General features: G+C 36.0%; 6 protein-coding genes and 2 pseudogenes across 7 annotated transcripts; 6 read left to right on the top strand and 2 right to left on the bottom strand.

Moving 5' to 3' along the window:
• The first annotated feature begins 2,147 nt into the window (after positions 1-2,147).
• LOC143604721 (putative pre-mRNA-splicing factor ATP-dependent RNA helicase DEAH5 pseudogene) lies at positions 2,148-5,115 on the top strand (annotated as a pseudogene).
• LOC143604719 (uncharacterized) lies at positions 4,846-8,144 on the top strand. Its single transcript, XM_077081116.1, has 7 exons — positions 4,846-4,973; positions 5,668-5,756; positions 6,542-6,660; positions 6,973-7,055; positions 7,212-7,333; positions 7,490-7,654; positions 7,726-8,144. Exons 1-7 carry the CDS (start codon positions 4,846-4,848, stop codon positions 8,004-8,006), a joined length of 987 nt encoding a protein of 328 aa, XP_076937231.1. The 3' UTR covers positions 8,007-8,144.
• A 249-nt stretch (positions 8,145-8,393) lies between these two features.
• Positions 8,394-19,396, top strand: LOC143604717 (putative uncharacterized protein YDL057W). Its single transcript, XM_077081114.1, has 6 exons — positions 8,394-8,439; positions 9,271-9,389; positions 9,464-9,546; positions 9,734-9,852; positions 18,880-19,044; positions 19,116-19,396. Exons 1-6 carry the CDS (start codon positions 8,409-8,411, stop codon positions 19,394-19,396), a joined length of 798 nt encoding a protein of 265 aa, XP_076937229.1. The 5' UTR covers positions 8,394-8,408.
• Positions 19,397-20,720: 1,324 nt separating this feature from the next.
• On the top strand, positions 20,721-22,294 carry LOC143604723 (uncharacterized). Of its 2 annotated transcripts, XM_077081119.1 has the most exons (5): positions 20,721-20,920; positions 21,079-21,161; positions 21,423-21,544; positions 21,667-21,831; positions 21,908-22,294. In XM_077081119.1, exons 2-5 carry the CDS (start codon positions 21,088-21,090, stop codon positions 22,186-22,188), a joined length of 642 nt encoding a protein of 213 aa, XP_076937234.1. In that variant the 5' UTR covers positions 20,721-20,920; positions 21,079-21,087; the 3' UTR covers positions 22,189-22,294. The 2 variants fall into 2 exon arrangements, with proteins under 2 accessions (XP_076937234.1, XP_076937233.1); XM_077081118.1 differs by lacking the exons at positions 20,721-20,920; positions 21,079-21,161 and having other exon boundaries at positions 21,331-21,544.
• Positions 22,295-33,107: 10,813 nt separating this feature from the next.
• On the top strand, positions 33,108-35,376 carry LOC143604716 (uncharacterized). Its single transcript, XM_077081113.1, has 6 exons — positions 33,108-33,851; positions 34,612-34,707; positions 34,804-34,950; positions 35,030-35,134; positions 35,226-35,318; positions 35,360-35,376. The coding sequence occupies exons 1-6, from the start codon at positions 33,770-33,772 to the stop codon at positions 35,374-35,376; spliced, it is 540 nt and encodes a 179-aa protein (XP_076937228.1). The 5' UTR covers positions 33,108-33,769.
• A 1,109-nt stretch (positions 35,377-36,485) lies between these two features.
• LOC143604722 (receptor-like serine/threonine-protein kinase ALE2) lies at positions 36,486-40,926 on the top strand. The gene is made up of 8 exons (XM_077081117.1): positions 36,486-36,723; positions 36,994-37,074; positions 37,148-37,240; positions 37,670-38,047; positions 38,886-39,173; positions 39,254-39,640; positions 39,730-39,973; positions 40,065-40,926. Coding segments are annotated over exons 2-8 (2,055 nt in total). The 5' UTR covers positions 36,486-36,723; positions 36,994-37,073; the 3' UTR covers positions 40,729-40,926.
• A 972-nt stretch (positions 40,927-41,898) lies between these two features.
• On the bottom strand, positions 41,899-48,814 carry LOC143604715 (protein transport protein SEC24 C-like). The gene is made up of 23 exons (XM_077081112.1): positions 48,034-48,814; positions 47,355-47,588; positions 46,866-46,940; positions 46,679-46,777; positions 46,060-46,171; positions 45,805-45,932; positions 45,586-45,705; positions 45,254-45,334; positions 45,089-45,166; positions 44,898-44,990; positions 44,507-44,561; positions 44,326-44,402; positions 44,139-44,210; positions 43,972-44,055; positions 43,779-43,898; positions 43,617-43,685; positions 43,313-43,529; positions 43,024-43,188; positions 42,787-42,932; positions 42,533-42,703; positions 42,373-42,461; positions 42,250-42,281; positions 41,899-42,040 (listed from the first exon to the last, which is right to left on the bottom strand). The coding sequence occupies exons 1-23, from the start codon at positions 48,805-48,807 to the stop codon at positions 41,934-41,936; spliced, it is 3,198 nt and encodes a 1,065-aa protein (XP_076937227.1). The 5' UTR covers positions 48,808-48,814; the 3' UTR covers positions 41,899-41,933.
• A 15,172-nt stretch (positions 48,815-63,986) lies between these two features.
• Positions 63,987-65,596, bottom strand: LOC143604720 (putative polyamine oxidase 5 pseudogene; annotated as a pseudogene).
• Between the last annotated feature and the right edge of the window lie 1,620 nt (positions 65,597-67,216).

The following is a 67,216-nucleotide window of genomic DNA, read 5'->3' as shown; positions in this document are numbered from 1 at the left end:
GGGAAATCATGGTGTTAAAATTGTTTGAATAAATATGGATTTGATATTTAAAAAGTTATTTTGACGCCTCTTTTATGTGTTACATTTGTTTTCATTTCTATACAGATATTGGCTCTCAGTTGGTGCACAACCATCGGATCCAGTTCAACGTCTTTTGTTTAGAGCTGGGCTGCTACCACCACCACCAATGGTTGCAATGGGTCGGAAAGGAGGGCCTCGTGACACCCGCCCAGTTGACCCGTTGACTGGACGGTCATGATCCCCGAGCAACCAGCCAAACCTAGTAATGAATCAGTGGATGCTTAAGAAAATAAACTGCCAACTTCCCAACTGTCGTTTTTGATGCATGCTGCTTTCGCTTTTGGGTTGGTTATATGGTTATGTTCAGAACTGTTTGCAAGGTTATAATCGCTGATGCTATAATAAATTTTGAATTGTAGCGATGATTGTTATTTTAATTTCATGTTAAGTTATGATATGAGTATTTCTTAAGGCTTTTGGTTAAGAGTTGAAAGCCCTACTCTATATGGTTACACAATCGATTCTGTGCAAGACACGATCCCACAGTTTGAGTCGAGTACACCGTGGACTCGTGGAGTGGATGCAGTTCTTAGGCTTTTGGTTAGAGTTGAAAGCCGTACTCATAAGTGGTTAGACGATCGACCCTGATGCATCTTGGTCAAGGTCTAGTGTTCGTTTCTTAAGGATTTGGTTAGAGTTGAAATCCCAACACCGAATGGTTACACGGACGGTGCAGGTTAAGGCATGTTTCTATTTAGAGTCGAAAGTCCAACAACATCACTGTGGTTCCTATTTCGAGTCGAAAGTCCCATCCCGCCAATGTGGTTCTTAGGGCGTTTGCTTAGGACTAAAAGTGTTACCAACAAATGGTTGGTTGGTTACAAAGTCTGTTCTATATCCTTACTTTAATAGCCTTTTGTTAGCTGATATGTTTCATGTAATCTTACTATGTATATTTTAGGGATATCCCCTATATTTTATTGTTTAGATTATCTAACTAAATATAAATAAGTCATCTAAAAAAACAAAAGAATTTGAGAGTGTTTTTTTAATTAAGTATATGATTGAAGATAAAATGAATATTTATAAATTATATATGTTTTATATTTATAGATAGATAATTTGAGATCGCATTGTAGACCACACGAATAATTCTTGGACCACATGATGACCTTGGTGGTCAAGTTACGTGCTCCCCATATAAAACACTTTCAAACCCACTAGCCGCCTTCTTTTATCTTATCCCTTTCGATAAAACAATTATCATTTTTTCTTTTAAATGACTAACGAATAAAACCGGTTACCCAGTGACAAAAGGTGACCTTATACATATGAGCGTTTGGTAGCACAAAAACACCATCTTTTGCTTGAGAAAAACCATTCATTTAAAGGTAACCTACAGTAAAACCTTGTTACGATTAAATTTAAACTTGAGACGTTGCAGCCTCCATCTCAAATATTCACTTCTTTGTAATTGCCAGCTGAGCTAATTGAGCTAAAGCTATTAACTTCATATCTTACCATACTCTTTAAATTCTATAACCTTTATAAAATTTTAAGAGCAATATTAGTGTTAATTTTACTTTTTTAATTAAATAAAGTGTTGTTACATAAAGTTTGTGAGAATAAATTTATATAAGGATGTATTTCACTATATATAAAAATTATGTAATAGTTTGTTTAAGATTTTCTCCTTGATATCCTAATAGATGATTAGGTTAACATATGTCATCGATGGAGTATCATACTATCCTTAAGAATTGTCTTTCGATTGACGAGATATACCATGTGTGGCCGCAAGGGATGTTTAGATCCATTTGAAGAACATGTTTATTGTAGAGAGCTTCTGGGATTCAAGTACCGACACAGTTTAATTAGAGATGTTGTTTTATATATTTTCAAATGTGTTGAGAAAGAATAAACTATGAAATTTTTAACGGACTCGTTGGAAATAAGGTATTTTTTTACCATGTAAACAATGAACGAATTGAAATGATCATTTCCCAAGTAGAAACCTATTTATGAGTCCCTAATTCTCAATTCAATTTCAGGTGCACCACAAAAACCCTAACCCCAAATTACACAACCCTCAATTGATTCAATAGCTTAGCTTCCTGTGTTCAATAATGGTCTCCGAACCAAAAGACTCAAGCTTTAAGAAACTCCAGTATCTATCACTTGTACAAAAGGTATGCACAGAACTCGAATCTCATTTGGCTTTACCGATAAAGTTTTAGCCGAATTCATCACTGAAATTGGCCGAAACTCTCAAACCCTTAATGATTTCGAAACTAAGCTGAAACAGAACGGTGCTGATCTGCCTGTTTACTTCCTTACAACTTTACTAACAATTATTCATACGATTTTGCCCCCGAAATCGGTACCCGTATCTGTCACGGATACTATTCAGGACCCGGTACCATCGAACAAGACTGTTACATCTAGGACTGGGTTATTAGGGGTAAAGATCACCGAAAAAGATGATGTTTTTGATTCTCGTATGCGGTCAAAGAGAATGAGTTCTCCTGAGAAATGGGAGGCGAAGCAGTTGATCGCTTCGGGTGTTTTTACTGTGAATGATTACGATGAAGAAAGTATTGATACAATGGGTTTTCGTGAAGAAGATTATGATGAAGAAAATGCTGATAAGGATGTTGAGGTCGAGTTAAATGAGGACACGCCGGTGTTTTTACGAGGGCATACTCGTTATTCAACGGATATGTCACCAGTGAAGATTTTTAAGAATCCGGAGGGTTCTTTGAGCCGTGCTGCGCAGCTGCAATCGGCTCTTATAAAAGAAAGACGAGAAGTGAGAGATCAACAACAAAGGTCAATGCTTGATGCTATCCCGAAAGATCTGAACCGTCCATGGAAGACCCAATGCCAGGGTCAGGTGAGAGGCATCTGGCACAGGAGCTAATGGGAGTCGGGTTGTCTGCATATGATATGCCTGATTGGAAGAAAGAATCTTTTGGTAAGACGTTGACTTTTGGTCAAAGGTCAAAGCTTTCTCTCCAAGAACAAAGAGAAAGATTGCCTATACACAAGTTGAAGAACGAGTTGATTCAAGCTGTTCATGATAACCAGGTTTTGATTGTCATAGGCGAAACAGGCTCAGGGAAAACGACCCAGGTGACTCAGTATCTTGCTGAAGTGGGCTACACCACCAAGGGTAAAATAGGGTGCACACAACCGCGAAGGGTGGCTGCACAATCTGTAGCCAAGAGGGTGGCTGAAGAGTTCGGTTGTCGGTTAGGTGAGGAGGTTGGATACTCGATTCGGTTTGAGGATTGTACCAGCCCAGAAACCGTGATCAAGTACATGACTGAAGGTATGCTGCTAATGGAGATTCTTACCGTTGAGAATCTGTCTCAGTATTCAGTTATCATGCTTGATGAAGCCCATGAGAGAACAATGAATACTGATGTTCTCTTCGGGTTATTAAAAGGTCTAGTGAAAAGACGACCCGATTTGAAGTTAATCGTCACTTCCGCAACGTTGGATGCAGAAAAATTCTCTGCATATTTCTTTGACTGCAAGATATTCACAATTCCGGGCAGAACGTTTCCGGTTGAGATTCTTTACACCAAACAACCTGAAAGTGATTATCTTGATGCGACTTTGATTACTGTAATGCAGATCCATTTGACCGAACCCGAGGGGGACATACTTGTCTTTTTGACCGGTCAAGAAGAAATCGATCACGCTTGTCAGTGTTTGTATGATCGGATGAAGGCATTAGGTAAAAACGTGCCTGAATTGATAATATTACCTGTTTACAGTGCACTCCCTAGTGAATTACAATCAAGAATCTTTGAACCTGCGCCGGTAGGTAAACGGAAGGTGGTTGTTGCAACTAACATTGCTGAAGCTTCGTTGACAATCGATGGGATATTTTATGTAGTTGATCCCGGGTTTGCGAAACAAAATGTTTATAACCCGAAACAGGGTCTTGATTCGCTAGTTATCACTCCAATATCACAAGCATCAGCTAAGCAACGAGCTGGGCGAGCGGGCCGTACCGGGCCTGGAAGGTGTTATAGATTATACACCGAAAACGCTTTCAAGAATGAAATGTCACCAACCTCGGTTCCAGAGATTCAAAGGGTGAATCTTGGGTTAATTACATTGAATTTGAAGGCTATGGGGATGAATGATTTGTTTTCTTTCGATTTCATGGATCCACCATCGGTTCAAGCTCTTGTTTCAGCTTTGTCACAGCTATACACTCTTGGTGCTCTAGATGAAGAAGGGCTTTTAACTAAATTAGGCAAGAAAATGGCGGAATTCCCACTCGAACCGCCTTTATCTAAGATGCTATTAGCGAGTGTTGATTTGGGTTGTAGTGATGAAATCGTGACAATAATCGCTATGATTACAACTGGGAATGTGTTTTATCGACCGAAGGAGAAACAAGCTCAAGCAGATCAAAAGAAGGCTAAGTTTTATCAACCTGAAGGTGATCATTTGACTTTGCTAGCTGTTTACAACGCTTGGAAAGCTAAGAACTTCTCGAGCCCGTGGTGTTTCGCGAATTTTGTTCAGGCCCGATCACTGAGACGGGCCCAAGATGTTAGAAAGCAGCTTTTGTCCATCATGGACCGGTACAAACTGGATGTTGTGAGTGCAGGAACAAATTATAAAAAGATACAAAAGGCGATAACAGCAGGCTTTTTCTTCCATGCGGCCCGAAAGGACCCGCAAGAGGGGTACCGTACAATAGTTGAGAACCAGCCCGTGTACATACACCCGGGTAGTGCTTTATTCCAAAGGCAGCCCGATTGGGTTATTTATCATGAGCTAGTGATGACAACAAAATAATACATGCGTGAGGTTGCTGTTGTGGATCTGAACTGGCTAGTGGAACTGGCACCACGGTTCTTTAAGGTGTCTGACCCGACTAAAATTAGCAAGCCGAAGCGACACGAACGGATTGAGCCGCTTTATGATAGGTACCACGAACCGAATTCATGGCGGTTGAGCAAAAGACGGGCTTGATTAGCGGGTTGAAGTTGTAGTTATTTTGGTTGTTTTTGGTCTTTGGTTTCATTTTGTACCTTCAATAAGTTGGAATTGCATAAAGTTTACAAATTACACTGTAAAAAGTAAAAAAAATATGAATGCACTAAAAACATGTATGGATGTTGGGATTGTTTAATACAAGTATAAATGTAGAATGTACATAGCTTATAACATGTAGCATAACGGTTAAAATTGAATATGAAGATATGTTAAAGAACAAGATGTAGCTTGCTATAAGTGAGATTTTATTGCGTACGTTTGTTTGTATTAAAGAACAAATTGCATTCTAAATCTGATGGCGGATTCAGTCCTAGGTCATGATTGGTTTTTAGTTTTTACGCGTTTTGCCCTCTGGACGATGTTTGTTTTCAAAGATGGTCTTTCGGTTTTACAAAATAAATCTTAGTGATGTTCACGAGCCGAGTATGTGCTTACAAACCGAGCCAAAACCAAACGAGTGCTTTTTAAAACGAACGTGGAGCGATCGTCGAGCCGTTTGGACAGCTCGTGAGCAAGAGATAAATCTTTAATTTGATTCAAACTGAGGAAACAAAATGTTATTTTTGTATTCAAATAAATGGGGGCATTGATTGAGTTGATACCCTCAAATTTGATAAATATAAGCAAAAGTCCACTGAAACAAGCAGCCTCCATCATCAATAACTCTCACACCAGAAGACGAATTAAGTTGAAGATGGCCGTCGCAAACCTAGGTAAGTTTTCAGGCGATCTTTCTTCAATAAAGTTACTTGCTTTTAGGGTTAATGACTGATTTGAAGATGAACCCATCATCAAAATTTGATCTTTGTTACTTTTCAGGCCATCTTTCCCTAGACCCACTTCACTTTTTACACTAAATATATACACTTGCTTTTTAGATTATTTTTCTGAGTTGTTGTAACCTACTTAGTCCATCAAATTTATAGGAGTAGCCCCAAATACTAGTAGGGTTGTGCGCGGGCCGGTTTTGGGCAACTGAACCAAAAACTAAAACTTTTGGTTTTTGATTTTTTGAAACTGTTTGGTTTCTCTTTTTCGGTTTTGCCTTTTGACCTTAAAATTTTGACCGAAAAACTTTTTTTGGCACAAAATTTTGCATTGGGACTGAATTGTTTTGTTAAGTAATAACTAATTGATTATTATACATTTGGGCTAAAATATATGAGTTACATATTCATTAAATTCTTTTAAATTACTTAAAATAAAAAAAAAATCTATAAATTCGGTTTGGGTCGGTATATATACAAGGAAAACCATTTACAAAAACATAAAACTAAACTGTCAGTTTTTGTTTCAGTTCGTTTTCCGGTTTCATGCACACCCCTACTAAATAGGACTTAAAATGTTGCGAAAATGGTTAAAAACTATTAACTAATGCATTCCATGTGATTAAAAACTTTCTCATTAACAAGGGTTTTATAGTATATATGCTTAGAGGGATAATCTTAGTGCAGTTTCTACTTTACCAAGATAACTTTTCACATTTACATCTGTTCAGGGATTAAAGAGGAGAAAATAGTTATTAAAAACAATTGCGGGGAGAAACTTGTGGGATTGTTACATGAAACAGGATCCAAAGAGATTGTAATCATATGCCATGGCTTACAATCCTCAAAGGTACATGCAACTTTTCTAATTGCTTTTCATGCTCAATGCTTTTTTAAAATTTTAGATAAATAATTAGCTTCTTATCACAATAAGCAACAAAAATATAGCATCAAAGTATCATCTTTAAGCTGCTACAGCATCAGAACGACAACGAATTAGTGTTTCATATGCCTTTTGTGGTGTCTTGTTATGTAAAGTAAAAATCTTTTTATTATAGTGCACCCCTTGAAAAGATTTTGTTAGGTAGTGTGCCCCCCTGATCTAAAATCTTTGTTTTTGTAATTATTTTTAATTTACTGTGCGACATTTTGTTGTCTCCAGGAATACAGTATAATGGCGGAACTCTGTATTGCGTTGGAGAAACAGGGAATCAGTGCCTTTCGCTTTGATTTTTCAGGAAACGGGTACATAATAACTAACTGTACATGTTTTTTCGATGATAGCAACCAACTTTTAGTTAAATGCATATAAAAAATCTAAATCACTATTTAACCTTCTAATCTAAAGGTAAAATATTATAACTAACGACTCAAAATGTTTCTATTGTAACGATTATTCAGCGAAAGTGAAGGCTCGTTCGAATTTGGTAACTACCGCAAGGAGGTTGATGACTTGAAAGCGGTAATACAACATTTCACTGAAGCAAATCGTGTTGTAAGTGCAATCGTTGGACACAGTAAAGGTATGCCATTTTAGCTTATTTGACTTCTTGAGCTCAAACAAGCTTCACATAGCTTATTTCATTGATTTAAGTCATGAATCGGACTGTTTATTATTACACAATATTAGTTTTATGATTATGTTAAGCCCAGTTATTTTTTTGGAAAAAAATTTGCAGGTGGGAATGTGGTTGTTTTATATGCATCTTTACATCAAGATATCAAGACGGTTGTCAATCTGTCCGGTCGTTATAGGATGGATAGGGGCTTGGAGGAGCGTTTGGGAAAAGATTATTTGGAAAGAGCTAAAAAAGGCGGTTATATTGACATCAAATCCAAAACAGGTTTAACCATTTTATTTACATCCAATATTAAGTCTATTTAACTGTCACCAACTGTTTATCTACTTATGCAGGAGAATTGTTGTATCGAGTGACGAAGGAAAGTCTAATGGAACGCCTGAACACAAACATGCATGAAGCGGGACTTAAAGTTGACCAAGATTGCAAGGTGTTGACCGCCCATGGGTCAGTTGATGAAGTCATTCCAGTTGAAGATGCTTTGGAGTTTGCCAAGATCATACCCAACCATGAGTTAAGGATCATTGAAGGGGCCGACCATGGCTACACCAACCACCGAGACGAGTTAGTTCTGGTTGTTTTGGCCTTCTTAAAAGACAATATTCATAGGGCATGAACCTTTGAAGAACCATGTTTTCTTTAAACCGAACTAATAATTTGGAATATTTGGTTCTTATGTTTACCGTCGACATTTGTTGAGATTCAGCTCTGTACCGTAAAGAACGTTTAATGTCGTTACAGTATCACACCAAAAATTTTAAGAACTAGCAAATAAAAGTTAAAAGATACAACTTTCTTGAAAAATCGTTAATGAAATATATCTTATTGATAAGATCAACTAAAACATGTAGTTTAATTGTTAACTTAAATAAATAAATAAAAAAAAAAAGAAAAGAAAGAAAGAAAGTCATTTGAGGTATTTGTGTATTGAAAGCAAATGTGTGGTTATAAATGAATAGGGATATTGATTCATATGGTTCCGTTAATAATAATATACCATACACCAATTAAGCTGAAGATGGACTCAACTACCACCTCTGCAAACCTAGGTCAGTTTTTAGGCCATCTTTCTAGACCAGTTTGTACCGGCCGGTTGAACATTTAATATCAGGGTTCGCATAGCAAGCCGGTATTTTAAGCCCACTACTTTTGAACGGTTTGCTAGAACATCGAACCAGCGGTTTAAAGCCAAAGAGATTTTTGATATTTTGCAGCCTATTTTTATTAAAAATTACTTTTTAACCTAGCAATTAACATTGAAATTAGTAAACTTTTGGATTATTTTTTGAAAATCAAGTGTTTTTGTTTATTTTTGATTATGGATTAACTTTTGAATTATATTTTATAATGGGATCATATACTTTTGGGTTATTTTTGAGTTGAATTTGCAATTATATCAATGTTATAGTAAAGATTAGCACCTTTGACATCAACACTTTTATCATTTAAACTATCTATATTTGCAAGAATCAACAAATATGAACAAGAAATAATAAATATAGTATGATACATTTTGCTCAACATTACATACCATTGCAAGTTACAGGGTAATTCTGATTTCCTAAAAGTTACCTATGTAATGGTAGTTACTAGATAGAATAATTTAGTAAGAATTTATGGTATTTTGTTTATTATAATATTTAATTATTCTCATTGCAATATTGTATTCCTATATTCCTATATATTTTATATTTTACATAATACCTCAGGAGCCTATTATTGTTCTATTATAATTCAACTAGAAAACGTAGAGAACTATTGTAAGGGATGAGCCTCTAATAGGACTTAAAATGTTACTAAAGATAGTTAATCTTTTATAATCTTAATCCAGTTTCTACTTTTACCTTGATAGTTTACTAGATATTCTTACATGTTTTCAGAGATTAAACAGCAGAAAATAGTTATAGAAAACAACTACGGCGAGAAACTAGTGGGATTGTTACATGAAACAGGATCCAAAGAGATTGTAATCGTGTGCCATGGCTTCCATTTTACAAAGGTGCATGCGACTTTCCCGTTCGCTTAGTTTTTATATTTACTTTTAACTTTTTGTGGGGTGTTTTGTTGGCTCAGGAATATAGTATGATGGTGGACTTCTGTTCTGCATTGGAGAAGCATGGAATCAGCAGCTTCCGCTTTGATTTTTCAGGAAACGGGTTAATCCTATACTATAGCGCTTATAGTCACTAACTTTACGCGCTTTCCATCTGTTAGCAACGAAAGATAAATTAGACGTATAATAGAAACCAATTTATAATTCATTACCAGACTTCGATTAATTAGTAGATGTCACGTTAATATTTCTACAAAAATCGAAATGCATCTTCTTTGACAATTATTCAGCGAAAGTGAAGGCTTACCTCAACGTGCCTTCCGTAAGGAGATTGATGACTTAAAAGCAGTAATCCAACATTTCACTCAAGCAAATCGTGTTGTAAGTGCAATCATTGGACACAGTAAAGGTACGCCATTTTAGCTTATTCGACTTCTTGAGCTCAAACAAGCTTCAACTTCGTTTTCAAATTTATGTAAAACTAAATTGATATAAACCTTAACTTGATTGTTTTCTGGAAAATCTTTTTGCAGGTGGGAGTGAGGTTATTTTATATGCATCTTCACATCATGATATCAAGACGGTTGTCAATGTGTCTGGTCGTTATAATATGGATAGGTTCGCATAGTTTTTGGGAGAAGATTATTTGGAAAGACTTAAAAAAGATGGTTTTATCGACATCATATCTGAAACAGGTTAATCATATACAAGCCTTGGCCCGTTTGAGCGGTTTTCTTTTAGTTCAATGTTTTTATTTGTTCAACTGATCCGTTAGGGATAAATCTTAACCCTTATCGGCTCGGTTATAATTAACTATTTCCTGCTTATTTAGGAGAATTGTTGGAACGTGTGACGGAGGAAAGTGTAATGGAAGTCCTGAACACAGACATGCATGAAGCTGGACTTAAAGTTGACCAAGATTGCAGTGTGTTGACTGTTCATGGATCAGCTGATGAAGTCAATCCAGTTGAAGACGCTTTAGCGTTTGCCAAGGTCATACGCAATCATGAGTTAAGAATCATTGAAGGGGCGAACCATGATTACACTAACCACCGAGACGAATTAGTTTCTGCTGTTTTGGATTTCTTGAAGACCAAACTAAAAATTGATTTCTGACTGTAACAATTTACTTATGTATCCATAAGTTTACATTGTGGTTATTTGGTTGTAATAGATTAGAATTGTATTATTAATGAGATAATCTTATCTCTAAATATGTTCATCTCTTTGTATACGTTGGCCTATTAAAGGGGCTGAGATTAATGGAATCACCAAGCATTCAATAATATCTCTATCATGGTATCATCCTTAAGATCCTAACCCTACAGCCGCCATCCTCCCCTCGCCGGCCTGCGTCTTCCTACACCAGTCTTCTTCTCCTTCTCTCAGCAACTAACGATGGCCACGCAGATCCACCCAGCCATCACCGTCACAAATATACAGAATTTTATTCCAATAACCCTCGACAACGCCAGCGCTCAATACGTAACGTGGTCAGAGCTTTTCCGAATTCATTGTACCGCATACCAGGTAGCACACCACCTTCAGCCACGAGTTACATTATCTTCTTCCACATCGACCCCGGCTTCATCCGACAAAGTAAACCGAAGAAGATTGGAACCGTATCGACGCCATTGTTTTACAATGGATATACGGTACCATATCCATCGATCTTATTCAAACCGTAATGAAGAAAAATACCACTGCCTATGACGCCTGGACCGCGTTGGAGAATTTGTTCCAGGATAATAAGAGCGTTCGGGCTTTGCACCTTCAATCTAAACTCAACAATACGCGTCTGGAATCATTCAAAGACATGGCATCGTATTGTCAAGAAGTGAAGATTTTGGCTGATCAGCTTTCAAACGTGGATGTTCCACTCTCACAGACTCAATTGGTGCTTCAGGTTCTTGGGGGTCTCACCGATCAATATCGCACCATAGCCACCGTCATCCGCTCCACCAACCCTCTACCGGACTTTAATGGTACCCGCTCGCAACTTTGTCAAGAAGAAATAGAGATTGCAGCTCGTGCGTTTCATGCCGCACAAACTGCAAGTGCCGCCCTGCAGGCCTCGGCCAAAGCGGATACAACAACAAACCCACCAAATTCCCGGACCGATTACTCTACTGACCGGACTTCCTCTGCCGATAGGGGCCGGGGACGGAACCGCGGGCGCGGTCGTGGTCGGGGACGCAACAATTATGGACGGGGCAGAGGGGGAACATCATATCAGCAATACACTCCATGGGGTCCTTTGCTCGCATTTCAACCGGGTGCTTCGCAACAAGCTTGGCAACAGTGGCCGGTTATGCCACCATGCCCGTACCCGATGTCACACCCCGACCAAAGGCGGCGGAACATGCCGAGGTGTAACGATTGTCCATAAGCACATGACATTAATTAAAGTGACAGTATTTAACAAACTCATTTTATTTCACAACATCGAAAATGTCACATAACAATTATCCATAAAATAACCATAAACAAGATATCACAAAATATGGCAAATTTGATATTGTTCATTTTTTACTAATATCCTAAGGTCTTTGATGTCGTTTTCTTCACAATCATAAATCAACCAAGATGCAAACCTGCAACATCTCTGACTGTAACAACAAAAATATTTAAAAATCAATTTGTAACTATTTTTAAAGAAATATACAAGTCTTGATGGCTAAAAAAACACACTTGTATGTCTTAAGCGAGCAAGAATCGGTTTGGTTCGGTTTCCATCTCACAACAAGTTCATAGATGGTTTCCACATGTCCAAACACTAAAGAACTTGTATAATAATGTACAAATAAAAAATACCAAAAGTTAACAATAAAGTCTTTAAACAAAAGTTCGGTTTTCGGTTCGGATCGTGTTTCGGGTTAAGAGCGAGGTAAGATTCTACAAACCCATAACCATAGAATTTGTAAAAATGATTTTAGAAACTTAGATCTAACACTAAGTATGTTTAAACAAACAAAATTAGTAACAAAGTTCGGTTTACGGTTTAGAGCTATTTACGGTTAAACCGAAGCATAGACTCTTAAAAACCCATAACCATGGAACTTGTAAACATGACCAACAAACTAAAATAAGCAAGATTAATATGTATGAACAAGTTATATAGATATATATATATCAAGGACACGAAGTCCTCCATGAAGCCTTGCCTTATGGGGTCCGAAACCTTACCGACCGGAATCGGAGAAGTAACTACCAAAGGTAAACAAGGGGTGTATATTATATATATGTTGCACAACCATAAACAAGTATTAATAAGGCTACATAAACTAATTAAGATGAAAGACCAAAATCCTTCAAGAACACTTAAGAAGATAACCTTGAATCTTTGATGTTTGAGAGAGTTTTTTTTTTTTTGGAGTTGTAGCAAGGGAAAATGAAGAGGAAAGGTGGTGTATATATAGGGTAATGTTGGTGGTCAAATATGGGTGTGAGACACAAGAGTTTTCATGCAAAATGGATCAAGACAAAAACACAAAACAACAAAAAAATAAATAAATAAATAAATAATAAATAAAAATAAAAATAGGATGTTTTCAAGACCCAACAAGTGTGAAACAATATTGTAACATAAATCCATCATTTTGATTATAACATAAGCTTCGGTTTACAAATCGGGTCGGTTTACATAATAAACAAATACAAAAACGAATACAAACAAGACCCGAAATTGACGAATGTCACACCCGACGGCTGCTAAAACACCGACACAGCCGTCTCAAGGCATCTTAGGACCAAGATCAGCACAAGCATACCCGATGGGGTACGTTCCCACCGACATTGACCAGGCTTTTCAAACAATGTCACTCTATCCGCCCGACCAGCCATGGTATATGGATACTGGTGCAACCAACCACATGACCAATAATCAAGGTAATTTCTCCTCCTTTTTTAATACCGGCATCTCACGTAATATAATTGTTGGCGACGGTAATATCATTCCAGTGACCGGACAAGGCAACCAAACACTTAAACCACCCTACCCACCCCTAAAATTAAATAACGTGCTTATGGCACCGAACATTATCAAAAACTTACTTTCCGTCCGCCGCCTAACTACCGACAACCAAATTTCAATCAAATTTGACCCTTTTGATTTCTTGTGAAGGATCTCAAGACCAAGGCATGTATCCTCCGCAGCAATAGCACTGAGGACCTATATCCGCTCACACCCGAGATTCTCTCCAAGATTCGCTCACCATCCACCTTTGCTGCTTTATCCCAAGACGTGTGGCATCAACGCCTGGGCCACCCGCCTCCCGATTTATTAAAGTTTTTAAATAAGTTAAATTTTATTAATTGTAATAGATTTCTTTCTCAAGTTTGTGAACCATGTGTTTTTGGCAAAAGTATTAGACTACCGTTTATTGATTCTAATAACTTCACTTGTATGCCTTTTGATCTATTACATAGTGACTTATGGACATCACCTATTGTTAGCACGGGTGGTCACCGATATTACATCCTATTTATCGATGACCACACGAATTTTTTATGGACATACCCTCTTTCACATAAATCTCAAGTGTTTTCGGTTTTTAAACAATTTTACACTCTCATCGAAACTCAATTTGAACGAAAAAATCAAACAGTTTCAATGTGACAACGGAAGGGAATATTCAAATACCTCCTTCCAAACCTTTTGTCACCAAACCGGAATGCAATTTCGTTTCTCGTGTCCTCACACATCCTCCCAAAATGGAAAAGCGGAACGCACCATTCATTCCATTAACAACATCGTTCGCACTCTCCTAGCCCAAGCCAACCTACCCAACACTTTCTGGCACCATGCTTTGGAAGTGGCAACTTACCTCCTCAAAATTTTACCCAACAAAACCCTTAAATCTAAAACCCCGACACACCTTCTTTACAATCGTTCACCTACATATGACCACCTACGCGTGTTCGGTTGTTTGTGCTATCCTTTACTCCCACACATAACAATTCACAAATTGGAACATCGTTCCATGCCGTGTGTTTTCCTTGGCTATCCAAATCAACACCGAGGGTATAAGTGTCTTGACAAAAAATCACAAAATTATCATTTGTCGGCACGTTCGGTTCGACGAATCCTCATTCCCTTTCAAAACCATAAACAAACCGAACTTACAAGATTATCGTTTCTTGACAGAAGGTCTTCACCCTTATCTTTGGCCTAACATCTCTAATCCCACACAACCCCTACATAATACGGCCCAAAACACACCATCACCTACGACCCCAACACCACAGCCCAGTACACCTTCTACCCACATTCCCAGCTCACTACCCTTTGTCTATTCCCGCCGGCCCAAAGACCAACCCCCTCCACGACCTGTCTTGCCTCCTACTCCAAATGTCCCACCTACGGCCCACCAAATCCAACCCATTACCTCTTCGGCCACTCCACCAACTCACATAAACACATCCGATCCGGCCCACACTACTCAAAATACAAATACCCGTACTATCCGTACCCGCTCAATGGACGGAATCACCAAACCCAAACAAGCCTTTAATCTAAACTCGACATCAATCGCCCCTATACCCCGTAACCCATCGGTCGCCTTGTCCACCCCAGAATGGCGCCAAGCAATGAAAATTGAGTTTGATGCCCTTATTAAAAATGGGACGTGGGAATTGATCCCCCGTCAACCGGAAATGAATGTTATACGAAGTATGTGGATTTTCCGCCATAAATTTAGATCTGACGGTACTCTGGAACGGTATAAAGCTAGGTTGGTTTGTGATGGTCGAAACCAATAGTTGGGAGTTGATTGTGGGAAAACGTTCAGTCCAGTGGTTAAACCAGCAACAATACGCACCGTGTTATCTTTGGCTTTAACACAATCTTGGCCAGTTCATCAGTTAGACGTGACGAATGCCTTTTTACATGGTCATCTGAATGAAATTGTATACATGTATCAACCTATGGGGTTCAGACATCGGGATCATCCAGACCACATATGCCGACTGAGAAAATCGTTATACGGACTCAAACAAGCACCCAGGGCGTGGTACCAACGGTTCACGGATTTTGTTACAACTTTGGGATTTTGTCAAAGTCGTTGTGACAACTCTTTATTCGTCTTCAAACACGGCAACAACATGGCATATTTATTAATTTATGTCGACGACATTATCCTCACCACATCGTCTGATAATCTTCGTCAGAACCTCATGGACAAGCTTGCTTCGGAGTTTGCCATGAAGGACCTCGGCCCCCTCAGTTTCTTCTTGGGGATATCGGTAAAACGAAGCGGAAACCGAATGTTTCTATCTCAATGTAATTATGTCACCGACATTCTTACTAGAGCAGGCATGTCTTCTTGCAAGTCCGTTCCTACGCCAGTCGAGACTAAATCTAAACTAAACTCTGAAGCCGGTACACCGTTTACAGATCCAACGTTATACAGAAGTCTTGTAGGGGCGCTACAGTACTTAAAATTTACTCGCCCAGACATCTCGTATGTGGTTCAGCAGGTCTGCATGCATATGCACGCACCTCATCTCTCCCACTGGAACGCTCTGCTTCGCATTCTCCGATACTTACGAGGCACTCAGCATCTCGGCCTCACCCTCGGCCATTTTGGTAATCAGCAGCTTCGGGCATACACGGACACCGATTGGGTGGGCTGTCCGGATACCCGTAGATCTACATCCGGGTTTTGCGTCTACTTTGGCGACAATCTTCTCTCGTGGTCATCAAAACGTCAGACAACTGTGTCACGTTCAAGTGCCGAGGCCGAGTACCGAGGTGTCGCCAACGTGATTGCTGAAATTTGTTGGCTACGAAATCTGTTGCTTGAACTTCAACGACCGTTATCTTCAGCATCTTTGGTCTATTGCGACAACATTAGTGCAATTTACTTATCTGGTAACCCCGTACAACATCAAAGAACAAAACACATCGAACTCGACATTCATTTTGTGCGGGAACAAGTGCAACGAGGGAAGGTTCGAATTCTACATGTCCCTACGCGATATCAGATCGCGGATATTTTCACCAAAGGGCTACCAAAGATTTTATTTGAAGATTTCAGATCCAGTCTCAGCATCCGAGAGCCTCCCGCTTCGACTCCAGGGGTGTAATAGATTAGAATTGTATATAGATTATATTTGTATTATTAATGAGATAATCTTATCTCAAAATATGTTTATCTCTTTGTATACGTTGGCCTATTAAAGGGGCTGAGATTAATGAAATCACCAAGCATTCAATAATATCTCTATCGGTTGTTATGTTTACTGTAACAATTGTTGAAACTTGAGCCAGTTATGCACCATTAAACTTTAATTAGATGAGATTCTTCTGCATGTGTTGTCTTGATATCTGCATAAACACGCATATATGTACATGCACGTGTATAACGTCTTAGTGTAAATGTTTTTTTCTTATCTATAATACGTATATCTTTATTGTTCAAAAATAAGTATGCGTTAAAATCAACAATCCATGGCCATTTTTCTCAAGCTAACCACCTTATTATTAATTTGAAACAAGATCTAGAGGTCGTTTCGCCCCTTGTCCCCGAATATGGGTAATATGTTCTCATACAATGTTGCTCCAATCTGACCTAGCTGGCGAGCGATCCCAGTTCGCGACAGAGAACAAGACAGCGCGAGCATACCTTTGTTCGCTTCTTCTCCACCAAGCACGGAAGTTTAAGGATAACTGTAGGTCGGTGGCTACCTAAGGAAACTCCGATTCGATCCGCCCCCCGGCTGGGAGGCATCTACCTCATCCCGATCACAAGGAGCTAAGCGAGGTTCCCCTTTGAGATCTCCCAACCTAAACTTTATTCAGAGGTGGGTAACATTTGCATTGATCATCAAAAGTAAATTAGTAAGATGTTGCCCATTGATCCTAATCTTTATATTATCTGTATTGCTTATAAAAAAAACTAAGCTTATTGAATTTAGTTGTTAACAGAAATTAAACACTTGCTTGCACAAATGATGTTCCATCAAGCTCTTTAAAAATCAAGTACCACATATAGACCGTGGTCCCGGAGGGTCTTGTAATTATGCAACTACTGGTGACAGAAAACATGAACACAAACAACAGCCCTATAATTGAAGTTTAAAACCCTAAAAACTAAATAATTATTAACAGATATATATAGCATTAGGATTCTGTAAGATATCTATAATTGTGATGAACTAGTTAAATTAAATAATTGTATAATGTCTCAACAGCAGCTCAAGATGGCCGCCGGAGAGCCCACCACCACCGGAAACCTCGGGCAAAATCCAGGTCAGATCTTTCTGTTACCCAATTCAACTTGTTATGACATGTGTTTCTGAATTTGATTTAAACAACTAGAAGTCTTTTTTCTTTTTTTTTAAAGAAATTTAGCTTCTTTTTAATCGCAAACATAGGATCGGTTTTGCTATTTAAAAGGAAGGCGTTGTTGCCCGATTGTCACTTTGTTGTATTATAATCCTTTTCTCTTAACAAACTTAGCTTCATGCATGTGCTACATAACATATGTTGATTATTATTAATTTATTGTTAGTATTATATAATGTCATAATGTTCAAAACCATTTACTCATTTAACATCAACGTTAGAATAATACACTATATCTATGCCTTATATTGAATATTTGGTTTCAATGATTGCACAGGAGAGAATAGTTATACAAAACACTTGTGGCGAGAAACTAGTCGGTTTGTTACACGAAACGGGGTCTGAAGAGATGGTAATCTTGTGCCATGGCTTCCGAGACTCAAAGGTACATAACATAATTTGTTTTGAATCCTCAAGATGAATAAAAATAAAAAAAGGAGTAGAAGCTTATTAAATAACTAGAATATTGCATCAAAGTATCACCTTTAGGCTGCTGCAACAACAGAAAACACTTTCTAGTAAAATTTGAAATGAGTTTGTAATTTTTGATTGAAACATTCATTATCTCCAAGATTATATTATGATGGTAGATCTCGCTTTTGCGTTGGAAAAACAAGGGATCAGTTCCTTTCGATTTGATTTTTCTGGAAACGGGCAAGTCAAAATGCATATATTTTCCGTTGATTCATCATGATTGTAAACCGAATTCTACATTTCAGGGAAGGTGAAGGCTTATTCCAATTTGGTAACTATCATAAAGAGGTAGATGACTTAAAAGCAGGAGTTCAACACTTTGCTGCAGTAAATCGAGTTGTGACTGCAATTCTCGGACACAGTAGAGGTATGTACATCATTTTGTCTGTTTTGGCTTCTTGAGGTAAAAAAAGCTTCAAGTTTTATACTTCTAACATTGAGAAAACTCTGTTTGTTTGAAACATTGTTTTAAGTTTCATTTGTGACTGAAAATAAAAATATTTTTTCAGTTTAACTTTTTAAGGTCAAACAATCTTCAAGATTTTGACTTTTAACATTTTTTGAATACCCCCATAGTTTCGAAGCGAATATGCTTAGTAATAATCTTGTTTACAGGTGGGACTGTTGTGGTTTTATATGCATCTTTATATCAAGATATCCGCACAGTTATCAGCGTGTCTGGTCGTTATAACATGCACAGCGGCCTTGAGGATCGTTTGGGTAAAAACTACATGGAAAGAGCAAAAAAAGAAGGCTTTATCGACATCAAATCCAAAAAAGGTTAAACTAATTATAACAATTATGATATAATGCGGATGTGAAATTACAAAACTATATTCATGCTCATGTAGGACAAGCTCTGTATCGTGTGACCGAAGAAAGTCTTATGGAATGGATGAACACAAACATGCATGAAGCATGCCTTAAAGTTGACCAAGATTGCAGAGTGTTGACTGTTCATGGATCAGTTGATGAAGTTATTCCAGTTGAAGATGCTTCGGAGTTTGCCAAGATTGTGCCCAACCATGAGTTAAGAATCCTTGAAGGGGCTAACCATGATTACACTAACAAAAGAGACAAACTAGCTTCTGTTATTTTACCTTTGATAGTGGCCAATATGCATAGGTTATGAACCTTTCAGGAACCATTTTGTGCTCTTTGAACCAAATAAAATTTAAAGCAAAATATTTGTATGGATGCATGATTATAAATATAAGAGTAAGGTATGAAAGTCCCAATATATGTAATATGTATAGTACGATACATACCTCAAGAGAGTTGGTTATGATGGTAAATGTAAAATTACACAATTATCTTAAACTTGACTTAAGCTGGTGATGGCATGTTTTAATTAGCAAATTACATTATTATTATTATTATTATTATTATAATCATCAAGATCCAACTGGTAATAACCTGTAACATCCGGCCCAACTGGTAATCAAAGGGTTGACTATGGATTGTTTAACATCTTCCAAATTAGTAAGCGTTACTTGTTTATCATCTCAAATCCATCAACAACCACTCTCACACTCTTCATCTTAACATTAACACTAGCAGAAGACGACGAATAATTAAGCTGCAGATGGCTGCCGGAGACTCCACCACCACCACCGAACAAAACCCAGGTCAGTTTTCACTTTTCAGGCAATGCCCACTTCAATTTTACTCTAAAGTTACTTGCTTTAAGGGTTCATTTCTGGTTTAAGATTAACCCTTGAGCAGTTTTGACTTTTTATATCATTTCCTATGCACCCATATGATTTTGGAACTAGTAATCAAATTAGACCTTTAATTCATTCTTAGGGGGGCGTGTTCGTTTCATTGGAATCTTAATTCCATTTTCCATATCCTCCCAAAATGTGGAGGAATTCAAGTAAATTCGTTGGAATCTTCGATTGGCTGACTAAAATGGTCGCGTTCGGGTGTGTTCGTAGCACTTTCAGATCGGCGTTCCGGGTCGGTTTGATGATCCAGGTCAGTTTGGTTCAACGCTCCGGGTCAGTTCGCGTTTAGTTCAACTGTTGACCCGGAAGCGTTCCAGAGCGTCAACAACCTGAACACCGTCGACCTCGACCTGAACGTAGACCCGAACGCGACACGAAACGTAGACCCGAACTGTAGACTCGGTCGGTCGGTCGACTCTAACGCGACCTGGGTTCTTGACCTGAACGTGATGGGGTTGGCTGGAAATGCGATGGTATTCATGGTGATAGATTCCAATTCATTTGTCAAACAATCACATCATGAATGGAATTGGATTCCAATTTCTATTGGAATGTTGAGATTCCAAATCCAATGCTTTCCAATTCCAAATCCTGTGCAAATTCCAATTCCGTTCCATTATGTGAAATAAACACGACCTTATGGTGATGTATGTCAATCTTTATTTAAAATATTACCCTTTTTGACATTAATAGTTATAAGCCAAATAGGATGTACTAGAAAGAAAGTTAGAAGGATAAAAGTTGTTTGATTTATAAGGCTATACTACAAGATTTGAGAATTTGCATCCATTATAATTGCAACTGTTTCAGGGATTCAACAGAAGAGAATAGTTATACAGAACCAGTGTGGTGAAAAACTTGTCGGTTTGTTGCACGAAACCGGGTCTAAAGAGATTGTGATCTTGTGTCATGGCTTCCGAGACTCAAAGGTACCTCTTATTCAATTACTTTTGATGTTCAATATATTGATTTAGGAGGTTGATGCATCAAAAATACACTTTGGGCGATTTTCGACATATTTGGCCTTGTCGACCCTTTTTATGGTTAAAGTTGTCACTTCTTATTGTGAGTTTTGTTCTTTCTCCAGGACTACAATATGATGGTGGAACTTGCTCTTGCATTAGAGAAACACGGGATTAGTGCTTTTCGCTTTGATTTTTCAGGAAACGGGTATTCAAAATGTTAAATGATGCACTTTGACTTTTGAAGTCAAATAGACTAATTGCCAATTTCAAAGCTAGTATGAAATATGATTGTATGAATCATCTTGAGTTTCAAGAAACTATATAATTACAAAGAAACCTTAATGTACATGCTACAAGCAGGGGCGCTTTGTTATAAGACTCGTATCTAAATGGCTAACATTTTTCAAATTAGCTCCGGTTATTTGAACCGTAAGTCAAAATGTTTTTTGCGACTTTTGTATTTCAGGGAAAGTGAAGGAATATTTCAATTTGGTAATTATCTTAAGGAGGTTGATGACTTACAAGCAGTAATCCAATATTTCACTGCAGAAAATCGTGTTATAAGCGCAATTCTTGGACATAGTAAAGGTATGGTTTTTAGCCAACTTTACTTCTTGAGGTCAAACAATCTTCAATATTAATTTGACTTTAACATTGAAAGTCAACATGGTTATTAGTTTCAGAGCTGATAATATAATATCTTTTTGCAGGTGGGAATGCTGTGGTTTTATACGCGTCTTTACATCACGATATTCACACGGTTGTAAACTTGTCTGGTCGATATAAGATGGATAGAGGCATTGAGGAGCGTTTGGGAAAAGAAAATCTGGAAAGAGTGAAAAAGGACGGTTTTGTTGACATCAAATCCAGAAAAGGTTTAACCATTTACGATTATATGTTTTGACCCGTATCTGTGGAAATGGAATTACAACTTTTTTTCTGCTTATATAGGGGCATTATTGTATCGTGTGACGGAGGAAAGTCTAATGGAACGCCTGAACACAAACATGCATGAAGCGGGACTTAAAGTTGACCAAGATTGCAAGGTGTTGACGGTTCATGGATCAGTTGATGAAGTCATTCCGGTTGAAGATGCTTTGGAGTTTGCCAAGATCATACCCAACCATGAGTTAAGGATCATCGAAGGGGCTAACCATAATTACACCAACCACAGAGACGAGTTAGTGTCGGTTGTTTTGGGTTTCTTAAAGGACAAGATGCGTATAGCATGACTCTCTGAAGAACTATGTTGTGTTGTGTTCTTGTTTTTGGTACCTGGAACAAAATAAAGCATAAAAGAAGCATATTTGTATCGACTTGTGATCATGAATATTAGTGTTGGACAATGCTATCAAATAAAGCTCCGTTGGTAGCGAGCTCTAGCCCGAGCCTTGTGTGTAACACCCCGGCTTTAAGCGGAATACGTCCGGGTGCAACATACAGATCACTCATAAGCTCGTAACACTATTAATAGTGACAATATATTTATTTTATTCCATAATATCGCAAGTACACAGATATTTTGATGATGAGACAAACATTATATCTAAATGAAACAAATATTATTAATTGAAATAATCCTAAGGTATAACTAGTTTTCTTGTCCTGGCAATTTATCGTATCAACCTGCAGCACGTTTAAAATAATATATTTTGTCAACAACACATGTTGGTGAGTTTTCATAAGTTTTTGCATATATAAATATATATAAAATGCGCGATTCAACGATCGTCATGCAATAAATATTCAAGCATAATATAAATGAAATCAAATAGTGTCGTCCTCCCGTTCATTTAGCCGAAGCCGTAGAAGTCGGGGAAATGAGAACCACCTTACGTAAACAACCGAAGTCGTAACGTTAGATGGCGCAGGTACTGTGACATTCGTCAATTTCGGGTCTTGTTTGTATTCGTTTTTGTATTTGTTTATTATGTAAACCGACCCGATTTGTAAACCGAATCTTATGTTATAATCAAAATGATGGATTTATGTTACAATATTGTTTCACACTTGTTGGGTCTTGAAAACATCCTACCTTTATTTTTTTTTTATTTTTTTTTATTATTATTATTTTTTTTATTTTGTGTTTTTGTCTTGATCTATTTTGCATGAAAACTCTTGTGTCTCACACCCATATTTGACCACCAACATTACCCTATATATACACCACCTTTCCTCTTCATTTTCCCTTGCTACAACTCCAAAAAAAAAAAAACTCTCTCAAACATCAAAGATTCAAGGTTATCTTCTTAAGTGTTCTTGAAGGTTTTTAGTCTTTCATCTTAATTAGTTTATGTAGCCTTATTAATACTTGTTTATGTTTGTGCAACATATATATAATATACACCCCTTGTTTACCTTTGGTAGTTACTTCTCCGATTCTGGTCAGTGAGGTTTCGGACCTCATAAGGCAAGGCTTCATGGAGGGCTTCGTGTCCTTGATATATATACATCTATATAACTTGTTCATACATATTAATCTTGCTTATTTTAGTTTGTTGGTCATGTTTACAAGTTCCATGGTTATGGGTTTTTAAGAGTCTATGCTTCAGTTTAACCGTAAATAGCTCTATAAACCGAACTTTGTTACTAGTTTTGTTAAATAATTGTTTAAACATACTTATTGTTAGATCTAAGTTTCTAAAATCATTTTTACAAATTCTATGGTTATAGGTTTGTAGAATCTTACCTCGGTCTTAACCCGAAACACGATCCGAACCGAAAACCGAACTTTTGTTTAAAGACTTTATTGTTAACTTTTGGTTGTAAAACTTAAAGTATTTTTATTTGTACATTATTATATAAGTTCTTTAGTGTTTGGACATGTGGAAACCAAACCGATTCTTACTTGCTTAAGACACACAAGTGTGTTTTTTTTAGCCATCAAGACTTGTATATTTCTTTAAAAATAGTTACAAATTGATTTTTAAATATTTTCTTAAGTACTTGGAAATGTTGGATCCAACTTGATCTCATAACAAAGTTTGGACCGACAAAACCGAACACTCGCTTAACGTGCGTTGTTAGTTCTAAAACAATGGAACTACATACTTGGTTAAGTCTTATTAAATTTTATTGAGTTATCTCATAACATTTAATATTTTGGAAAGTTGACTTTGGGTTTGACCAATTATCAAGACCCGAACCGACAACCCGAACACTCGATAAAAAAAACCGTTTTAGTATATTTATTCCAAAGGGATTTGCATTCTTGCATTTTACCCACCTTATTACTTAACATAGGTTGAATAAATATTAAGATTAGATACTTTAACCCGGTTTCGAGCAAACTTACATTTTTAAAGGGTTATTATTATAAATTCTTAAATAGTTACATTTTAAACCTTGAACTTTAATTATTTACATTTCTCAACATTTATTTTGTTTAAAGACCTTCAAGACAACCTTTCTAAATTCAATACTTCTTTTCTTTTTAGGCATTGTGTGTTAAACTCGTCGTTCCGACAAATCTCCAAATTATCATCTTTCAAGTTTACTGCTTGAAGGTGAGTACTTCATACCCCATTTTCCATCTTTTATTTTGGGGGTGACATTTCATACTTATTCAACAAAATGCTTTATATTTGAATCTTAAACCACAAACGTAGTTGTATACTTTACCTAAATAATTGCTCGATTTGGTGTTCTATGCTTATATGCCTATGTGTTTATCGCTTTTGGTTGATGGAACTATAAAATTCTAGACTATTTGGCATCCCCTTATAGCAAGGTGTCGTTAACGTAATGCAATTAACGATAACTATAAAATCCTAGACTATTTGGCATCCCCTTATAGCTAGGTGTCGCTAATGTGTTTAGCGATATCTATTTATCCAAATTACCACTTTTATTTATCGTTTCGAATGCAAGTTTTGTGGCTATCTTTATTATATACTAATATGATTAAACTTATGAATTGCTCACCAACCTTTGTGTTGACAAACTTTATTTTATGAGATGTTGCAGGTTTGCATCTTGGTTGATTTATGATTGTGAAGAAAACGACATCAAAGACCTTAGGATATTAGTAAAAATGAACAATATCAAATTTGCCATATTATTATGGTTATTTTATGGATAATTGTTATGTGACATTTTCGATGTTGTGAAATGAAATGAGTTTATTAAATACTGTCACTTTAATTAGTGTCATGTGCTTATGGACAATCGTTACACCTCGGCATGTTCTGCCGCCTTTGGTCGGGGTGTGACAGGTACGTCCCGTCGGACCCTCCCACTATGTGTATGCGTTTGCGTTTGCGTAACTTCCACCAATAAAACAATAAACATGTTGCAAGCAAGTTCACGTATAATCATAAACAATATGCACGAATAATATTAACATGTACGATATAAGTGAATCGGTTTGTAAACAAGCGCATAACTAACGAAACAAAAACTTGTGACGTGTTACACCCCAAAACATTATAAAGCATTAAAATTGGGGTTATGAAGAACTCACATGTTAAATAAGAAAGAATGAGTAAATAAGCGAAAATGTCTTTAAGCGAGTGAACCAACAGGGTTTGGTTCAATAAGTGACCCTAGATAAATAGATAATTATGATCAAAATAAGGTTGAGGAAAGATAAGAAATAGATGGCCGACATGTTCGGTTTATAATTCTTAAACGAAAAGTTTGTTAAAAATATATTTTTGTTCTATTTTTATAAGTTAAATGAAATAGGTTAGTTATTTGATTTTTAATCAATTTTGTTTTAGTTTTAGAAAAAAAAATAAAGGTTATAATAATTATTAGTTAATTTTAATGATTTCGGTTCGTTTCCGAGCCGAATATTATTTAATAAAACAAGTTTAACGAGTGGTTCATGTTTTTGGTTGGACATGAACTCGGTTTGATTCGGGTTTATATCTAACATGTTTGAAATGATAAGATGGCGTGACATGTTGGAAATTCTTAGTCTTGTTTATTAGTTTTGCAAAAGTTACTTTTTAACTTAAAACTTATTTTTAACCGAACATTAACGTGCCGACGAGTGATAGTGAAAACACAACCACGGTTGTTAATTTAGAGTGACAACATGATGATGATCATATGATATGTTGTACATAAATAAGACAATAATTACCCGAGGATAGAATATCAAAGAAGAAAGAAGAATTTGAAACTTGTATTTTTGCACCATTTGAAAAGCAATAACACAATTAAAAGTGTAAAGTGTTATGGTGAATGATTTGTAGAAGTTTGAGAGGCTTTATATAGGCTTCAAATCATTAATAACAAGTTTGAAGTGATTAATTGCATAAGCTAGTCATAAGGCTAGTCTTAAGCAATATTAATCACCAAATTAATAAGCTTTGACCAAATTTGGTGAATTAGGAAGTTAATTATCAATAATAAAATAGTCTAGGTTCATCCAATACTTGGAAAAACGAGTCAAATGGTGGGAATTTAGAGAGGATGAGAAGAAGGTGGTTGACCCGTCTTGAAGAATACCAATAATTATAAGCAATTAAATAACACAATCAATACTCAATAAATGCGGAGATTTTATTAATATCCGAAAAGTATCAAAATTTTAAAATGGTTAGGATTTTCAGGTTTTTAAAAATGACGAATGTCACATTGTGTGCTTTTAAGTTTTAAGTGTTTAACCTCTTTAGGACTTCTATGTATTAACTTCACACTGCACAACCGAGTTTTGGCTACACGAGTTGGGGCCGAGCTTAGGCTTGCTTAAGGTTTTTGTCACATTTAAATTAATAAAAAAATAACAATAAAGCCGAGCTCGAGCTTGAAAAACAACTCATAAGAGAAGCCTGGCTCGAGATTTAGAAAAAGAGATCAAGACATACAAGGCTAGTTAAGGCTCAAGCTCAAGCTCGATAGAAAAATAAGCTTTGTTTGCGGCGCAACGTGTTTGCACCCCTAGGTTTTAGAGTTATATCCAAAAGTTTTAAGTTCTTTCAATAAGGGTTTAAAGCATATTTGTTAATGGGTGGTGGGCCAACTTCCCGTCGAACGGTTCAGGAACAGCTCATCGAACGTTCAATTCATTCACAGACCTACTATAGTGTATTTATATAGAGAAAAAGAACCTGAGAATTATTAATTTTAAAGGTTTTCATAATGTAAAGGGTAGAGAGCATCTGCAAGTCTTTTATTTTGATCACATGATAAGAGTTAGGTTTGGAAGGACCCAAGCTGCCCATGTGAAGAATGTTTCAGAGAACATGCCCTATGTTTTTAACCTTTTGCATATTTCATCACAATAAATATCCATTCATTTTAACACTTTTCATACTTTCAACAAAGTTTAGTAAATGTAGAAATAGAATTATGTAACAAAGTTTATATATGATTGCTTATATATTCGTTTATGTTTATTTGTGTTTTAATTTGTTTATATTCATTTAGGTTGTGTTTGTTTTTGATTAAAACATCTGCAGGAGGGGTGATGTCTGCAGGCGCGCAGACATCACCCATGAAGACTGTTTGTTTTTTTTTTAAGATAAGATCTGACATCAGCTTCTTTTATCTTAAAAAAGAAGCTAAAAATTATTGCTTCACACATCTTCACCCTACCTGCTCTCCTGCTGCCTCCTCTCCAACCATCCAAAAACAACAATAAGCATCCCATAAACTCCGGCCAGATATGATTCACCTCCGTCATCGCCTCCGGCAACTTCATCGTCGCAAAAATCCTCATCACCCCACCGGAAAACTCAGCACTAGCCTCCGGCACTTCAAACGCAATCTTCCCTTCAACAATTGACGAGTAGGAGCTAATATTATACGTCTTCACCGTCATCGATCCGTTGGAACCCTTGAACGCGATAAACGATTGAGCCCCCGCCATTCCGGTCCCGATGGGATTAATCGCCCATGCCACCCATCCATTTCGAATCCGGTGTACAACGGTGAGGAAAACGGGAGAAAGAGTAGGGTCGCCGGAAATACGCCGTTTGAGACGCCGGACACGTCGCCGTCACGGTTGGAGACGGAGGAGACTTCTTCTGGCGACGACGAAGACGTTTGTGGCGGTGGTGATTCGAATAGTAACAATGGAGTTTCTTCTACATCGTCTTCTGGAACTCCTTGTACTTCCCTTTCTTGGTGATATTAATGAATTAATAAATAATTTATTAATTAATGTGTTTGTATTTTCAGTTTATGCAGACAGTGTTAACTTATAAAAACAAACAGTCTTATTTTTTCAGCTTACAGAGCTTCAGACCACATCTTCAGCTGCAGACATAAAAACAGATGAAATCAGCTTACAGACAGTTTATGTCTGCAAAAACAAACAGCACCTTAGATTACTAGTGATTGATTATAAATGACCACAAACACATTCATTTTCTTAAGATTAAACGAACAAACTTTCGTTGTCTATTATATGTCGTTGTGGATATGAAAGAAACAAAAGTCTAGTTTTTTTTCCCCAATAATTCATACTTTTCCTTTAAATGGGTTTAAAGTCACCCAAGCCTATTTTTAGCGGTATGATGTTTGTCTCATGTGAGACACGATGAAGTGGGATGTAACAGAAACTTCTGGTGATGCATGCCTTCTGAGATCTGACCTTAAGGTACAACTATAAGTCTATAACCAAATTAGTAGTATATACAAGAGATAATATAACTTTAAACATCATTAACATATGATCAAAATTAGGGGTGCAAGCGAGCCTAGCAGCTTACGAGTTACTTGAGTTTGGATCGATAAAAAAATCGAGCCTTGAGCCAAAATAAATCTCATTTAGTTATTTTAGAAAGTCAAACGAGGTGAGCTCGACCCTAATCAAGCTTGGGCTCAATTCATTTACACTCCTAAATAAAATGATAGTATTATGGTTAAACATGTACGTGTAAATGTTATTATCAAATACAAAAAAGAGTCGGTGTTACACATGAAGAATATTGATTTTTAAATGATTATTCAACATTGGATTGGTACAAGTAAGGTTAAAAATACTTAAATATGCAAACAAATAGACCTTTTGAGCCAAAATATTAAATCGCAAGTTGATGAAGCCTACCAAGTATTGGGTGGCCACAAAAAAAATCACATGGTAAGATGACATTGCAATACAAACAGGAATCTAATTTCATGATGATGGCTTTTGACACGTGCAAAGAGACAATAATGGCATACTAATGATTATAGTTTAATAAAATTATAAAAATAACAAAACAATCACAAAATATATATTTTGTAACAATTATTGATAAGCACACACATTTTAACTTTTTGATTGATATAGCTTGGACACAAGTCACAGCAAGGAAACAATATAATGTCTAGAAAATGTCATAAAAACTTATACAAACATACACAAATCTATATGTATGTATATAGGTTTTGCATATCGATCACTATCAAACATTTTAATTATTTTTCGCATTTGTTATATCTTGTGTATCATTGTCAAACGCTTATTGGCATTGTCCCATAAAAGTGAACGTGTAAAACAAGTTTGTGTATCTGTGTAACACGCTCGTATGGAAATTCAACTTTTCTAGTATATGAGATATTCATTTTCTTAATTAGGGCGTGCTTTCATTAAAAGAGAAGTGACGTATGGGAAGTTGGTTAGTGGGGTGAAGAGACAAACATGAAAGTCGTTAATTAGGGCGTGTTTAACGACTTCATTTGTTGAACGATAACCGCCACTATATACAGGTGCAACACCGTTCAATCTTGAAGTATAGAGACAATAAGTGAGAAATGTATGCAATAGATTATAGAACTAAGACTAGAAGACGTGTTATATAAATGTATATCTTACGTTGCTGGGCTATAAAGGATATACATGAAAATAAATTTATGAATAGGATTCATTATATTGTCTCACGTAGTGTTTGTTACTTCAAGCATACATCAAAAAATGAGTTGATGGTTACATATTACATGAGTTTGTGAGTATTTTAATAAACATGATACACGAGCATAAGTTAATATGATAAATAATTTTGTGTTGCTCATTACTGTAAGTTGAGTTAAGGTGTTAAAAGGTTAAAATAGCGTATAACTATAGGTGGTAAGTATGACCCATTATTCTCAAAAAAAAAATTGCCTGTCGATTCATACGGGACAACTCAAATTAGACAACTGGTTAAATTGGGTTACTCAATATAGTCAGTCAGTCAATGTTTAAGGCCCACATCAAATTTTTACTTTTTAATAACGACCTATTTTCATATAAACTCGTTTTGCTTTAAACTCATATTGACCTAAACTCATTTTGTTTTGAACTTGTATTACCATAGTCATTCAGTCAATGTTTAAGGCCCACATAAAATTTTTACTTTTTAATAACGACCTATTTTCATATAAACTCGTTTTGCTTTAAACTCATATTGACCTGAACTCATTTTGTTTTGAACTTGTATTACCGTCGCCTTAACCCACCCCAGGTTTGCCAGGCTTACGTATAAGTGATATAGTTAACCACACAAGTATTACTTTAAGACTGTCTACATCAGTGCAAGACAATTTTTTTCACAAACAGCCTAATCAGCATGCCACATCAGCTTTCTATTCATTCTTTTCACAAACACTTTTTACCTACAACAATAACATATTCATTCTTCTCACAAACAACCTCATAATTTCCACATCACCAATATAGGGGACCCACAAAACACCATCCTTCATCATCCATGATAAAGGATCTTTAAGAATGAATGACCTCCACCTCAACTTCCACAATACTTTCATTTTCCATCCTTCTCACAAATCTCCTTCACGTAAGCTATGGATGACCCTAATGCGAATGGTCTAATCATCATATTCTTAATAGTATATCTGTGGAATTACTTTTATTTGCTTTCTAAGGCAAAAAGTGTTTCCGTCACTACTTTTATAAGGATGGAAATTTTCTAGGTGGTGATTGAGATGATATGATGGATCCACCTAACTTGTCTAACAAATAAAACAAATGAACTTTCTCAAAATGCTCTCTAGTAAATATCACAGGAAAAATTAATACATGATTTCATCTGCGGCGAATGATCTCAGCTCAAATGGTTGAGGTTAGGCATTTTAATACTTCATTAAAAAACGAAAACAAGATGGTTTTGGGCAGTTGCAAAGCTTGGACGCGTGTGCATCCGCGGTGAAGGGGTCAAAATTTTCAGACAAAAGCGAGTAAATCTATATTTACGTATAAAAAAATTCAGACAAAACAAGTAAATTTACTTTACGTATACACTTTTTGCAGATCTAGGAATGCCAACGATCATTTTGACTAATTTGTCAATAGCAAGTATATTTTATTAATGAATTATAAATAAGTTTAACGACTTCAAGCCTTTGACCTACCAAATCAAGTTGAATGATTATTTCGTGCAAAACAAAGTCTTTTTTTTTTTTTTTTACATTTTATGGTATTTATTTTGAAAGACGAATATTATATAAACTTATTCTAATAGCATCATCCTCTATCATGATATTCAACCCCTTCATAGCTAATATAAAAAGGAATGGTGAGATCGGATCATCTTGTCTCAAACCTCTATGCATATCAAACTCGTTAGCAGGACTACCATTCACTAATACTGAAAGTCTTGACGACTGTAATCCACCCTATCCACTTATTACCAAAGCCCGTGATAGTCTTTAAATAGTCCAGGAAATGGAGCCATAAGCTTTCTCAAAATCAACTTTAAAGATCATTAATTGTTTTCCCGCTTCTTGTACCAATCCACCGCTCCATTCATAATTAACGATCAATCCAAAATTTAGCGCCCCTTTATAAACGCAGATTATAACCCACTCACCAAAGTATCAGTCACTTTTCCTAGACAAATCGCTAGAACTTTTGCAATCATTTTATTAATAATACCGATAAGACTAATTGATCTGAAATCATAACAAGAGAATTGTAATCTTTTTTTTTTTTTACATTTTATGATATTAACCGAAGCTTTTTATTATAAGATAAGTATATAACTATATAAGAGTATTGTAGTTTATGTATGATGAGGTATTGTTGGTGAAACTACCTTCCTAGATTAATTTTGTGCCTATTAACTAAACATGATGTTCAAATGTTTGTTTAATGTTAAACCCCTAGAGTAATGTTGTGTCTACTAACAAAACATAACTATATAGCTATTTGGCAACCTTTGTAACAAGTGAGGTTGATACGTTAAGACTCACAATTTAAATCAAACTGATAAAAGAGTTAATCATGCATCATAAATTTGATTTTAATTCGGAAAGGATTATTCGAAATCACGTTAAACACCACGAGATTAGATCTAGAGTTAATGTTTCCCACACGTTCATTCATACACCACATATGTTGTATGTTATGTACTAACTGGCTTTTATAGTGCAGTAAATGTGTGATGAAAAAAATATGTGGTATAGAATCACGTGTGTTGACATTTTTGCCTAATCATATTTAAGCTTAGATTCATAAACTCTAAAAACTTTGAAGTTAACTTAACCATAATGCCATCCAAATAATGATGTGATTTTAGAAAGCAAACGAAGCGACACACGAAATTCGTGGGTTTAAGTTTACTCTAGACAAGTTCAAACATATTTAGCCATATGAGTTGTGTTTGGGTCGATTAGTTTATACGCAATATATATATATATATATATATATATATATAATTGTTTTTCATTTTTTTCCCTTACAAATTTGTAATGTTAAGAGTATTAGAATGTAAGAAGTAAAATGAAAGTTTCAGGTTAAATAAGTTGTATTTGTGTGAACCTGTAAAATCTCGTATTATGTTTAAGTTCATTTATCTGACAAATTTTTCAGAAATATACCAAATTCAACCAATAAAAGCAACCCATTAACACCCAATATAAATTCATATAACTACTACATGAATATTCTTGAAACAAGTATGTTAGCTTTTATCACATGCATTAAAGTAAAAAAGGGATATTGAACCAAATCAAAAGTAAAAAATAGAAATAAAACAAACATAAAATCCATATATCTTGATTTGGATAGATATTCACCCACAAACAAGGTGACTTGTCAAATGCAAATTGACACGTGACAACATCATAACTAAAAACCAGCCATTAAACTGGTCAAAGCGGCCTCTTTCTCTTTTTAATTCACCCCATCAAAGTAACCCTTTTCTATTACTTCCCTAAAGTTTTTGTTTTTAGGCTTTTTTTTATAACAAATTATATTTTGGGGTTTTCTATATTTCAGAATTTCAAGAAAATTCCATTGTAGACATCCACCAAACTTTTTTTATTTTTATTTTTATTTTTTTATAATCTTTGTTTGGTACACTCTTCATTGATTCTTTAAAATTGTTAAAGTTTGTAAATTTATACAATAAAGAATCAATCTTGATTGTCTCAAGTGTTGTTTTTTAATTTCTTTTATCTTGGGCTAGTTTACATACAAGAATATGTTCATTTTTATAAAATAATAATAATATTTGTTTTGTTGGTGTCAATTATTCTTGAAAACAGAAGAAAACAGTTGTCTGAAACTGTAACATGATGCTGTTAATCTTAAAGAATCAGCTCTGCAAACAACAGAACATTTTGTTATGCTTTGATGTTAATAATAATAGTAATAATAACAAGAAGAAAACTGAAAGCCTTTTTAGAGTATTTGAAGGAACTGTCTTTCTTTCTCTTTGTTGCTTGCTGTTCACTGTTTGTGGGTCTTATTTGATCTAATTTCTGTACCTCTTTCTCTTTCTCTCTCTTCTTTTATTGTTGCGTCAAGTTTTTACATGTTCAGGCTATTTATTATAATTAATAACAAGAGTTATTATTATTTTTATTATTATTCTGCTTTGATTACTCTTGGGTGGATTGGAGTTTTGGGAATAATTGATTCATCTTCTTGATGAGATGAATCTGATGGTGAAGTATATCTTCTTGGTGGTACAAGTTTACGCCATTGTTGGTTCTTTGGTGCTTCAAGAATCTTCAGGTGATCAATTCCCTTTGTGCCCTTATTCAAAGTTTGGATTTTTTTTTTAGGTTTTAGATCAAATCTTGACATTTTCTTGAAAACCCATTTGGCTCTGGTACTTGCTTGATTAATTTGCTTGTGTTTGAGTTGCATTACTGATAAATCTTGAATCTTGATGTAGAAAGCTGTTTTTTTTTGGGGATTAGTAATTGTGTAAACATGCTAGATAGAATGTTGATTGGAGCAATTTATAATCTTGGCATTTTTCTTGAATAACCATTTGTGTGAGTCTGATAAATTCTTGTTCTTGAGCTGCATTACTGATAAATCTTGATGTTGCAAGTCATTATATCTTTTTATGATTTGTTAATATATTAAGTGGGTCATTTAATAATCAGTGTTTGATGAGGAGATATAAATTTCAAATCTTTGCAATTTAAGGAAAATATGCTTGTATTTGATCATTAGATCAGAGGATCCATAAAGTTGATCACTTTTGAACCATTTAGCACAGTAGATTCATCATCTTGAAAACTCATCTGGGAAATTTCTTAAATTCTTATGTCGGTCTGGTTGTTTCTTGATTATCTTGTGTTTGAGCTCATTTCCGATGAATCTTGGTGTGGTAAGTTGTTATTTTTTTATGTGGTAATATGTAAACAGAATGTTAATTGGCTCGATTTATAATCAAGGTTTAATGATGTGATATGATTTTTAAATCGTTATACTTTTAAGGGAAATATGCTTATATAACTTAAATTTGCTAATTTTCTTTCAGCTTTCGAGTCTGCATCAGGACCCGAAGGAAATAAGCGTCTTGAACCTTCATCATCTCCAAACACTCCTCTAAATGAACCACCACCGGATGCTGCAGGTATACTTTGACTTTTGAGGTCAAATGTAATATTTTTCAAAATCATAATTATTATATGACTTTTGTGTTTAAATGCAATATTTTTCCAAGTTGCAGCACCAATTGCATCAATCCCAGAAGGGTCACCACCAGGCCCGCCAGTCATCCCGCCAACCACCCCCATTTCCGTGCCACCAATTCCTCAACCCGAAAAAGAACCTGCTATCACATCTCCATCTCCGGTCTACCCACCAACCGCTTCTGGTATTTTACCAATTTTTAAAAATTTATGTTGATGTTAGTTTCAACTTTATTATAACAATTTGGGCTGTCTTGAATGCAGCACAAATAACATCACCACCAAAAAATGTGCTTCAAAGTCCACCGCCTGTGGCTCAAGCAGCACCACCATCTGTATCTCAAGCACCGCCACCTGTCATTTTGCCTGGTTAGCTGATGTGTATAATTATGACTATTTTTGTCCTATTAAGTATCAAGTACTATTTTTAAAGTGTGATGGTATTACATATAATGTGCAGAGCCTATTACACCACCGCCAACCAGAACACCAGTGGCATCGCCGCCAACATCCCCTTTATTGCCTGTACCACCGGTGCCTATTAACTTGCCACGTAATGAAATTTTCATTTGTTTTAGGTGTTTTAAAATGCAGATTCAAATAGTTATTAACATGTTATTTCCTTATGCAGTTCCTGTTGAATTACCGCCAAGCACGTTACCAAGTTCGCCGCCAAGCGCATTACCAAGTCCACCACTTGTGCCGCCAACCACGTTACGAGGTCCACCGCCTATGCCGCCAACCACATTACCAAGCTCACCGCCTCTGCCACCAACCACATTACCAAGTCCACCGCCTATGCCGCCAACCACATTACAAACTCCACCCCCTATGCCACCAACCACATTACCAAGTCCACCACCTACGCTGCCAACCTCATTACCAAGTTCACCGCCTACGCCACCAATCACATTACCAAGTCCACCGCCTATGCTACCAACCACATTACGAAGTCCACCGCCTGTGCCACCAACCACATTACCAAGTCCACCGCCTGTGCCGCCAACCACATTACCAAGTCCACCGCCTGTGCCGCCAACTACATTACCAAGTTCACCGCCTATGCCGCTAACCAAATTACCAAAAGCTTCACCTCCAAGCCCCCCTGCGTTAACCATGCCTCCACCAAATTTACCAAGTGAACTAGATTTTTGTTTTTCATTTATTTCATGACTACTTTTATTATTAATATATAAACTTGCTATGATTGTATAGTTAATATTTTTAATAAAGATTATTATCACAGTGCCTGCTGCATTGCCACCACAAGCATCCCAAGTAAACGTACCTCCGCCACACCCTATATTTGCACCACCTCCATCTAACTTATCAGGTGGATTAAAGATTTGTCTTTATATCAACTTTTAAAAATTTTAATCTCTCGGGTTTTTATTTTTCTAATTTATTAATCCAGTGCCTGTTGCATTACCTCCAAGCAATTCACCACCAAATTTACAGCCAACACACCATAACTCATCCATGCCGCCTCCAAGCTTACCAGGTTGGTTTATTTGATTAGGTGTATTTTAGATATTTGACTAAAAAGTCAACCTTCGACTAAACTCAAACTTTTGCAGACCCTCATGCCTCTCCTGTATCATCTCCTGTTCTTCCTTCACCTCCAAATCAACCAACAAATGATATTGCTCCAAGTCAGCCGCCTCCTCTTAAAGGTTTCCTAAAACACCCTTTATTTTTATTGATTATAATATGATAATAATTTATAATCTGCTTTTTCTTTCATGTAGCTCCAATTGTGCATAAAGCTCCACCACCACATTCAAGTTTTCAATCTCCGCCTATAAAATCTCATCCGCCACCATCTTTACCGCCAGTGTATCCACCACCACCACCAGGCCCGAGGGTTAATCCAACCCACCACAACCCTCCACCGCCAGCGGGCCCAGAGAGTAACCATCCAAGGCATCATGCTGATGCTCCTACACCACCAAGTTTAGGTATGTGCATGCCCATGTGCTAAATAATTGTAAAAATTACACATTTGCCTGTAGGTGTATGGACGAATCAGTCATTTTGTAAAAAAGTAAAAAACTAACAAAAAAAGTTTAGGCCAGTTAGTCAAACAGATGTAATGTGTTACAGCTTTTCAAATAAAGGACGTGTTTTGTAACCAGCTTAGTTGGTATATACCTAAAGCACAAAATGTGTAATTTAGTCAGAAAGTTTTTTTTTATTTTCATCTCTTATGCATATCGATTGATTTTCAGGTTCAACGGTGCCTCCGGTTGAAAACTCTATTTCACCTTCCATTTCTCCGCCTACAAGTTCTCCATCTGTACCAACTACAAGTAAAAATTTCAAATTTGGGATGAATCTTTTTTTTTTTGTTAGTTTCTAATTTTTAAACTTTTTACTTAATAGTGCCAGTTCTTTCGCCTAAAGTTTCTCCTCCTCGTTATCCACCAAGGATTCCGAAGCCGCTTCAAGCATTACCACCTCCACCTCCTAATGAAGGTATGTAAAACTCACATGCATTTTACCAAAAATGTATTGAAATTTTGATGTAGTTGTCCCATCAAGAAAATATTCAAGATTTCTTGATTTTTTGCATATGTTTGGTATTTTTGCATAATTAAATCTTTGGACTTTTAAAAAATTAACGATAAAGCCCCTTCACTTTGTTACTAATATTAATTATATCCCTGGACTTTTCAAAATCTAACAAACAGGTCTTTCCTTTTCGAATGGTAATTCCCTAAGCTTTAGCGAAAGGACTTCTTTGTTAAGTTTCAAAAAGCGCCTTGATCTTGCAAAAACTTCAAAAGTAATTTTTGTGACATGAAGTTGCCAAAATGAATTTATCGCTATTTTACCTTAATCACGTGCTTATAATGAACCATTGACTTTCAGCGATCCATACAGTTGACTTTTATCATTTTGCAGATTGTTCATCAATAACATGCATAGAACCGTTGACCAACACACCTCCCGGAACACCATGCAAGTGTGTTTTGCCCATGCAAGTTGAACTTAGGCTAAATGTTTCACTGTTCATCTTTTTTCCTTTGGTATCTGAGCTGGCATTTGAAATGGCTTCCGGGCTTTTCATGAAACCAAGTCAAGTTAGGATCATGGGAGCAAATGAAGACGATCTCGAAACCGATCCAGAAAAGACGATTGCTATGATTAATTTGGTACCCCTTGCTGAAAAGTTTGATCATTATACAGCAAATATAATTGCTCAAAAGTTATATTTGAAACAAGTGCCTATCAATTCCACCATTTTTGTCGATTATAAAGCTTTGGCCGTGAAGTATCCAGGTACTTATAGTTTAGATATGGTAAGATATACAGCAAATATAATTGCTCAAAAGTTATATTTGAAACAAGTGCCTATCAATTCCACCATTTTTGTCGATTATAAAGCTTTGGCCGTGAAGTATCCAGGTACTTATAGTTTAGATATGGTAAGATAGACAGGCCAGATGGGGTTGGGTTGAAATGAGCCAATTTTAGTAAGGATCGAAACGGGACGGACCAGGTTGACCCATCAACCTTTGTCTATTTTAATAATATTTTTTTTTTTGACAAATATATAAGACATCAATTTTATTACAATAATATTCTTTATATACGAGTAAACCACTTAGGAGATTGTATGCATTAAAAATATACTCTACAGGTAGTTTTCAACCCCTTTGGCCCGTCTTTCTTTTAGTTACATGTTTTATTCTACCCGTTTGAGATAAACTCCGACCCGAATCTACCAATTTTTAAGTAAATGGGTCTGAATATGTCACCTCAAAAGAAAACTGAAAATACACTTGCTTAAAATAAAAAAACTAAGATTGATCAAAATGGGTTGGGCTGGTTAACCCGAAGCATGGTATTATTCATTTTCTTCAAAAATTATGAACAAAAGTTAATTCCTTTTTATTAAATGATTCAAGAGGTGTCTGCATTAAAATAAGACCCTGGGCCCGTTTTTGCTATTTTTTTGGCCCGTTAGATAAAACCCAACCCCAAGTCTACACATTTGTAAGTAAATTGGTCAAAACTGTCATCTCTACTAATAACTTTCAAGAATTGGCTTCTTTGACCTCAAAGAGTCAAACCTTGCTTGTATTCTACATTTATTATTTTATTTGGTTTTTGGCAGGTCTTCCTCCTTCACCACCTATGCCATCTTCTGGTAATGACGGCAAGGGTGGGCCCTACAGTCATGGCAACAATGGAAGAGACTTGAAGCCATATAGTGCTGATTTGAGTAAGCTAAGGCATAGAAATAGGCTAAGTGGTGGTGTTATTTCAATAATAGCTTTATCAGCAGCCGTAGCCGTGGTTCTAGTCGGTGTTGCGGCTTGGGTTCTGGTGGTTAAACGTAGGGATCATGCGGCTCGGTCCGGACCCACATCAGCTACTTTACCTTCCGTCACAAAATCATCAGGTAATCTCAAAACATTGATGTAACAATGTGGGTCACATTTCGATTTTGAGTGGTTTGACCATAAAAGTCCAAACTTTCAGGTGTTGGTGGATCAATGACAGCAAGTGGGCCTGATTCAGCTTCACTGTCATTCCGGTCTACAATAGCTTATAATGGGACCGCAAAGACATTTAGTTCGAGTGAAATCGAGAAAGCTACCAACAATTTTAACGAATCGGGAGTTCTCGGTGAAGGTGGGTTCGGCCGTGTTTACAGTGGTGTTCTTGAAGACGGGACAAAAGTGGCGGTCAAAGTGCTTAAACGTGACGACCAACAAGGTGGTCGGGAATTCTTGGCTGAAGTTGAGATGCTCAGCCGATTGCACCATCGAAGCTTGGTTCGGTTGATTGGAATATGCACCGAGGAAAAAAACCGGTGTTTGGTCTATGAGCTTATTCCAAATGGGAGTGTTGAATCTCATCTTCATGGTAATGTTATCCAAATTCGGGTTAAGGGATTGTTTGGGAATGTGGATTATTTTACCAAACATTTTATAATGAAAATATGGTTTATTTAGGGATCGATAAGGAAACCGCACCATTGGATTGGGGGGCTCGGTTGAAGATAGCATTGGGTGCGGCCCGTGGGCTCGCCTATTTGCATGAAGATTCAAGCCCAAGAGTCATACATAGAGACTTCAAGTCAAGCAACATTTTGTTGGAACATGACTTTACTCCTAAAGTTTCTGATTTCGGGTTGGCCCGATCCGCTTTAGATGAAGAAAACCAACATATCTCGACACGTGTCATGGGCACCTTCGGGTACACATTCTTTTCCTTTAAAATGAGAGCTTTATGTATTATGGTTGATAATAATATTATTACTGAAAATGATATTTTATAACTATGTTAGATACGTGGCGCCTGAGTATGCGATGACGGGTCATCTTCTTGTAAAGAGTGACGTGTATAGCTATGGAGTGGTTCTCCTTGAACTCCTTACAGGAAGAAAACCCGTTGACATGTCAATGCCATCGGGCCAAGAAAACCTAGTGGCATGGGCCCGGCCCTTACTCCCGACACCCGAAGGTCTAAACTTGCTTATTGACCCATCACTAAGCCCTGAAGTTCCATTCGATGGTATAGCTAAAGTAGCAGCAATGGCATCGATGTGTGTGCAGCCCGAAGTGTCGCACCGACCCTTCATGGGTGAGGTGGTTCAGGCATTAAAGTTGGTTTGTAACGAGTGTGAAGAAACACGGGATCTGGGCTCGAGGAGTTGTAGCCAAGAGGATCTGACCTCCATGGACTTTGATCCACGGGCCAGTACGTACTCAGGACCGGGCTTGGGCCCAGGCCCATCCCGGTCCACCTATCAAAGCTACGAGTCTCCGATCGATGTGGAGAGCGGGTTTTCGGGTCTTGGGCAAAATGTAGAGTCTTATTGGATGGGCTCAAGTTCTGGCCCGTTAAGGCCGAGGAGGCGGCTGCAGATATGGGAGAGGGTTAAGAGATTTTCAAGTGGTAGTATGAATGATTATGGAGAGCTTATGAGGTTCTTGTCACGATCACGTTGACTTTTTTGAGTTAGGTTTCTTTACTTTAACCATGGTTGACCTGACCCGCTAACCGTCGGTGGGAAAATTTGCTGCGTAAAATGTACAGATAAAAAGTGTTGAAATGTATTTTCTTGGTAGTTGGTATAGTTGTTAATACACACTACAAGCAGCAAACAAGAGGTGTCATGTTTCGAGACTTTTGAGGCAACTACAGTAAAAAAATTGTGAGCAGTTAACAGTTGACAACAATGAGAATCGCATAATTACTTGTATATAGTGCTTTTAAGTGTGATGCATGAGATGATTATTTCATGCATTTTGTAGAACCGTTTATATGGTTCTCGCAGTTTTCCACTTAAATTGGTCACATGCCCTTAAATATCTTTCAAAGAACTAGAGTTCTATGATTACTTATTTAAGTAAACAAATCGTAGTATAGTTTTACGCTTTTATTATTCTATTTTTTATTATCTTTTTATAAATGAAGAAAGAATACCGAACCGATTCACTATGTATAACTGAAGAAACCATTTCAGTAACTATTTGAAGGTGGTCATGTAAAGTGAAAATGTGGTTTGCTAAAGCCTCACTAAGAGCCCGTGATAGCCCTAAAGATGAGTGTGTAACGTCATGGAAGATTACAAGTATCCACATAGTCGAACTAACCAAAACCAGCCAGCTTTCAAACTCATAACTTTTTATTAGCATACATGTCCAATGTCGTTAATTTCTTATATTTAAACCCCACAATCAATTGTTTAAACTCCACACTAATCAATTGTCGCTGGTAAGAGTAGTTGGAAGTGGATGTAAAAGTACGCATTCATCTCTCTAGTTCCTCACTGTATTGTTCTATTAGATGCAATTTTAAATAATTACCCACCAGATCGGCTTGGGGTGCATGATGCACCACGAACCGCACTCCGTATACAGCGTAAATCAACTTATTTTCACATTAAAAACAACACATGTAAATATTCTCTTTTAACAACGATATATCTTTAATTATAATGACCATAACAAACAAACAAAAGGCTGTTTTATCCAACAAAATGAAACTAACAAAACTTTGCTCAACTATGGGTGAAACCACGCCCAATTTTAAAATGACATTCCAACTTCGCTTAATCTGGTTGAACCCGTCTCTGTCCCCACATAAATACTCACCAAACCCGACACAAAACTCAAAACAAAACTGAACAAGTGTTGGCAGACAGACAAAATCAAGGCATTTTACTTTGAATCTGTCGATGTACATGGACTAGGAACTCAACATACGAATGACCATTTGCAGACTTGTCTTCCACCATATACAAGAAAAACATCATTCCTGAAATAAAAATTTACATCACCAAAACTATAAAAATTGAGATAATTTGTTTGCGGGATTTTCTATATCTTATCTTTGTTGAATGGCATTTTGGATATTTGACCAAAAAAAAAAGTAAAAAGGACTTGAAAAGGGTATTTCAGATACTAACGAACGGTAAAGTGATATAGTGAAATTTTTTACAACTACGAATATGTTATGAAACGGACCTGATGGCTCTCCTTTCTTGCACAACTTTAGCCTGTTTTCAAGATGCATAAGACAGTTAAAAACAAAATGAAAACATAATCTTACACAATAAAATAAAATCATGAATAGCAAAAATTGCATACCGCAAATAGCTGCATCTTTGGCTTCGTATCTCATTCACAACCTCATTTAGCCTCTTTGACAAAGGGTTGTCATTTTGCTGCAGTACAAACTGAAAACAAACCAAGTAGTTTTATGTGGAGAAAATTATATTTAATGCACGCAACCAGTATAACTAACTACCTGACTAGGGATTTGGCCAACAGAAGAGAAGCCAAATAGTTTTTGCAATATATCAGGATTTACAGAATTTCCAACATAAATTAAGCAATCCTCCCCGTTTTCAAGAAGATAAATCCCATCATCATTCACGTGCTCACTAGACAGTGCTATAGGTGGAGGAATACCGCTTTCCTGTATCCACAGGAACAACGCCCATTTAAGCTCACTAGACACAGCATATCTTATAATATTTTGTAAACTTGGATCATTATTACCTTTATATCAAGGTCATGAACACTTATCATTCTGGGATATACAAGAGGGATTGCTAATTGCACAGAGAGCTGAGTAACATAACTGATCCAAAATGATCGGTCATCTATATGCCCATCCGTTCGTAGTCCAATACTTTTAATCAAAGCTAAATATCAACAAGCAAATGAAGTAAATTCGCATAGTTACAAATGTGATGGTATGAAAGCTTCTAAAAATACCATAATAAAAAAATATACCGAGTGTGTATAAAGGCAACAACTTGAGTGCCTCAGGAAGAATAAGCTGTCCAGAAGATGAAACCGTTGCACAAAACTTTCGGTACGAATGAAGAATGCTAATGCAAAGTTCTGTCACACGTTCCCTCACTTGCACCAATGGGGTAGACGGGATTTCATTTGCAGCTGCAACATACAGAAGATTAATTAGCCTTTATAATATTTACCTATATAAACATTCATCGAAACATTATAAACTGATTTCAAGTTAAAATGATCGGCTAATAAGTTTGAAAATCATATTAAATACCTTGCTTTAGAAAACATGAAAACTGGGTGACTAAATCAGCTGATCGGAAAAGATTGCTGAGCATAGTTGTGCATGGCAGTGATAAAGTGGAGACACGTATTCTTCTTTGACCATATACAGTAGTATAGAGAAGTGCACACTGAAACGAACACTCTGTGCCATCTGGCAATTTATCATCATGTTTCAAAGTTACCATTATTGATTTGTCACAATCAACCTGCAATAAACCAAGTTCAGTTAAAACAAATAATGAAATCTCACAAGTCTGGAATTGAGAGTCAAGAGTTTAGTATGAAGTACGAACCGCAGGTAGGTCAACATCTGTGGGAATGCGTTTACAGAAGTTTCCAGAGTATTCTTGTACTTCAAGACCCTACAGAATCAAAGGCAAGAAACAAAAGAATGAAAAATTGATAAATTTGACAATTTTACCCTCTGTCCAACCTGTCTGGCCCACTTTGCTCACCTGGCTACATCTAACACGCATCACTGCTTCAAAACCTTGTGGTCTTGTGACGTTCCATCGAAGATCGTTGTAAAGTTTTGCAGGATCCGAAAGTGCAGAAAAAGGGTGATAATAATATATCTGAAAAAAGGGTGCATATTATCAAAAATAACTTCAAACTGAAGAAAGGATTTTGTGAATCTTTGATGACTACCTGCCCTCCGGTTGTCTTTGGGATAACAGAGATTGAAGCAATGTCAACATAACTTTGGGTAGTAATGAATACATCAACAGAGACCTGAATGCGTTTATGATTGTATATGTGAAAAAGGTAAATAAGATTAAAATGATATAAATAAATGGAATCAGAGAAAGTTTCACCTGATACTCTGCAAATTCAATAGCCAGTGACTTCATAGTCTTGTCTGCTGCTTGAAGTAGCTTATGAGGTTCCTGTTGTTTAAGAACAAAAAATAAGCGTTTACAAGTTTACCCTTGGTTTTCACGGTCAGTGTTACAAGCTAAAATTAACTAGGTCAAACACATGGATATGATTTGTTAAGAATACCTTCTCTCCTGCAGAGATATTAGCTCTTCCTTCAGCTTCTCTAGCAGAAAGAGCAGCAATACCAACAGAAGGCAAGACTGAAACAAAATAACACTGAGGTCAATACAATGACAAAAATACAATGTTTCTTCCAGTAAAACCTCAAAAAACAAAGATATGGTCAGAAAATTAATAAGCTTGCCTGACTGAAATACCAAAAGTTTGCCTCCAGTATTCTTCATTGCCAGATAAGCAGCCTGATCAATTCAAAAAAAAAATCACAATAGTCACATAGAGTGCTGAACGGATACAAAAAGGTGTTTGTATGTGCATTTTGAAAGTGACTATCTGATATTAAATAATCAACATCAGATAATCAGGTTTAATAGTGAGTTGTAGAAGATACCGTTTGGATATATATTTCTGTCGTTTGAAAAATAACCAAAAGGATTTTTTTTTTTTTAGATCGGAGTACGTCCCAGAAGTAGTTTAGAGGTAAACACATAGCTTTATCCAAAACTAATTACTTGACCCTCTAAATAATCTAATAATCAGAAACAAAATATACTTATCTAAACAATCAAATATAGTACCTTCATCACGGCACCAAAAGCTGAGTCAGCAGTTTTATTATTCTGGAACATAGTCGGGATGCTTTCCAGCAACAAATCAAGATGCTGACGACACTGTAATGATCAATAATTTACAATAAAACAAAGTGATGTTAATAGAAATTATAGCTTAAAAATATGATAACCAACTCTATTTGAATAACTAAACTTACCTCAGAAAGTTGAACAATAACGTCTGTTTGGAGAGGAGTGTAAACATCTTCAACATCAGGAACTATTAGCATTAATGGCTACAACAGCAAAATGCACAAGTTTTGAGCACAAACAGTAAAATTATCTTTAAAGGTCTGAAATAACAGCTTCCACTTAAGTCAAACCTGTTGTGATGCACGTTTCAGATTGTAAAAATGTATTGTTGAGTCAAATGTAGCCATTCCCACCATTGTTCTAGGACCCTCCTGCGAATTATTACATCATATATCAGCTGGTGTTGGTTTATGCGTCACAAAACTAGTCATCTTATCATTGACACTCGTAGTCATAATAACCCGTTTTTAATGTTTGGAAAGAAAATGATTCGGGCTATTTTAATAACCGAATTTCCATATCTTCTGCATAAAAACTAATTGTAAAAACTAATTGCAGTTGATTTTATCTAATATATTATTTAATATCACCAAATTATTTTCAAAATGTAACATTAACTTACTGGAAGATCAGCAAGAACTCGGCTGATAGCACTGCATGCTCCTGCGGTTGCACCAGTGTGCAAAGCGTTCATTGATACATCAATGAGGAAAAAGAATACAGCAGGCATTGGCTCACGTACCTATAAATAAATAATAATATTATAATATAACAATATAGTTTATTAATTAAATAGTAGTACAAACATGAAGAATATTAAAATGAAAACTATAAATCGAACCAGAAATTCTTTAGTAGCAACAAATTCAACTGTTCCTCTACATAGTTCAGGCCGTTCATCAGCATCTCTTCGCCTGCCATCTGGACCTAAATTGCACTGATAATCACGAGGTGTTTCGTCTGTAAAACCTGAAAAAGAGTACAAGTGTAAGCAAGGTGGCAATTCCGACTCGTTTACTTATGGTCAAATGAGTAAAATAAATATTAGCTTAAAAGGAAACAGGCCAAAGGTCTCATCCAAGGTGTATACACTCACCACAAAAATTACAGATAAAACGTCTTCCTTGATCAACAAATTTCATAAATGGGTTGATATAGCCTTTGCAGCGTGAGCAACGAACAGGACCCCCTTCACCAAAATCTACTATCTGAAAGAAAAATTAGAAGTATTCCCTCGGTCACAAAATGAGAGCACATATTTGCCTTTTTTAAGAATAAACGACTATGCTACAAATTCAAAACTTCATAATTTTCAGTTCAGATTTTTAAGAAACAATAACTTCAATGAATCATAAATACAAAAACTTATCATCTTAAAAAGTATAATGCTAGCAAACGAGTATTTCTACGACTTAAGGGCAATAGTGTTATAACATTTCGTAGCAGCACTACGACCGCAGCACGCGGTACCATTGAACAGTTTTCTATTCTTTATCTATCATTTATACGTTGGATATTGTATGTAGAGGCCACCCATGTAAAATCGAAACTAGATACATACTTGGCAGCCTATAATGTAGTTTAAATACATGGGTGCCTTTAATGAAAAACTTTGTATACTTGGATGGCCTCTACATACATTAATAATTTCATTGTTTATTTTGTTCACACTACATAAATTTTTTTAAGGTTTGCTATCAAGAATTTCGTCTTACTTGGATAGGCTCTTCAGATGGATGAGGGAGGGCCAAGGGCTGGACCAAAAGAGCCAATTGCATGCCTGATGTGCTTAAAAGATCAGAAGTGCAAGGGATCTGGAAAAAAGAAACAAAATGACTCTACACTGAAGTAAGCAAAATAAACATTTGTAAAAAAGTATATATGAAAAGAAATACACATTACCTGATTAATGGTGCACCTCATGTACCGTGGACTGCAGTTTCCTGTATCCCTTACAATAAATTCACTTGTAGCAGGCTTCAATATTAAAACAACATATAAAGTTTAGGGACTTGATCATGCAGAAAAGGACCTTTTCCTTTAATTTTGTGTCGAGGAATGTTATCATGCAGAAGAGGACCTTTATGTTAATAATAAAATGCGGAGACTTCATCGTTAAGACTTAAAAGTTGAGGCATTTAATCATGCAAAAATAAAATTCGGGGACTTATGTGCCAGTTCGGCAAAAATCCATAGGGTTTTATTAAATAAAATAAATAAATAAAAGTTCCAACAAAAAGTGTTTCTGGTACACAACCCAGCATGAACGGTACAAAAACTTAACCACTTTGCCACCTCTACATGCATATATGAATATCCAATAACAAGATAGTATAAACACACGGATTGAAACTGTAAACAAAAAACTAACAGTAAAGTTAAGATAAATACCGGTGGAGGATTGGCCTGGTTGCCCACGCGAGTTTCATGCATAAGGACTGAAGAACATGGAACAGGTCGTGGGATTTGGTTTGGATCAATTTTTGATGGGCCTGAAACACCACTTCCACTAGGGCCCATTGCAGGTGAAATTGTAGCCATGGATTGTTGATTGGGAAGAGGCAGAGCCATGCCATACATTCTTGGTGGTTGTACAGAACCAGAGATAGGAGGAGGTGGTGCATTCTGAAAATAACTTATAAATGTTAATTCTTTAGGAGAGAAAAAAGGAACCAGTTTTGGTATCATGTAAAATAGAACTTCTTTAAAGCGTCATGCTATACACCATATCAATAACCCATTCCATAGAATATATAAGTTTAGACTCTTTTATTTCTACTTTTCTTAGCACTTTAAACAATATACGTTTATACATACGCTGTAAGTAATTTCTCACCTTCATTTCCAAATTATATTATTTGGTGTAAAGTTGTATACGGTTATCAATTGTTAACAAAATAAAGCTGTTCAAAATCCACTACGAACTCTTAAGTCCAAATGTAAATAAACGCATAAGTTTCTTAAATAAGCAATCCCAAAGAAAGCCATAATTATTGCGACTTGAACTGATCAACTATAAAATACAGGTCCAACTACCCTCTACAAGTCCTAAAAACAACTTAAAACTTACTTGTCGTGATTGCATTTGCCACGGCTGAGCCCCAAATTGTGAACCTGATGGCTGCGGTATACCTTGTCCCTGAGCTGAAAATAATGGTGGCCCTGCAGATGGATGCTGTATACCTTGTCCCTGAACTGCAAAGGACGGTGGCCCTGAAGGCGGCTGCATGCCACCTCTCGGAGGAGCTGAAAACATAGGCGGTGTCACTTGTGGCGGCCCTCTCGGTTGATTATCCGGACCTCCAAGAAAAGACGACATAGTCTGTTGAGGAGGTGGCGGTCGAGTCGATGGCCTTGGCATACTCCCACCCGGAGGATATTGAGGACCACCTTGCACACCACGTGGCGGTCCAAATGACGGCGGACCGTTACTCATCGGACCACCGCCTAGTGGCGGTCCTGCACCGCCAGGGCGTACACCAGGAGGACCCATAGGTATCGGTCCAGCAGGTACCGGCCTTAAACCAGGCGGTGCATTACCACCAGGAGGACCTCCAAGTCCACCAGCAGCAGGCCGGTTAGCCGCAACGAAAGGAGGTAATGCACCAGGCAGCGGAGCTACACCTCTCGGAACGGCACCTGCGGGTGGAGGTCCGGGACGATTCGGTCCAGCGGCAAAAGGCTGTGATTGAGGTTGTTGCACAAAAGGAGGAGGTGGACCTCTAGGTCCATTAGCAAGGTTAGGTGGCTGTTGATTGGGGCGATTAATCTGTAGGTTTTGGATGTTATCGGATATCGAATTCGGGTTATAATTACCCGGTCTAGGTCCACCGGGAGCAGCCATTCAAACTAGCCCTAAAACACTGTTCAATGCACATACATATTATCAAAATTCAACATATATAACATTCAATTCATACAGATCGGTGATTGATTACTGATGACGTACCTGTGCTCGAGTGAATTTGACTGATGAAGTAGGAAATTGGGGATTGGAATGGAAACCTAAAGCAGAACGAGTCGATGATCCAAGGAAGAATTGTGAAAGCAAGTTAATATTATTATTGGGTGGTGGCCACGTGGCTTTGGTTGATTGGATGAAAAGATGCGTGGGTTGTACCACGTGCATTGTTTATTGTACGTTTACGAGGCAACGTTTTATCGATAAACACAGCTTTACTTTACTTTGTGAGTTAAAATTTTGTTTTCATGTGGTTTGATTGGTTTTGACACGTCACGTCAATTTATATAATGTCATCTATTTTTCCTACTTAAATTTTTTGTGAAGTGGGAAAAAAATTGCAAACAACATCAAAAAATTTTTGCGTAGGGCTGTAGGAAGGAAAATAAAAAAAAACTCATTCTAAGACAGCCTCACACCCATTAACATTTACATTATGATCATATAAAATGTGATGGTGTAATGTTTATAAACTTAAAAAAAAAAAAAAAAAAAAAAAAAACTCTAAAACTTGACGAGTGGTGTATTAAAAAGTGTGAGGTTTCATTTCCTTCCCCGCCCTCACGCCAAAAAGGCGGCATCGCTTCTCTCTCACTGCACAGGTGCTTCGCGCCCTCTCTACCCACATGACTTCACACCACCATAACTCATAAATTTAATAAACTTAGTTTAATCCAAGTTTATGTACATGTGATCTTCATACGCCTCCCTCATAGTTGTTGTACAAGCCTATACGGCTTGTATAAGGTTATACAAACTGTATAGGTCACACATTACTAACAATTGTACGTAATAAACACAAAAAAAAAACAAATTTTTTAACATATAATGTCGGTAATCGGTATAGCCCTATACCAGCCGTGGAGAAAAAAATGGCGTGAAAAATTCCAATGCCGTCACAAAATTGTTGATTTAATTTTATACACGCTTGATTCTTACTCTGCGTTTCCACGTGTCAGTATCCTAGTGCCACCCTGTCACTTTTTTGGCTACAGTTTTGTCATCTGTCCATATCACTCATACACGCATTCCATACCACCTCCTTTTTGCTCTCTCTCTATATATATACACAACACATATATATATATATATCAGTATGTGAGAGAAAAAGAAGAAGAAGAAATGGAGGACGAGACGGTTATCAGCAGCGGAGCCGATGAGCTGTTGTCATGGCTGTTAAATGACGACGAAGATTACGCAATGGAGTTATCAAACTTTCTCGAAGCATCAACGGAGAACACGTACCCAACGAAGGTGAAGTTCATCGACGATCCGTACTGGCACCCGTTGATATTTCAAACGGCAGCTTCCTACATTACGATTAACGGCAATGAGGAGTTGTGCGGATCGTCGTTTTCGGATTCGGATACTTCGTATATGGCAGGGATAGGGGTTGGTAGTGGTGGCGCGTGGGATGGAGAGGCGCGTGGGTGGATGGTCAATGGTGGTTTGACCGGTGGGGTCTGTGACGATGACATGCTAGCAGAATTTATTGGTGGTGAGTTTTAGCACGCGCGGTGGTTGTGCACGCGTTTGTCGTGATTTTGGGTAGTGTTGTTAACTTGGGGGTTTTTATGTACAAATTTTGAAAAAAAAAAGTTAAAAGAAATGGAAAATGTGGAGAAAGGAAGGTATTAATATTAAAAGTTTAAAATTGAATGTCCTTGTTTTGGTTTCGTGTTTATTTTGCATGTTAATTTTGTTTATAAACCATGGGATTGAATTGGGTTCGCCCACGGTGCTGGATTAATCGACCAACATTCACATCACATCGTTGAATGTTACTGTCAACGCGGTTACACCGTTAGTGTGGAGTGTGGATTAATCGGCCAGCATTCATGTCGTCGATTGTCACTGTCAAAATAGTTGCATTGTTTGTGTGGTTTGTGGATTAATCGGCCAGCAATCACGTAGCCGATTATCACTCTCGCCACATTTACACCTATCGACAAATAGAGATAATCAGATAATAATAGCTACTATTAATACAGAGTGGCATTAATTTCAGAACCCTTAACATAAAATATATTTTTTTATTTGTTTTGTTCTCCGGTTACAACTACCAACACAATATATAATACAAATATAAGGCTGTGTGCAGTGGTGGCCGGGGTGTTTGGTCCCACCACTGTGCACAACGAATTCGGCCAAAGCGAACCAAGAAACAAGGGGCAGGACGGTGTGTGACGTGTGTTGGGCTTGTTTTGGACTCACAACGAGGCCACTACGTATGGTCTAAGGAGTGAATCACTCTGTACTTGATGTGAAGTAAACAGGTTATTTTTCCTATGGTTTAATATGAAGATAAAAATAATAACCAAATGTAAATGCTCTTAGGATAGGTTAAGCAACAAAAAAAAGAGGTTTCAATAATATATTTTAAAAAGAGGGAAATTTCTTAAAATGATCCGTTTTAAGAGAGAAACCTAAAATAGTCCAAAATTATTTTAAAATCCGGAAATAACTCTCCAAATCACATTTGGGACGTCACATTGGGAATTTATCCGTCCAAATTTTAAGTATTCCTGTCTTCCCCGACCAAATTTTAGGAAATGCCGTCTGCTTCGTCTATTGTTAGGGGAAATTTTTTTATTCTTTTCTTTAACACTATTTCTCTCTCCTCTCACCTCTCTCTTCTTTAAAAAAAATAATAAATAACGTCTAGCCATGTAAACCAGATTGGGCTTTGGCAACATTTGAGTCGTTTCCGACGAGCAAAAATCGAAGCCAATGGATGGAATTATCGGGCTTTGGTTTGTGCTCGACAGAAACCGGTTCAAACGTCACCCGAGCCCAATCTCGTTTACATCGATGAAGAGAAATTGGGAAAAAGAGAGATGAGAAGAGAGAGAGATAGTGTTAAAGAAAAGGACAAAAAATATTTCCTAAAAATTGACGAAATAGACGGGATTTCCTAAAATTTGGTCGGGGAAAACGGGATTACTTAAAATTTGGACAGAGCCAACGATATTCAAATCATTTTGAATCTCGTCGGATCGATTCTCAATGTGACGCCCTATACAAGATTTGAAAAGTTATTTCCAAATTTTTAAAAAGTTTCAGACTATTTTAAGTTTCTTGTTATATAAAAAGAGCCATTTTAAAAATTTTTCCCTTAAAAAGATGGCACATCTCTTTCATATAGATCTTCTATTGTTAAAGACGATGACAGCTTTTACTTAGTTTAAGGGGTGTGAATTACTCATCTTAAAATATAGATTCTAACGTGAAAATATTTAAACGAGTAGGTTAGTTCCATGAATTACTTTATTTTGTATTATCGAGTCCTCAACCACAATTCATATAAATGCGTTTACGTGTAATTGCTCGTTAATTGTTATATGCTTATTTGACAAAGTGTTTATTTATTGTTATGGTGAACCTCATCCTCATCCTCATTGGTATGATCATATACCCGTCTTAGTAGCTTGACTTTGTGTCATGATGAACGGATTTTATTTGTTATTATTTCAATTAATTTTTGTAGTTATCGCATCCGCATTGAATTGTTATTTAATATTATGTATACATTGAAAACTTGTGTTTGCTCACCAACCGTTGTGTTGACAAAATATATACATTTTTACGCATGTTGCAGGTACCTATATTGGATGAACGAAGTTGAAGCAAGTAAATAATACCGTTAGGATATCAACGAATATTATCTAGAAATTTATTTGTTATGTTTTATTTGGATAATGTTTATTTAAATTTTGTGATGTACTTTGGTTATTTTAAATTTAATAATTAGTTATTGTCACTATATCATTGTTAGTGTCTTGTGAGCTACTGTGTAATCAGTTGTGCCCTGTGTTCTCGAGTTTCATTTAAAGGGGGAACAAAAAGGAAAATGAGGGATGAAAAAAATTTGTTGTGTTCCCGAGTTTCATTTAAGGAAGGAAAGGGAAGAAAAATATAAAAAAGGTGTTTCCGAGTTTCATTAAAGGAAAGAAAATGAGGGGATGGGAGAGAAAATAAGAAGTAAAATAAGAAAAATTGTATCTTTTCAAATTGGAAAGATTAGGAAGGAAAGAAAATTAAAGAGAAAGAGGTGATGCCAAAAGAAAAGATAAAAAAGAAAAAAATTTCTTTTCCTTCCCTTTCTTTTCATAAATGAACTCGGGATTGGCTAGTGTAGGGTATGTGCGATGCATCCCCAAGGATGTTATCAATTCAATACTCTTGTATGGTTTTCAAGCCATGACTCATGAGTATCCTTGCACCTTTTTAGGCTATTCACAACTTTGAATATTGATGAACACAATAAGTCTAGGAATGGAGAGCATATCACATCAATATTACAAACAAATCACATATGATTTTTAAACAAATAGTCATGAATACCTTTTTCCCCTTAACTTCTATTAATTATTTTATTATTGCTTAATTTTGATTGAGCTTGGACATGTTCAATGATGGTGTATAGATTGATTCAGTTGTTCCGAATCATCTTCTCATGTTGATGAGTTTTAGTCTTATAAATCTAAATCACTTTTAACTATTTTGACATACTATAATTCCAAATCAATTTATTTATCGACCAAGCATACTCAAATGAATCTTAGACCTTAAATCTAACAAATTCTACAAACCAAACATATTTACTATTTAAAAATAAAATTCAGATTTTCAAATCCATAAAATGTTTAATGTTGGAACCAAATACAATTTTATCTAGAGGTACACAAAATCGAGTTATTCTAATACCCGATTCTGGACGTGGAACCGGGCTCGGGTATGACCGGGTATTGGAATATCGGTTATTGCCTTATTGGCCATACCAGGGTCAGGTTTGGGTCTGTGTATTGTCCTTAAAAACCATACCCTATGCACCAGGTTCAAGTATGATATAGAACCGGGTATTTAAATACCTTATTTCCGGGTATTGAAAAAACCTTATTTCAGAGTTTTTTTTAAGGTCTGAATTTTTTGAGGTATTTCATGTAATTTTGTGTATAGACCGGTTATTTGAAGAACCCGATTTCGGGTACTGGAAAAAACCCATTTCTAGGTTCCGGTTTTCAGGCATTACCGGGTAAAATCGGTAGGTATTACCGGGTACAAATCGGGTCCGATTTCGGATACGGGTTTTGGTATTGAAATGCATGCGTACGGGTAGGGTCGGGTACGGATTAAGGTAGTAAAAACCTGGGTTTTCAGGTTCGGGTTTTTTTTTGCTCCTATGCTTTTATCATCAGTGAAAGAGATTTTGCGACTAGGCCCAAGTGCATGGATACATGATAATGATAGTGTTATGTTTGTTTTTAGAAAAAGGAAAAAAAAAAGTTTGGGCCGAGCATTAATGAGTGGATTGATCTAGTAGAAATGTGGGCCGGTTTGAATAACTCATAACTCAAAGCTAATGTCGGCCTAATCCCATACTAATGAAAATTGAATTCATTTTCATTTGGTTGCACGGTATAATTGTATTTGTTAAAGGTACAAAAAGACGATAGCAAGTTAATAAAAACCAAACTAAGCTAGATCTTGGCTTATGGCTGCATTTAGTTTTACGTAAGCTTTACACGATGATATGTTCGAATCAGATGATTATGCACATTCATTTATAACGTCAATATACTTACGTGCTTTGATAAGTAATGAATAAATAAAATGACAGAACAATAAAATGTCATAATAGAAACTACACTACTTAACAAACTTGATATAAGAGAGGGTGTTAAGGGACAACTACAAAAGAACTACAACATTAGATACTCGATTAACCGCAATATTAAATACTTTGGCTGACCGGATGGTAAAAACCTTACAAATCCCCTACTAATTCTGCTTAATTCTGTTCACCTTTAATGGTTATCATTTATTTTTTTAGTGAGTGTTTTAAATTATATATTTTAAATAGACATTGCATCTGAAAATTTTTTTGTACATGACATTTTACATATCATATTTGGGTTCACATATTATATAGAATAAATTGTGATTTCGTCCATATAGTTAGTTTAAAATTATATTTTCAGTCAACAGTTCTTGATCTTTCATTTTCGATAAATTTAACTCCTCATTAAAGTAAAAGACACATTGGTTAGTCATGAAAATCGGAGAAAGAGGTGGGGCCTTAATGGTCAATTTGGAGAGACTCAAAAAGATTTTGACAAATTGCCTTGATTAGTCCTAGACAATGATGTCTCACCTTAATCCCATATTATTATTATTACTAAACTATTGGTGCATCTTAACTATTATCACTTCACTAGCACCCTACTCTTTTACTATTAAAATTAGCTTTTGGTGCAACCTCAACATTACCCTTTATATTGCATTTGTTAATTATTATAATATTCAATAAAATATATAAAATTGGTACGTGTAATCTGCCTTAAAAAGACTTTTATAATATAAATATGGTTGAAAGGGTTAGTGACCACTAATTATAAATTAAAGCTAACTTAGATATTTTATTTAAATAATGTTAAAACAAAATTTTTAAACAATCATAGTATTCTAGGGGATATTAAACCATGCTTTAACTTTATTTAGTTTTTAATGTGACCACTAATGGTAGAATTTCATAGATATATATTCGCTACCTTTGAAGAAGATTTAGGTGGGGTTTCAAAATCTTGATGTATTAGGTTTAGCTATAATCATATAATTTTTTTTAAGTAAATTATTTGCATTTGGGTTTCATAAATCAAGATCTAGAGTAATACTTAGTAAACTTAGTGTGATTCACAGGTATCTTAAAATGAACTTGAAATCAATGTTTGTTTACCCTAAAACATTTGATCTCTACAAGAAAAACACTGCTATAAAATTTAGATGTGACACATGTTCGTGTACTTATTTCGATGTGGGTAAACATATCCATCACTGGTGCGTGAAGAGTTTTGATCAAGAGAAGTCACTTATCGAATTGATTGATTAGTTAAAAGGTTAAAGATGCGTTCTTTGGTGTTTTCTTGATGTATATTTGCAACGAGCGGTTCATCTTAACGTACAAGTTATTAAATATAAGTAAAAACAATTCTTTTGTCACCCGCGTCATCATCATCATTATCTATTGAATACATCATATTGAATCGTGCAGGTAAACTTTAAACATGCTGCACTTGCAACCAATATAACAACTTAAATTGCACGAAATTCTATGTTTATAACATCACCACTTGTTCGTAAAACACATATTCTTATTAACGGATAATAACTTGACACGTGCTTAAAGAATAACCATTTTAATATCAATTTAAACGAAAATTATGATATTCGATTCGGTTAAACCACTCATATCAACTAGATTTTTCTATTAGGATAAAGTCATAAACTATACCATTTAAGACTTTTAGGTTAGCTCAACCGATTTAACAAGAAACTAGTTATTAAAATGATATATAATCCATTTGAAAATATATATTACACATTTTAAACTTGAATTAGGGGGTGTTTGGGTGAGCTTTTAAAACTTGCTTATTTGATTGTTTGTTTGTTGAAAAGCAAAATGTGTTTGACAAAGTTCCTTCAAAAACTTCAAATTGAAGCTTTTCAAAAATTGCTTTTGCTTTTTAAAAAATAAATAAGCAAAAAAAAAAAAACAATTTTAAAAGTTCACCCAAACACTCCTTTAATAAGACACCAAAATGTCATGTTGACTAGATTAGACCTAATAGATTCCTCTCACACTTTATTTGCCTTGTTATTGGTGTGTTGAGTTATAGTTGTATGCTTTGATCATAAGGGGGCCCTTAAAGCAAGGTTAATATGCCCTTAGATAACATATTAAACACTCCATTAAAGCATATTAGATATCGAAAGTGACATGCACCTTTTCTTTATTAATAATTTATCTTAGTGGCTACTAGTTTTTGTTAGTTGTCTTGTGAATACAATATCGTCATTCAGAAATTAATAATAATTTATCGGTTCTAAAATGTGTAATTCATTATGAAATTCAATACACAAAAAATTATAGCCGAATATTTAAACATGTTAACAAAAATGATAGTTTCTTGACCATAAATGTTCTATTTCTATAAATAGATCACAATAAGCTTTTATAAAACTGTAGTCGATTATCATAGAAGCATGCATGGCTGAAGTTTAACTTGCTGTCCTAATCAAACAATTCAGGCATCATTATCGGCGCGATCTTGATTTGATATCAAAACCGATCCTTGGTTGCATTCTGTTTTCTTTTCATTTATATCTTAGGGTGAAAAAACATAGCATGGTCCATTGTGTGTGTTTGTGGTGAGGGGCAATCCTAGATTTGCATATCAAAATAGGGGGCCATTCTATAAGAAAAATAATCATAGATTTTGTCTTTATAAACCACTTTGGAATTATAGCAATAAAATGTATGATTAATTTATAAAACATAGTAACATAGAAAGTTAGAAACAGTGTAATTTGGAAATACAGCAATCAAGCTACTTTTTTCTTCTAAAAAGGTTAATACACTATAAAACACACACACACACACATATTCTCATTGCATTTTTACAAAGAATAAAAAACCGACTACTATGTGAAAAATCACCATGTAAATGCGATTTCTAGATGCCATTAAGTTTCTATTTAAATAAGTTATAAATGTAAGGTATAACTTAGGAGTTTGCTTTTGTTTAGAAGTTTGGTTTAAACATGCATAATTAAAAAAGGTGATTAATCTTTACATGTATGTACGCTTGCATGGTTAAAAATTTCTTACACGACTCGAAACACAATACAAATATATATAATAAGGAAATAATTAGGTTTTTGCACTAAACGCTTTCACCCATTTAGAAAATAAATTGTGTTTGAGTTTAACCTACGTAATCGTTTTAATCTTGCTAATAAATAGACTGTGTTTAAGTTAATCGGGATTGATTCAAGGGTTACAAAAATATTTTTTTTTTTAATAATAAAAGAAAAGGTTGATACAATAGTTTACAAAGGTCATATTTTAAATAGAGGTAGTGAAATGATACACCAAATTAAAGTGAAAATTTAATAATTGGTAATGAAAGTAATATTGATAGGTAAAGTGGGTCCTCTTTGCTTTGCACAAACATGTTTCATAATTAGCCATTAATTGGAAAGTCCAAAGATTCATTGGCCAATAAGTGGACGACAACAGATAGGTAATTATTTGAGCCGCAAATTTTTATATTTTACCGACCAACCAATAAAATGCAGTCATTCGGGTAACCCAATGCCAAAAGACGACCCTACACAACTCCGATCATAAACAACGCCGAGTAGCCCAAACCTATCATCTTCTGATTCTGGAAAAGCCCACCGCCTGAAATACATAGCTTAGAATAAATAAAATATGAAGTCGAAAGAAGAAAAGAAAATTAGTAAGATTTTGAAAGGAAAAAAAAATACTATTTTCTCAGATAAAGACGGTTCAAGATTACTCAACTGCGTTGATGGTTCTTGCTCCAACCAGCCGATCGAGTTCTGAAAATAGTTCTCTAAAACTATGACGAGTCCAAGGCCGAAGGACTGAAGGGCAGGGGAGGCATAACAAATGGGTGATTTACATGCTATGCTACCATCTAATTTGTCATTGATCATGAAGCTTTGTTTTATTTAAGTTCTATCTTGTGATCAACCTCAAGAATTGTATCAAAGGAAGTGTTTGATTTAGACCTTGTAGGCTTATTTTGAGAAGCAGTGGCCTATGGGTGCGGATCAGTCATGACCAGAAGATGATTTCTTTCTTCGACTCTCAAGAAAGATCAAATGTCTTTTACCCACAAAAAATAACAATCTAGTAGTCAAACCACAGCTACATTTTATGATTTAACAAAGGGGCTGTGCCATATTTTTTGATAATAACTTGGCTCCTTAAAACTGTCATGTCCTGTCTTTAAGTACATATTTTATTTACTTATTTTTGGGTGGGGGGTTGTTTTTGCATTATTTAAAGGGGTTGTACTACATGACTAGATGTCCCAATGTTTGTCTAATGTCTGCATGTGCATGAAATTGGACCTATCAAGGGCCATGGGCCCTACACAAACCAATAACTCTTAGGGGTGTTTGGTAGAGGGAATTGAGGGGTGAGAAATGAAATTGGAAAGAATTCTCTTGTTTGTTTATGAAAGAAAGAGGTGAGAAATGGAAATAAGCCATTTCCATTTCTCTGATTTTGTTTCTCTAAAAAAAGCGGAGAATTGATTTCTAGGGTTTCATTTCTCCCATTTTCCTCCTTTTCATTTCTCCCATTTTCCTCCTTCAGCAAGGATAGCACCGCAACCCAATTGCCTCCTGTTAATCGTTATCTCGACAGTCACTCACCAATCGGTTGCAACATTCACCTATTCCTTCAATAACCTTTATAATTGCTAATCAATTATGCGGTAGTGTTGACCAATTCCCTTTCTAACTGCGGTTGTCGCCTCCTTCGGCAGGTCTTGCAATTATCATTTATCTTTAATTTATTGCTTGATTGCACTCAAATGAGTGGTTCATTGTTTGTGATTTTGTCAATTTTCTTAAAGACACTGGTTTATTTTGTTGTTCATTTCATTTGAAGGTTGTTGTGTAGAGGGTTACACCTGTGTTATACTTATAAATTACATGTTCTTTCGTGTTAGTCTATAAAGTTTTCTTTAGGTTTGTTGACTCATTTTATTTAATTGATTTGGAGGTGACTGGCTTTGTGTCTGTGAAATGTTACAAATCCATCGTTGTGTAAACCAATATCTTCGACTAGACTATTGTAAATTATGGTGTATGTTTTGCAAGCCATTTGAGGAATGAGCCTTACACTTACACTTGCAGGTTTTCTTTGTTTTACTCTTCATTAGGGGATGGAGGAATTTAGACCTATTATGTGTGATTATTTTGAGATTTATTTTTTCACGTTCATAAAATTTGAACCTATTATGATTTATGATTGGTTATTTTGAGATGGATATTCGTTTTCCTACAATTACATGTTCACTTTCACATAATTTTGTGGTGCAATTTGATGCAAGATTTGGCATTCATGTTCTAGGATTTGATGAGTAATTTCGCCGGTTCATAGTGTCCATTTTGACACTTTATAAGATAACTTGGAAGCTTCTTTCACTTTAGCTCAATTTTGCACTTTATTTTGCTGCATTTTGGTGTGCATTTTGGCTGCGTTTTTGCATTAATTTACCTGCAATCTCATGTGCACTTTGGCAGCCTCATAGTGTATGATTTTGGCAGCTTTAACATGTGCATTCTTACATAGGTATTGTTAGCATTCGATAATGCCCTCAACTTTTGATATATACAACTGATACATGGGTATTGTTTGGATTAGTTAGATATCAGTTTAGAAATGTTTATTTAGGATGAAGATTTTGGATTTTTTCTTTTTGGACAATATATAAGTTTGGTTCCTCTGAACATGGTGCGCTTATTATAAACTATCGTGAGGTCTAGTTTAGTGTATAATAGGAACTATGAACTCTTTTGATTTGTTATATATATGAAGTTTAGATTTAACAGACACAAAGCAAACTGATATACTTTTTCTTCATCAGCATCGGCAGTCACCTGACATCCATCAGCATCGCCGCCGTACCTGGAATCAGCTTCTATCAATCATTTAATCATCAGCAAACCTAACCTGTGAGTTCTCCTTTAATCCAACACTTTGTTTTCATTATACATCTTATTCTATTAAGTGGTAGAACATGAATTAGGTTTATGTTGTTGATTAAATTAGCAACTGCTTCAATATTCTTAGCTAAATGAAGTTTAGATTTAACAGACACAAAGCAAACCAATATTTGGATTATATTTTGGAGTTATTTGTTTTTCTTGAATTTTCTTATATTTTTATGTGTAGATGGCAAGATCACCTTCCAGACAAAGAATAGTTGCCATAGGTGCATTTTATGTCATTTATGTTACGATTCGTTGGTGGATGTTGTGTACTTATCATTTGCGTCGGTCGATTGAGTCAATGACTTTACGTACAAAATATTTAATGAGTTACCATAATAGGCGTGAAAACATGGTGAGGATGGTTTATGAAAGTGATGTTACGAGTGTTGTTAACATAAGAATGAATATACATGCATTTACAACACTTTGTGATATGCTAGAAACTAGAGGGGGACTAAAGAATAGTAAAAACATGCTAGTCGATGAGCAAGTTGCTATGTTTTTACATACCCTTGCTCATAATGCAAAGAATAGGATACTAGTCAACAGATTTCATCGGTCCGGGGAAACTGTAAGTCGGTATTTCAAGTTAGTCTTAAATGCTATATGTCGATTACACAAAGAACTCTACAAGTCACCCGTGCCAGTGCCAGATAATGAAACTGATGAAAGATGGAAATGGTTTAAGGTTAGTCAAACACATTTTTTATTAAAGATATTTTTTGCTAACATACATTAGTAAGTAATGATTTCTTTTAACCCAGGGTTGCTTAGGAGCATTAGATGGAACATACATTAAAGTTAAAGTCCCTGCTATTGATAGAAAACCTTATAGGACAAGAAAAGGGCAGATTTGTACTAACGTACTCGGAGTATGTACGAGAGACCTTTTATTTACGTATGTCTTAGCGGGATGGGAGGGTTCTGCAGCTGATAGTAGAGTTTTGCGTGATGCAATCAGTAGACCCAATGGTCTTAAAATAACTCCGGGTATGTGATAGACAATTTTCAAAGAATATACATAGATTTAAGTATGATAATTAACATAGAGTTTATGGTTAATTGTAGGAACATACTACCTTTGTGATGCCGGTTATACAAATGGTGAAGGATTTTTAACTCCATATCGAGGTCAACGTTATCATCTTAACGATTGGTCTCGTCCTCCTACGAATGCTAAGGAGTTCTTTAATATGAGACATTCATCGGCCATGAATGTTATAGAAAGATGTTTCGGAATGATTAAAGATAGATGGGCTATTTTGCGTGATAACTCATATCATCCCATAGAGTCCATGCCACGTATCATCATTGCTTGTTGTTTATTGCACAATTTCATACGAACACAACAATGAGTGAAGACCCTCTTGATAACGAAATCCCAGTAAATCACACACAACCTGCAAATGACCATGACAATGTTATTTATATGATCGAGCCCTCACAAGAATGGACCGATCGTAGAGACCTTCTTGCTAATGAAATGTTTAATAGTTGGACTGCGATGCGTGCGCAGCGTGCCAACAATGTTTCTTAATTATGTTTGACAGTTATGTATTTTTTATTTGTAGAACCAAGGATGTTTCTTATTAATGTTTATTTATGCACTTTATTTGTTTCTTATTAATGTTTCTTATTATGATTTTTAATTGTATAATTATGCATTTGTACGTAGACATGGCAGATTCAAATATAGTGAGAGGAGTTACTCGGAGCAAGCATACCTGGACAAATGATGAAGATGCAAAGCTAATTGATGCATTAATGGAGATACATGCATCCGGAAAGTATGCTGGTGCTGACAATGGATTCAAACCAGGTTATTTAAATGGTGTTCAACAATTGCTAGATGTAAGTCTTCCTAACTCTGGCCTCAAAGCAGAACCACATATAAAGTCTAGGATGAAGACATGGAAGACACACTTTAGCATTGTATATGATATGGTGCATACAAGTGGGTTTGGTTGGGATGAACAAAAATGTTGTATTATTGCCGATGATAGTGTTTGGAATGAATACGTGAAGGTATATTCTAAAAAAATATGTTTTTTAGATTTTAAAATTTTAGTCTAATTTATTTGTAATTGTCTTGTAGTCTCACAAAGGTGTTGTGAATTTTCGTGACAAGTCATTTCCTTTCTATGACAAATTGTGTACCATATTCGGTAATGATAGAGCTACTGGTAGTAAAGCAGTTGACCTTGGAGAAGAAGATGTTGTTCAAGAGACGCAAAAAAGCTCACCTGTTGATATTGAAGACTTTGATTTTGTTGATGAAGCCGTTCCAAATGTTGATAGATCTGAAGGACAAACAGGAAGTGTAACAAGCAAGCGCAAAAGAGGTAGAAGCACGGATGCAGATGAGATATATCGAGAGTCTTGCAAAGATATCAAAGAAGTTTTGCTTCGATTTGGGGAGATGGTGGGTGAACAACTTAGCAAAGAAGGTATGGAGGCTCGTGAAATCTATGAAAAGGTTAGTGATGAGTTGAAAGCTTTACCAGGTATCACTACGAAAAAACGGTTCAAAGCAGCTCATTTGATTGGTAAAGATGTGATCTAGGACGTTCTTTTCTTGCGTTGACAATAGAAGAGAAAATTGAGATGGTCGAGTTGTATACCGATGGTTCAATGGGATAGTTGTGTATGGTTGAAGTATGTTTTGTATGTGAATTGGTTTTAACTATGGTTGATGTTTTTTGCTTAAAAACTATGTTTTGTATGTGAATTGGTTTGATCAATGCATATTTTGGTTGGAATTTATGCATCTTTTTATATGTTTTTTATTTTTTAATAAATATTTGTTATGAAAAAAATACTTGTGCTAATGATAAAGTTGATATAATTCTCTGTTTATTTTCTATGTACCAAACAAGAGAAATGATTCTCAGCTATATTTCTCTACTGAAATCTCTGTACTACCAAACAGAACAGTCAATTCTCATTCTCCAGACCAATTCCCTTTCTCTGCAATTCCATTTCTCTACAATTCCATTCTCTGTACCAAACACCCCCTTAGTTGCACTAAAAGATCTAGGCAATCAGATGCCCATAACACCTCTACTTGTCTCATTAGTTGGGACATTTTCGAACCCAAACCCGAAAATCGTGTCTTAAAAATCTTAATGTTAATGTAAAAAAATTACGACTTTCGGCCCCTCATACCAACCTGTTATGGGCGGTGTGAGTTATATTCATGAAATCATGACGAACTTCGAAAAGAAACAGAAACTAATAAAAAAAGAACAGTGTTGTATCGGATCCAGAACTTTCTTCTCAAGTAAATCCACCAATAAACGTATATTTAATAACAAAAAAGATCTCAAACATTGAAAAACTATCCCACTCTCTCTCTTTCATTCCTCAAATAATGCATATGATAAATCATTAGAGAAAAGAGTGTTCGAAAACAAGAAAAATAAACAAAAAACCGGCGAAATCTAGTAATCCAAACAAGCATATATATCTCAGACATCAATACAATGATAATGTTGAAGAAGCCTATTGGCTTCTCTAATACCACTCAAATAAGCACCATGAGTTGTTGAGTAATGAGTTCTATGTGTGGCTTCTCCTGCAAAAAGAATTTGAAGTTGTGGTGAATCACTTGTTGACCCGAAAACCGTTGTGTTTGGCAACGGCTCGGCCATTGTATCCATATCATCGATACTTGACCCGGTCGCTATATAGCTATATGATCCCATAAACAGTGGATCACTCCCCCATTGACTTTTCAAAACCTTGTCAAACTTAATATTCCCATAACCTTTTTTATGACATAAGAAGCTAGTAATGGTGGTGGACACCTCATCAATAATCACTTCATCAGAAAGTGATTCTAGCTTATGTGCTTCTTCGCCTGCGAACCACGATAATAACACGTTCGACTTTTCATAAATCGGTGCCAAAGACGCTGTCTTTCTGATCCACCATGGGATCTTCGGGTTCTTAACTTGATGATTGGGTTTATGGAACACCATTTGCAGGAACGGAAACGGTCAACACCAAGATTAAACTCAGGACTTAGTTTCAAGAACAGCTTATTAACAACACCATACCCGAGTCTCGAAATCGCTTCAATCTTGTAATTAGGAAGCGGTGGATCGAATTTAAATGCACCCGAATCATTGTTGTTGTTAAAGATTCCTGCTTTAAGAACCCCTAATGAAACTGTGACAACAACATGATCTGCTGACATGCTTGTACCATCAAGAAAGTGAATCTTGACTGCTCTTGAGGTACCAGTACCACCATGTTTATTTCCCATTATACCCTTGACACAACCAGGCTGCCACTCAATAGTTTTCACTTTCTTGTTTACTGAATGACCCCAGATGGTAAAACAGATGCTAGTGAGTCTATAATGCTTGAATACCCTTTAGCAATGGTGATCTCTTCACCAGGGTACTTAACATACTTACTTTCTGCTAAGTAATCAAGATTATGCAGATCATTAGCAGCTGTTTCAGTCCTTTGGGTGTTTTCAAGCATTGTAAAGATTGCTTCTTCTAATGACTTCCTAGTCCACTCCCCACATCCAAACACATCCAAATCTTTTCTTGATTCCAGTTTCCAATAAGATTCAAGACCTTTTTTTAAAAAAGATCCAACACTTGTAATCCGATTCCCATTCCCATTAATATTAATATTAGTATCATTTACTGTTTTCTTTTTCCCTTGAGCAAAATCCATTAAATTGTCAAAAAGATTTGAAATTGGGTCAACAAGAGATGGATTTAAGTCATTTAGCACATACCCATTTTCAGCAATGGTGAGTGTTTCATCAAGAATCCCATCCATGCATTCCCATGGCTGTTGTGATTCCAAAGAATTGGTTTCTTGAGCAATCTTGTGAACTGGGCTGCCTTCAATCCCATGGATCCAAGTGGCCCCCCATCTCAATCCTATCACCACAAACTCTGAAGTGTTGACTCTCCCTCCAATTCTATTCCCACCTTCAACTACACAAAGCTCAAATGCACCTTTTTTCACACCAGATTTGTATAGCTTGTTTGCAACTGTTAGCCCTGCCATTCCTGCACCAATTATCCACTATTCTTGGTTTCTTTATAACCATTTTCACTCTAAAGATTGAATCTTTTTGAGGCAAGATTGAATCTTTTTCACAATCTTTCAAGAAAGATTGAATCTTTTTCAGGAAATATTGAATTTTTTTACAATCTTTCAAGAAAGATTGAATCTTTTTTGAAGAAAGATTACAAAGATTTAAAAATGATGATGGGTTTGAGTTCAAGGCTCTATGAGCATACAAATAACTTGAGGGTTTTCAAGAAAGATTGATTTTTTTTACAATCTTTCAAGAAAGAATGAATCTTTATTGAAGAAAGATTGCAAATCTTTAAAAATGACTATGGGTTTTCATTTTTTCTTTGTTTTAAGTGAAAAAGAACCAAGAGTTTGAGGAGGGTGTGAGGTTTTTTTGTTTTTTTGTATGCTCAAAGGAAAAGCACATGGTGTTTGAGAAGACTCATGGGGCTTATAAGTTAGCAGTTAATGGATTCCATTATTACCCTTGTATTGTATGCACCTAGTTGATTCCATTATTCTATTAATAAGCTTATAATTATAATATTCAACAAACTTAGTTTTTGGTATCACATGTGTCTAGCCTCTAGGCCTTAAGAAATAAAAATGTTAATTTTTAACCATCCAAATTTAAAAAACAACATTTAAGATTCTTTTTTTAATTGCATTTAAAAAAACTAGAAAAACACAACTTCCAATTATACATACAAAGACTAATATAATATAGAGATAAATATAGAGAATGTATTCCGTTCATCCTAGCTTGCTCGCAGGGAGTATCCGTGGCCCATGAGGCCATGAGGCGTTGCCCGACACATGGCCATGAGCAACGATATATATGGCTTGCTAACAAACACATGCCGTATCCAAGGGAGGTATCCGACAACAGAAGTGGGCCTAAATAAAAAATATAACGAATAAATATAATCGATTAATAACACATAAGGGCATGCATCAAACGGATTTAGCAATAAAAAACAAATATATATTTGCGTGAAACATATTATATTCAATATATAATATATTTAACTGTTGAAATGTTTTTTTTATTGAATTTGGTAGCATATGTAGCCAAATTAGCACCCACACTTACAGCAAGATCCTGACATGGCCAGTACAGCAAATGTAGGGAATGCATGACTGGATCAACTTTGGTTTGATGCAAAAATTATTTCCCTATTTTCTTTTTACATAATTAACCAACACCTACCAATTGTCGCCGCCACCACTAGCACCACCGCCATAGATGCCTCCTACAGATTTTTGAAACCAAACTAAACAGACTTGCTCTAAAAGATTTTATAAGTCATTAGTGAAAAAAGCAATATAAGATCATTTGTGCTTGACTTATTTAAACAGACAAGGCCTCTCACAAATCACATTTGCAAACAATAAGTTATTATATATTAAATAAAACTTATATTCATACAAATCTCTTTACAAGTAAGCTTTTAAGTTTTAGCCAGTGTAGGAGTAGGAGTTAATTAGATGATTGTGTTGGGGGGTCAATAATAGGATGGTGATGTCTCTCAAGTCTCACCAAACTGGCACATGAGAGTCCAATTAGAGAGGGCCCACCACCATGAATGGTTCTTGACTCCCTGTTTTTCCTGAGCCCAATCCAAAATAACTAAAATTTCTATATATGGTA

Source organism: Bidens hawaiensis, unplaced genomic scaffold, assembly GCF_021521415.1.
Source record: "Bidens hawaiensis isolate Kalapana, Puna unplaced genomic scaffold, B.hawaiensis_p1.1 tig00066298_1, whole genome shotgun sequence".
Taxonomy (NCBI): domain Eukaryota; kingdom Viridiplantae; phylum Streptophyta; class Magnoliopsida; order Asterales; family Asteraceae; genus Bidens; species Bidens hawaiensis.
This window is presented reverse-complemented; position numbering and strand designations above follow the sequence as displayed.

Bases quoted from the DNA above. Each gene is read 5' to 3' on its own strand.
- LOC143604723 (XM_077081118.1), top strand. From the start codon at position 21,346: ATGGCTAACATTTTTCAAATTAGCTCCGGTTATTTGAACCGTAAGTCA. The intron at 21,545-21,666 runs GTATGGTTTTTA...ATCTTTTTGCAG, and splicing joins AATTCTTGGACATAGTAAAG to GTGGGAATGCTGTGGTTTTA. The intron at 21,832-21,907 runs GTTTAACCATTT...CTGCTTATATAG, and splicing joins TGACATCAAATCCAGAAAAG to GGGCATTATTGTATCGTGTG.
- LOC143604715 (XM_077081112.1), bottom strand. From the start codon at position 48,807: ATGGCTGCTCCCGGTGGACCTAGACCGGGTAATTATAACCCGAATTCG. The intron at 46,941-47,354 runs GTATTTATCTTA...TTAATATTGAAG, and splicing joins ACCAGGCCAATCCTCCACCG to CCTGCTACAAGTGAATTTAT. The intron at 45,706-45,804 runs GTTCGATTTATA...ATTTATTTATAG, and splicing joins TTGCTACTAAAGAATTTCTG to GTACGTGAGCCAATGCCTGC.
- LOC143604722 (XM_077081117.1), top strand. The intron at 39,174-39,253 runs GTAATCTCAAAA...CCAAACTTTCAG, and splicing joins TTCCGTCACAAAATCATCAG to GTGTTGGTGGATCAATGACA. The intron at 39,641-39,729 runs GTAATGTTATCC...TGGTTTATTTAG, and splicing joins TGTTGAATCTCATCTTCATG to GGATCGATAAGGAAACCGCA.
- LOC143604719 (XM_077081116.1), top strand. From the start codon at position 4,846: ATGCGTGAGGTTGCTGTTGTGGATCTGAACTGGCTAGTGGAACTGGCA. The intron at 7,056-7,211 runs GTACATAATAAC...ACGATTATTCAG, and splicing joins TTTGATTTTTCAGGAAACGG to CGAAAGTGAAGGCTCGTTCG. The intron at 7,334-7,489 runs GTATGCCATTTT...AAAAATTTGCAG, and splicing joins AATCGTTGGACACAGTAAAG to GTGGGAATGTGGTTGTTTTA.
- LOC143604717 (XM_077081114.1), top strand. From the start codon at position 8,409: ATGGACTCAACTACCACCTCTGCAAACCTAG. The intron at 8,440-9,270 runs GTCAGTTTTTAG...ACATGTTTTCAG, and splicing joins TACCACCTCTGCAAACCTAG to AGATTAAACAGCAGAAAATA. The intron at 9,390-9,463 runs GTGCATGCGACT...TTGTTGGCTCAG, and splicing joins ATGGCTTCCATTTTACAAAG to GAATATAGTATGATGGTGGA.
- LOC143604716 (XM_077081113.1), top strand. From the start codon at position 33,770: ATGAATCTGATGGTGAAGTATATCTTCTTGGTGGTACAAGTTTACGCC. The intron at 34,708-34,803 runs GTATACTTTGAC...TCCAAGTTGCAG, and splicing joins ACCACCACCGGATGCTGCAG to CACCAATTGCATCAATCCCA. The intron at 35,135-35,225 runs GTTAGCTGATGT...TATAATGTGCAG, and splicing joins GCCACCTGTCATTTTGCCTG to AGCCTATTACACCACCGCCA.